The sequence below is a fragment of the Telopea speciosissima genome, chromosome 7, assembly GCF_018873765.1.
Source record: "Telopea speciosissima isolate NSW1024214 ecotype Mountain lineage chromosome 7, Tspe_v1, whole genome shotgun sequence".
In the NCBI taxonomy this organism is placed as follows: domain Eukaryota; kingdom Viridiplantae; phylum Streptophyta; class Magnoliopsida; order Proteales; family Proteaceae; genus Telopea; species Telopea speciosissima.
The window spans coordinates 52,713,509-52,785,597 of NC_057922.1; the positions used below are offsets into that span (position 1 = coordinate 52,713,509).

Sequence of the window (72,089 nt, forward strand, 5' to 3'; positions counted from 1 at the left end):
TTGAGTTGATATAAACGATTAGGATTTGCAATTTATTTTTGGAGTCAAGAGCATAGTTGGAAAATCAGGTTTTTTTATTCGATTCGTCTTTTAGGAAAAGCTGGTGACTCGGTCTTGTCAAAGCCGGTCAAGGTGAGTCACGATTTTTAAAAATATTTTTTTAATGCAATAAATATGTATAAATTAATAGAAAATCAGAAAAATACAAAAAAAATATTAGAAATCCAGGGAAGAAAAAATCAAGGAATCATATCAATGTATTTTGAGTTTGCACCATTGAACAAGAGAAGGGAGTCAAGGAGTTGAGGGCTTTTTACTGTTTTAGAATATGGATTTACTATTTTATTCAACTCAATTTCTTAGTGAATTGACTTTATGGTTTATTTTTCCACGAAAATGGATATCTCCAGAAAAAAAAAAATGACTAAACTTGTCAACTTTGTCATGAATTGGATAAAAATATCAAGTCTTAATTGACTCGAACGATTTATGATCCAACCACGTTATTTTTTATCTTAACCTAATCTACACGACTCTTGATCGAATTTTCTAAAATTTTGACTTGACTCAGACGACTCATCTTATTCAAAACCCAATTTTCCCAACTATGGTCTAGAGACGCTTGAACCTAACTTCCATTACTTCACCTTTTAATTGTTCGATTTCCTCCATTGTTACGGGATGATGATGACATGGAAGGTTTAGATTGTTTTAATACTTTTATTAGACACTTACAGTTGCTTCGTTAACATCAATTAATGGCCCACCATTTTGTTCTACTTTTTAAACATTTGTTCTCAATCTCCTTATCAAATAAGATAAGGGGAGACTTGTATTTATTTGATTAGATTTTAGACAAATAAGGGTCCTCAGGAACTTACTAGGAAATGCTTCTACTTGCCTTGTCCCTTAAGGGTTGTAAAACATTGGCGCACTAATGAGAAGGAATATGACCTTCAGAAATGGGGATTGGTAAAGTAAAGTCACACACACTCCCTCCTTTTGTCGGTGGCACTAAAATTAAAACTGCAAAAACTTGTGGGCAATGGGGCATCCACGAACAAGGAACTCTATTATGATCCTCTATTATTCTATTATATTGTTCTTTAAAGATGGAATTTAGAAGCTTTTGGTCCCACAGGCACCCATGGGATCCAAGGATAGATATGCGTATTTGTATTTGTCACTATCACATTCTTCTTCTTTTCTATCTTATGATATTTTTTTGTGGGACCCAGTTTGCTCTCTTGATCCATATCTTCTCACCATAAAGATCTGACCTTTGATTATTATGGAAAAGTTATTCTCCATTATTTTCAAAGAGGGGTGAAAATTAATGATAAAATGATGATTCAATAATGCGATCATATCACCAGTGATGAAGGGATTCTTCTTTCTTTAATTTTTTGTGTGAAGAATCCATATAGTGAGTTTTTTCTTGAGATGATGTGTAATCTAAGGGTGCAATCGGATTTTTCAAAACCCCAACTCAACCCTATGTCCCCTTAACTCAACCTTATGTCCCCTTAACTCAACCTAGGCGTAGCTCAACCTAAGGTCGAATTTGGATATCGCAGCATAGGCTCAGTCCTATCGGGCTCAACCAAGTTGGGCCGAGTTGTCCCTAATTAATCTTGACAACCCCTATATATGATGTATAATTATATAATATATTTTAATATATATACTATATATAATGAGAAAAAATTTGTTGTAACCAAACTTGGTGAAAAAGAAGTTATAACCTTATTTTTTTTTGTCCTTTTTGGATAACACATTTCTTCTTTCAATTAGGGTAAACTGGTCAGTCCAATAAATTTATACATTCTTTTATAGATACATAATAGGTCAACCCGCAAGCTAAAAAAACCCAACCTAGACCCTATCAAGCTCAGGGTGCGCTTGGGTGGGCTCGAGCTCCTTCTCGCCTGGCCAAACTTGCACCACTAGTATAGTCTATATATGTTACTTGGGATCTTCGATTTGCATAATATATTCTTGAACCATGTACACCTAATGCCTTACATTTTTTCAGTTGGACCCTCAAGTGGTATTTTGTAACCTATCTCACTTATTTAACATGACAATATTGTCAAATTTGTTCATAGGTTATTCCATTATATTTAACAATTTTCACGATCTTTATGATATAAGAAAATCTTGTTGTAACCAAGGTTGGTTACAACAAAATTTTAAGTTATCTTTTTTCCATTTTAATAGAATATAATTTTTTTAACAAAGATAAATCGTGTCATTTCACATAAAAACATAATTAAATTACTTTTAATGTTTTAAAAATCTTCTTTAATCTTTGCATTAAATAAATTTTAGAAATAAAATAAAAAATAATTAAAAGAAAGTTACAACTTACAATAGGCTAGTTCACTACTTTGGGGACAAGAAGTTGTTCCCTATGATAAATATATTACGAACCATAAGAAGTGAAATACTAGTACTATGGACAAAACCCTTACATTCAAACTCTCTCAATCACTATCACATGGTTTTAAAAAAAATTTAAATGTGTTCTTATGATATAATCACATGGTTTAAAAAAAAATTTTTAATGTGTACTTATGATATAATATTTCATAAAATTGGTAAAGCATTTTTGTTTGTATACTACCAATCTTCTCTTAAGAATGAAGAATCATTCACTAAAATCAAACAACTCCTCCAAGATAAATACAAAATCAATGAGATATGCTAACTGCCGCGCGACAATAATTGACCAAAAAATAATAATAATAATAATACTAAACCAAATTAGAAGGCATCCCAAAATAGAGTAGAAAGTAGAAAGAAGTCGAGTAGTGATTACAAAAATAATAAAATTTAAACAAAGAGAAGCAAGGATTACTTGACTTGACTTTCACGTTTTGGTAATCGGGGATTAGTTGATCATTCACTTGGCTTAAGAATTCATCTTAATTTAATCCAAAATGGTAAAACCTTCCAAGGGTTCTTCCTAAAGTCTTAAGTGTAATGCTATTTGTTGAGTTCATTTCTCAAGGGATTGAAGAATAAACAGCCCAACAGTTGTTCTTTCTATCTTTCCTCTTTTCTTTTTTCCACTTTAGAACAGAATTAGATCTCTTAATCCTTAAGAAAGATAGATTGAGTTGATGCAAAAAGTATTTTTGCGAGCATAACCCATTCTCACTTTTCTCTTTCTTTTAATTAGAATCTTATAATTAATAAAGTTTGCAACTTTAATTAAATAATTACATGGGAAGATTATTCATGCATCAACAGAGGGAGGCAGTTGGGATTTCTTCGGACAATAAATGGTGGATACCCACTAGGTAGAGAATATGGATGAGGGTTTAAAAACACGGAATCGGGATATGGATCGGTCTGGATGGATCTCGATTGGCCTCGGAATCGTGTTTTTAATGCATTGCCTCTAGGGTTTTTTTTTTTTTTTTTTTTAATCTTTTCGAGCTCGGCACCCTTTGGATTTAACATCTTCCATGTGTCGAGCTCTCAGCCCCAAACTGACTTTTAAAAAGTTGGAGTGGATTTTCCCCCCTAGGCCAATTCAATCTGGCTGACCGAATCCCAAATCTTGAAACCTTGCATGGGTAAGAGTTCATATCTCGACCCAGGAGTTACCATTGAGTCAGGTTCGAGTTGGATTACATTAGGCCCAAACTGAACCTGATTACGAAATGAGCCGGTCCGATCAGATAATAAAATGGATCATTCACATAGTGATTTGAATTTGAATACAATGACAATCGATCTAGATAACTGATCTGCAGAACTCAATGCGATCTGATTACGTAATCAATGGGAGCGGGATAGTATGCTAGCGGTATATCAAAGGGAAGAAGAGAGAGAGATAGAAACATAAGGTGCTAGCATACGGTATATACCGCTAGCATACCCAGCCTTTTCCGTTTGGTTATATATTAGAATTATTTTCTCCATGGCTTAGACTCTTTCCCCTTGGCAATTTCATATATAATCTTCTAAAGAATCACACCAGGGTGTATCCGAGTTTGATCCATTTTACTTATTGGATGGGTTTGGTTTGGAGTTTAAGACCCAATTGTCACATGGGCTATTCAAGTGCTGAGTTGGAAGGACACTATTTGGACCCTTATTCTCTTGAGGCCCATGTCCACAAGTGCAAAATAGAAAAGTATTGGAAAACAATGTTCACCTGGACTACAAAAAGGCACAAGGAAACACACATTCCACTCTCGTTCGGGGGGAATTATCAAAAAAAAGGGGGGAGGGGGGCCCAACAGCCCAGCCTTTGGATGCCTCACTGGTACTCCCTAAGTGCTGGGCTTGCAGGAGAGGTGCCGAATCCGAAAAAGAATGGTAACTGATCGTGTGGTTCCTGCGTTTAGACATAGGGCCACGTGCAATTCACAAGTCAATGAGAACTTACCATCACTATGATATGATTATTCTCTCTATCATATGGTCCAAAATATTTTTCCCATTGTTCCAAGGGTGAGAAACAATCACCAAAAAGATACTCTTTCCCATTATTCCCACCCTCTTCCCATAGAGGAATTGATGTTGGAATTGGGTCCAATCGATTCCAATTTGATTACGTTTTGGATTGATTGGAATTATACCTAAACCTTAGAAACTCTGTATGGATCGACTAACTGAAAATGCCAGGAATTGAGATCTAGCTCGAGTCACCATCAATTATGATTTAAATCGACCATTTTTGTCCAATCTGATGCAAATCGACGAATTCATTGAATCCAATTCCAAATTTTAAAAATCACTAATAATCCACATTTTTTTTTTTTGTGGTAACACTGATAGCCCACAGGAGAATCTCTCTCTCTCTCTCTATAGGTATGCTTAGTGATCATATCACATATCGCATTTTTTTAGAATTTTTGGTAGAAAGAAAGTTTATTGATTAAAACGAGTAATACTCCTATGTCCTGTTAACGAAGTTACAGGAATTAGGCCACACAGTCCTACCGGCTATGGATTAAGCCCTCCTTGTCAAGGTATTTGTCATTTCATTAGCAACTCTTGGAATACATGCAAATTCGCAAACATCAAAATAGAAAACAAGATACTTAATATCTATCATTGCACGCACTGATAAGGCCGAACCTTAAGTAAAATCATGTAAATAGAAAATGATTTCCTGGTTGTCGCTTTCCACTGAGTCGATAAGTGCCTTTAGAAATAGCCTCTGGTGCGTGTGGAAACCTCCGATGCTTGGTTCGCCCACGGATGAACCTACAAAGACCAAGTGATGAGCACAAGAGAGCCGGTGTGGCTCCGGCCTAGGACTCTCCGATGCTAAAGTTAGATCACCAGTGCAACAACGTAACATCTAGTAAAAGGTGAGATGAGCAATAAAGCTCCATACCTTAGTATTTATAGACGGAGATGAGGTGGTTGGAGGAGTCCTAGTATGGTAAGAGTCCTTGTTTGGTAAGGCTCTTCCCCGCGGAGCGTAGTGGAGTGGAGAGTTTCTTTCGGAGTCGGACTCTTGTTAAGGTAATTAAGAGTCCTAATGGGAGTGTGATTCGGTATCGTGATGAGATTCTTATCCCGTGATCTCCTGTGGGGCGTTATGGTAGCCTTCGTGGAGAGCCCGGCTTAGGAGCCCGGCCTCGGCCTATATGACCTGAGGGTCATCATTAGTTGCGTGAGCTTGGCCGCACTATGGTGTTCCAATCGAGGCCGACCTGCGTAGGCTCAGACCGTGGGGTCGGCGGGCATGCAGCTCAGCCGCGATGGGGGATCTTTGGGTAGGTACTGATCTGCCGTGCCGTGTGGCCAGAGATCGGCCGAAGAGCTCGGCCTCGTCGGACCCGTACGAGTTCGGCTCAGCATTTGATTGACTTAGATGTGTCCGACGAGCTCGGCCAAGTAGTAAGATTTGTTGAAGATCGGGTCGGCCCGGTCTTCCACTGAGCTTGGTTCGGTTCTTGGAATGACCTTAGCTCGGCCATGTGGCAGCTTCTGATTGGTGGGATGTTTTATGCCTTATCAGCCTCCAACCGACCTTCCCTAATAGCAAGGGCCTCACCAACTAGCATCAAGTTGATGTTTCAAGGATTTGAGATCGCTACTTGCATGTTGATTAAAAAATATGAAAAAAGAGGAGAAGAGATGAAGAAACATGGCATGAGGTATTGGTCTCAGATCAGCCCGAGCGGCACTGAGTGATATCAATTCCTTGCCGATCCCATATTGACGAAACGGTATGGACCAAGGGTAAGAAAAAAAATTTTTATCTGAAAAAAAAAAACAGATTTTAAAAGGAAAACAGGGTTAAAATAATCTGATCACAATTGATACTTGCCAATTTGGATCGGTATTGGATCATTCTCGACAAAGATTGATATTGTGCCTGATACAATGAACTTAAACCATTGAAGAAAGAGAATACCAATATTTTTCTGGAGCATACACAAGCTTGACTCCAGAGTATGGTTTCAAATATCGCTACCAGATCGGCCATATCTGGTATTGATTGAATGGAATTGTCTAAAAATCAAAATTTTTATTAAAATCGAAGTTGAAAACCGTCCAACACGGATATCCATTGAAAACAGGGTTTCAAATCTCGAAATTGGTAATTGAATCGGCTTTGGCCGATTAGAATTGGATAGAAGTGCACCCGATAAGATTAATTAGAACAAAAATCGATTAGAATCCGAGTGAATCATCTGGATCAGTCAATGCCAATTCCAATATAAATTCATTGATTCAACCGATCTGATTCTGATTTTTAAAACCATGGCTGAGACATACGGATACTGAAACGGATACCCGATATTCGAACCCAGACCAAAGGTCGAATAGATGACATTTCAATTTATAAAGATATCTATTTTTTTTCCTTTCTCTTTTTTCTCTAGGGAGGGTGTGCGTTTGTGCAAGCATAAGGTTGCTCCATTGTAAGGATGTCAATAGATATTCGAAAATCTGTATTCAATCCGTATTCGTATCCCTTTAAGAGAATCCGAATCCATTCAAAACTAATAGGATACGAATATGATAATCCCCCTACCCGACTCATTTAGCAATCCAATGGTAATACAATGTCTGAAATATATCTTTGTGTTTGTCTATTCGATTAAGTTACCTTATTGGATTTTGTTTTTTTTTTTATTTCGATAATTTTATAAGTTAAGATAATGTGATTATTTTTCTAGATTTTCTATTGATTTATATATAATGTTTTATGCACTGTGATACATGGAATCACATATCTATTAAAATAAATACAAGATAAAATCAAAAGTAAAAAATGTGAGAAAATCAAAGACTTAGAATAATAGAAAAAATGATAGCTGTTGAATTCTCAAATCTCAACCCTAACCATCATCAACAAAACAGAAAAGATGTCAACGGATAATCAAAAATTTATATTCAATCTGCGTTCATATCAATTTAGAAGAATCCGTATTCACAAATTACTATCCAGAAACTATCTGAATCCATACGAAAGCTAATAAGATATTATTCGAATCCATCCAAATATAATCGAAAAAAGGTATGATAATGTCAGTATCCGGAATTCAGTTGACATCCTTACTCCACTGTTACTAAGTGGTCATGAGTTCGGATCTAGAAACAACCTTTATTCGAAAGAAGGGGTTAGGCTAGGTACATTATGACCCTCCCCTAGTGCGCACATTATGCAGCCTCAGGAGATCCAATTACGAGGGGGGCTGTAGCAGGATAATGCTTCAGAGCATCTTATATATTTAAATTTCCTACTTGCTACCCATCGTTTTTTTTTTTTTTAAAGTTCCAAACTTTAGAGAGAGAAAGAGATAGTAAAATGGATCTGGCTCGAGAAAAAAATCAGTCGGTAAAGTACAATTATGGATTCAGATTGTGAAGGAGGAACAAAAAAAGAGCAAATTAAGGTTACATGTTGGAGGAAAGATGAGGAAAGAAGTAAGAAAAACAGAAAATTTATAATAAAAACAGGTGAGGTGTTGGTCTGGTGTTTAGAAGTCTTAATTTAAAGCATCTATTAATTAAGATCATCAACTAACAAGCTATGCCTATGGGTGTTGCCACTGCTGCTGCCGTTGTAGTTACAGAAGCGAGTCTTGCAGCATCACGAGGGAGTAAAATTCCCTCAGCCATCATTGATTTGTAGATCTCAACGATCATCTTCTCATCGTACTCCTTCATTGCTATCGACTTTTCTCCAAACCCGTAACTTCTACCACCACCGTAGCCAGAGATGAACACCCTCGAGTTTGCAAATCTAAGCATCATCTTCACATACCCATCCCTAAGTCTTTGGAAGAACTTCTTTGGTGAGTTTATTCCGGCAAAGAATCTGAGCTTCGGCGTCACCTTGATCCGCCAGAACCGCCTCCGACGACCGTGATTTGGCCCATCCACACGATTCTTCCTACGCCGAGACCTATGAGACCCATCCAAACGCTCGTAGTCGTTTCTTTTCCACTTCCCTGTCAGCCCATTGTACAAACTCCCTGAGATTCCTTCCATCATCATCTTCAATTTCCACTTCTGTCTCTTCACCCAATCTTCTTCATTCCTTCTGCTTGGAAGAATTAGGAAGAGAATTGAAAGAGAAATTAAGAGAGTTTGGTGTTTCTGGTGGGTTTAGTTTGCTAAAACTCACAATTAATAGGAAACCAAATTCTTAAGTTAACCACGTTACCCTATGAGGAAAGTATTTTAATTGTCTAGTACTACTCCATAATTAAATTTTTATTAAAAAAGAAAAGAAAAGAAATGATATGACGGATCATGCTTCACGCCTTCACCAATTAAAGAATCAGACCACGTGGGGTGGGTACCTTTTAAGTGGATCATTCCTATGCCGTTGGATTGATTTGGATTGGATTAGTATATTGTGGAACCACCATAGAATCTACGACCAAAAGTGAACCAATGAAGTGTCTCATTTTGACTTTTGACTTTTGTGGAAATTGGCAAATCGCTCGTGCACTGTTGTGTTTTCCGAGAACCCATGTTGGGAAGTAGGTGTGGTGTGGAGATAGCTGGCAGGAGGAGGAGGAGACGTTGATCGTATCGAACGGATTAATTTGATTTTAATGGAATTTTATAAATTTAAGATTAATTTTATGTTAAAGCAAGGGCTGATCGATGAGATTTACTATTAAAAAAAACAAAGTAATGAATTCGACTTCCATGACATGTCAGTTGATAAATGTATTCGACTATTTACTACACAAGCACTTAATAAGCGCGATTATCTGTTTTAGTTACAGAGGATTAGGAAACACTTTAAAAAGAATCATGAATAGAACAGGTCGAATAAGTGTGGACTATAAAAAAACAAAAGGACTTATCTTCAATTTTCGAAGGATTTGATAATGTGATTGTTGAGTCTAACAATAAGGATGTTGTCAATTTCTCCTTTTGGAGATAGTCTATCTTTGAAGATATTCAACACTTATCTGGTTTTTCGTATCTTGTTCTTTCTAGTTTATTTCAAGAAAGTGATACAACATTGTTGATTCCTTGACAAGAAAGACATTGTCGGGTAATATGCACGATGATGTGGCCCAATTTCGATCCATGGTTTCTGGAGATGTGTTTAACTCTAACCATCAATTATTCACGTTGATTATGAATAAAGATCTTTTCCTTTCCACCCTCCCAAAAATAAAAATAAATAAAAAAAAATTTATTTTCTTAAGGAAGAGTGACTAGGTGGTGGCAAGAGGTAATGCACGTATTGCCAACTCTTTCACACGGTTTATATTGTAACTGTACATCTGGTATTGTATTCATCTAAATTGTCCATTGAATTTTCGCATAGTTATCAATTGTCAACTATTAAGGTAATCAAAAATAGAAATGAGAAGATTCAGAGGATGGTTCCTTTATGGACCTAACAGCGACTCATCTTGTTTGGGCGCTAGAGGGGATGAGAGGTGGGAGAGGGTAATGCAAGGGTTGGGAGAGGGAGGGGGAGAGAGAGGGGACAAGAGGGAAACACATAGAGGGAGAGAGAGAGAGAGAGAGAGAGAGAGAGAGAGAGAGAGAGAGATGCAGAGGTGGAGAGGAGAGATGGGAGAGGGCAGGTAAGGGATGCAAAGGCAGAATGGGCGAGAGTTCAAGATCTAGATCCTCTCAAACGCGGCAACGCGCCAGTGCATTCAGCGTGCATCCAACGTTTGAGTGGATTGTCATGCATCCCGAAGACAACACCAGCCGTCCGACATGCGCTAGATAGGATCCGGTTCCGAGAGATCACAGTATAGGCCATTATAGGTAAAATGTCAACGATTGAGAGTCAATGGGATTAGATCGAGGGGATGAATGTTTACATACATGAGCGTACATGAACAACTCACAACTGTTCAGATAAAACATTCCTATAGAATAAATTCCGTCTGAATGACTGTGAGTTATTCACGTACGCTCATGTACGTGAACATTCCCTGCACTTTAGCCCTCTCTCTTAAATGCTAAATCCATTTAGCCTCTCTCCCACATTTGTGCACATTTTAATTTGGGGGACAGTTATGTAAGTTTTTTGTTGAGTTCAAATGAAAATTAAAAAACAAAAAAACAAAAACACACACGCTCAAAGAAATTGCTTTCATTTTTCCTAGGCAAGCCTTGATTCCTCTCCTACTACCACCATGGATTTAGGTATCGATATCATATCAGCCAACATGATCAAAAAATAAAATTCTTACTTGATTTGACCTGATATGGTCAATCATTATCAATATTATGAGCTAATTAGTTGTTCCTAATTCCTCTTAAATGATTTTATTCATCAAAAATTGCCCGTCCACACCCTCCTCCTCTCTTGGATGGACGTGTGAGAGTAAAATAGTCACAAAAAAGTAATGGTTATTATGGTAAAATTGCCCAATCCAACCTGATAATGCTGATATAGATGAAAATTACTCTCTCGGCTGTGTTGAGAAGGAAAACTGCCCCTCTCATGTAAAGTTTCAAGTATATAAAGAGGGAATTGGATCTCTCCAGCTTGCCAGTGCGTCCTGCACGTATTGGACACCTGGTGTTGTCCTTAAGGTGTGTACCAACATGCTCAGCCGTTCGATGCGCACAAGACACAGTGGCGCGCTGGAGAGGATTTGAATCCTATAAGGGAGCTATAGACTAATTAATAGTCGGTGGTGGGACTAAAATCCCAACACATAAGATAGTCATTCAATATTGTATAGACAAAGCTCTGCATGAAGAATGAACCTAATTCATTAATTAATAGATAATGAATAAATAAAAGGAAAAGGGAGCGTGCGAATAAAAGAACATGTTAGTATTGCTTTGTTAGTATCTAAAATTATATATTTAAAAAAAGGTTTAGGTTATATTCTTTTGTTTTTTGAGTGTTAAGGAGGAGACATGTTTATACTTTAAGACATAGACGACTAATTGTCACCTCCATGTGGTTACCTAGTTTAGACTTTAGACATCAATAGTTATAAAATATATATATATGACGATGTAGCTATATAATATTTATACATTCTATTTTTTTAGTTATTTATATATGCAAATGCAATGCATATATACTAACTACTAAGGGAGTAAGGGGTGATGTGTGAGTGTGGTGTGTGTTGTGTATATTCGTCATTCCATGGTCCTAAAAGTCGGTTAGCTTTTTAGAATTTGTGTGTAGTTTGTGTGATTACACTTTCATAAAAAAAAAATAAAAAAAAATGGAGTAAGGGGTGATGTTCTTTATGTCGTAGGCCCACAGCGTAGCCTGTGCCCAAACATATGGGCTTGCCATTCAGGGGGCAGGGTGGTTATTTCGCCCACCCCACGTGTTTGGGCACAGCCTATGCCACCGTCTCCCATATACTAAATAAGAGTAAATATCCACCTATCACGAGGTTTTGTTTTTTTGGGGTGCAATTTTCTAAAATAAAAATCACATAAGCTTTGTTTTTTAAAGGAGATTTGATGATGCTTCGTAGGATCTTACGTATCCCATAAATGCATAAATCAGTCGTAGATTCATAGGGTTTTTTAACAAATGTCCCCCTGAAATGTAAGCCAAGAAAGATTCTCGATTTGAAATTTTGATTCAAACCGTCATTCCCAATATATTCATCATTAGTAAATGACATTAGTATTTTCCAAAAGGTAAAGAGAACGCTATCTGGATGTGTGCAGTGTACTGCCCCTGTGTCCAAGGGGTGCATGAAATGGCCACCCCACCTTCAATATTTTTTGCCTTTCCATGGAGGTGTAGTGGTCAATTTGTGCATCCATGTATCTGGGTGCAGGGGTAGTGCACCGCTCATGCCCATGTAGCATTCTAAAATTAATACACTGGTGAGAACATCATGAAGTATGTGAATTTATTAGTACATGTCTACATGATTACCTAGTTCGCAGTTGAGAAATCGCTCGACGCCCCAACCTCCTCTTTTTCTTCGGTGTCGTCATCTTCTGTCTTTACCTGTCTGGCGACAGAAGCTCCTGTATCCCCACCAGTGTTGAACTTAGCTTCGTAGGAAACCACCGACGACCGATGGGATCCTCTGACAATCTCCGCTTCCTCCGCCTCCGTTGCGACAATGTTCGAGCTACCGGCGGCTCCTCTGACGATGGTGTCGTAGCTGAATCGGTGCTCAAGTTGTCGAAAACGTATGGGGCTGACCAAATTCAAGTGCCGATGTGGGACGATCTTCTAGGGGGTGCACCAGTACCCCGAGTAGCATGACACAACCAGCTCTAGTGGCCCTGACTTCAGCTGGACTTGGTTTGTCGCAAATGGGTTGTTGCCGTTGCCGGTCAGTGACATCTCAAAGTCTCAGGCTGAGCATCTTGTGAAGAGAGCACAAAAATGGGCTTCCACTTGGAGAAACCACAGCCGATACACCCCCTTCCCATATTGCTCCACCTACCCTTGCCTCCACACCATTTCCGCCCTGCTCCCACCATTACTGCCACTGCCATACCTCTTCCCCTTCCCCTTTCCCTCCCCTAAAGCTCACTACTATGTGGTTGATCGGAGTATTGTCCTTGTCGGCAAACAACCCTCGTTTTTATGATTGTTTTAGTCATTGGGATCTTTGTGGTCAACACCCGGGGACTTCGAGGTAAAGGGGGGTTTTTCTTTTCTCTTTATTTGTGTGTTTGCAGGTGATGCTAAGGGTAACGTCGGCTTGGATTTTCCAACAGTCGTTCAAGCTTCACCAACCCTCTCCTATTGTCGGACAAAGCTACAATCGTCGATCCAATAGATCCTTGCAGATTTGTTCGTAATTAGGCTGTGGCAGTGATTCTGGTGGTCTTCTTGCTGTCAAGCGAAGCTCTATTTGTCGATCCATAAGACCTTTGCTTATCCAGCAAGTCTGTTTGAAAGTAGGCTGTGGCAGTATGTCGGCACACGTGGGAAGTGTGACATTGTTCTACTCGGCATGTATGGGGACCCTTTATTGGCACATATGTGCATGCGCTTAAACCTAGTTATGTTTACAGCTTGTTTACTAGGGAAGTGATTGTGAACCAAACCCTTGCCGATGATCCAGTCAATGGCATGGAAAAAACAAAAAAAAGAGAGTAAAACCAGGAAGAATATGAGGAATCAACTGAATACCTTTTTTGCTTTTTGGCTGAGAATCTTAAGGACAAAAAGATCCAAATCTTAATATCAATCACTCACGACCAAATAACACCTACCTTAGTCGCTCCTTAAATCCCTTTATTTATTTATTTTTTTCTCATTTTGAAATTGGAGTATGCGCTTGGAGGGTGGGACCAGGGTTTTAGGAATCGGTATTGGATAGGGGATCGGTCTTGGTTCGGTCTTATTTGGTTGATATCTATCTGGATCACCCCGTATTTGTCTTTGATTGAACTGATTTACCCTTTACTTTTATTTAAAAATTGTTTTTACCATTTTATCGTTGACCTATACCGATCCATTGGTATGGGATTGCCTTTTATTGATACCAATCCGGTCTGGGCTATTCCTCCGATCCGCTACCGATCCCTAGAACTGTAGTGAGGACGTAGTTATTTTGTGTTTTATCTTTTTTGCTACTCACATGAAATGATCTCGTTGTCCTCCAATGTACTATACAATTTTATTGCACCTCATCGATACATGTCTTAGTGGGATTAGGATCGTCTCTAGGGAGTCCAACGCCCAAGTCGCACCTAGGAGGCCTCCAATGGTTGAATTGTGCTGCACACATCTCAGTGCACACCTAAAGATGTGTGCAACATAGCTCAACGACTGACAGCACCCTGGACGTACTGGGGTTCCTAGAGACAAACTAAATTCTTCTTAGTGCCACTTGCTCAAAGAACCAATTTTTTTTTTTTTTAAGTTATCGGTAGTTATATGGAGGCACCTGTACATGTGATGATGGAGATGGAGAGGTAACTAACGTCCAAATAAATGGGCTTTAACATTCTTGTCCTAATAGAATCCTCAGTTGGGGGCCCAAACCAAAGCGTCTGAAAGTTGGCAGCCAAAGAAAGAGACTCTTGTAGTGTTCCTTATCTTCCTTGTGGTACTTTGACACTTTGGGTGTCAATAAGAAAATCCATAGGTAAGGGCAACAGATACTATCTGCTCATGTAGCCCCCCCCCTCTCCTCATCCGGGCCAATGAGAGCATGGACATGGACGACAATAAGGATGAGATCATATATGGGGTAATTACTATCACTATTCTACACTTAGCCTATATTTATTAAAACTACCCTATGTTAAACTTCTTTTCTGAAACTACCTTGCTTTTAAACTTTTATATTTCCTTCTACCCTCATGTTTTTAAATACCCAGATTACTCTTCCTTTTCACCTAGTAATTTACTAATCTATTTAACCTACCATTCATCTTCTACTTTTTACTATTTTTATCCTTAAAATAGTAAAAAATGAAGCACCCACCCAGGTCTCTCTCATTTTTTATTCTATCAAATTTTTTTTTGTTGTTTTTTCTTCAATTTTTCTATTTAATTAATTTTTTATTCAGTATTTCATTCTCATCGTTCTTCAAACAGATCATGGTTCTAAGTATCAGTATCGTGTCGCCCTTATCGGGTGATGTACCAGTTTTGTTAGTCACCGATACTGATACCATACTAATACCATATCGGTAGCACGGTACTGACAAGGGGTAAAATGGTCAAAGAACTTAGTTTTTAAGGAAATTTAAGGGTAATTTTGCCTGATCCAGGTCGATACCGTATAGGTATCATATCGATTTTGTAGGTTATCGATACCCATTCCGATACCGTGCACTAAAACCATGGAGCAGATTGATTCTCATAAAAAATAGTAAAAAGTAAATTGAATAAAGAGAAGAAGAAGTGGGGTGTTTTGAAGAGAATCCATTTGTTCCATGGTTTTAGTGCACGGTATCGGAATGGGTATCGGTAACTTGCAAAATTGATACAGTATCGGCCTGGATCAGCTGTATCAAGCAAAATTACCCCTGAATCTCCTTCAAAATGAGTTTTTTTTTAATACCATTTTACCCCCTTTAAGTACCGTGCTCTGATATGGTATCGGCACAGTATCGGTGACTAGCAAAATCAGTATGTATCGCCCGATACTTATCGAGCGATACGATAGCAATACTTAGAACCATGATCTGTTCGAAGAAGAACGATGAGGATGAAATGTTAAATAAAAAATTAATTAAATAAAAAAATTGAAGAGAAAAAAACCGAATTGTGTAAAAAACAGGAGGGAGAAGAAGCGGGTGGGTGCTTTCATTTTTTACTATTTTAATGTAAAAAATAGTAAAAAGTAGAAGATAAATAGTAGGTTAAATAGATTAGAAGGTTACTAGGTGAAAAAGAAGAGTCATCTAAGTATTTAAAAATATGAGGATAGATCATGAGAAGGGAAACAGCATAAAATGTACCCTTTACCAAAATTCCCTTTTACCTTTTGGGGTGTCTACTGAAACATCCACCCCTTTTTATGTATTTTGCCTGCATGTGACTAGCGCAATATAGCTTTCCAGCAGGAAATGCAGATCTGCTTTCATTAATACATTATCCTACTAAACAAGTGTCTGGACATCAAGATAATATTCATTGTATCTTGCATGTTACTATTAGCAAATTCTATCAACTTATGCTCTGGTTGGATTATCATTGCAGGCTTCTAACTCCGTAAATTGAGCTATAGTTCCAATTTTAATTTATTAGCTACGTATTTCATGGCTTTAATTTGAGCTATACATCCTATTCTGGACGCGAAAATACCCACATTAATAGTAGGTTTGATTCCAACACAAACCCTTATCTTTTCCTCACTAAAATGGATTTAGATAGAGGGCATAAGGACAAGTATAACTTAACAACATGACCAATCTTGCCGTCATGATGCATGACATAGGTACTTTATCAAATTTATTCCCAGCATTAGTTAAAGACTGTAATAAGGAATAATTTTTTTGTGAGCCTTGTGTCTTGGCTAAACAGACGCGTTCAACTTATCCTATTTCTAATAAAGATCCTCTTTCTTATTTCATATTGTTCATACTGATGTGTGGGGCCTAGAGAGAAAACTTCCCCGATGCCATCATGGTATGTCACTTTCATTGATCGCTATTCTAGGTTCACTTGGGTATATCTTGTGCACAAAAAGTGAAGTTTTTTTATGTTTTCAACACTTTCATCAAATGATTAAGACCCAGTTTAATGCCACTCTTCAAATTTTGAGGAGTGAGATGTAAAGGTTTAAAAGCAGGGTAGTTTAAGGTAGGATAATTTTTAGTAAATATAGGCTAAGTGTAGGGTCGTGATAGTAATTGCCCCATCTTATATTTTATAAGGGATGAGATGGTAATTTTGCATGCAGTTACGTTTAGACGCAAAGATTCACTCAACCAGGCAGGCAGTCTTCTTTTTTTTATATATATTAAAAAGAAATGTTTATGGTGGAGGAACGTGAGTCCTGCACATTCATAAGGGCCAATGTGAGTGTGTGTAGAAGCATCGACAAGATGTCATTTTGCACCATCTGTCTGGTCGTAGGTGCCATGCTCGCCCACAGAAACCATTTTTCCCATATATTAAATCGGGGGTATAACCAATAAAATTAAATTACTGAGTGGGCTGGGCCAACAGCCAACCCAACAATCATTGTTTCCACTCTTCCAAATCAACTTTTGGGTTCTAAAAGAGAAATGGTGTTACACGAGGGGACCTGAAGTCTGTCAGCTACGCTTGGCCCACCACACACAGCCCATCCATCCATCCATCTCAAAACAGTTCAACCTTTGGTGGTGACATTCAATAAATAAATTTTCCTTTTTAGAGTTTTGCTAGTGTCTTCTAACATTGGAAGACTCTGATGTGATTGAAAAAAAAAATAGGAGAATGGAAAATATAAATTATTTTTGAAACAACTGATTGGCCCTCCAATTGTTTTCCTTTAATAGAAGAGATGTTAACAGTTTTCGAATCTTTTTTAACACCAAAAGCAAGCAAGAGTGTGTCTAATCCATCCGTTCGCTTTTGAGACTATGGCCCCACCTATTGGACGGTCCACTATGATTGGTGGACCACGTTCTCCACATTCACATTCGGTGGAAGTGCTATATATAGGCGGCCTTATTGTTTTGTTTGTTTCTAACTATTTTTAACGAAAAGGGGAAAATGTGAGAAAATGTAGTTCTTGGCTTAATGTAGTCTTTATTCTTCCTAACAGTGTTTTTTTAAAAGACAGAATCGGAAACAGAATCAGTCGGAATCGGTTTAAAAGCAACTCAACCCTAGTTTTTGTACCAGATCAGCCGGAATCATTTCATGCCAACTGGTTACAATGCGGCTAAAAGATGAAGGAAACACATGTGGGTTGTCTGGAAACTATTTAAGAATCCATTAAATATATGTATATAAACCTTCTCCTCCTCCTCCTCCTCCTCCTCCTCCTTTCCCTGCGGCAGTGGCTCCGGCAATAATGCATCAACGTGTGTGTATATATAATATTTTGCTTGAGTAGTTAAAACTCCAATAATAACTTTCAACTTTGGGGGCTGAGGGAGCTTACCTTTCCGTGACAAAAAAAAATACTTAAAAAGGGATCCGAAGTGGAAAAAGTAAACAATTTAACAAACAACAAAACGAAGTAAAGTGGAAGATTCCAATTATTCCCTTTTCTTTTTATTTTTTATTATTGTCTATTATATTACCTATGATTTGTTACCGAGAGTCTTATAAGGAACCCCTGGCTCTTCTCTCAACACAAACCCACCTTCCCCCACCATCCATACTCCCAATAAAACCAATATATCTATATGGGCTGGGCTGGGCTGGACTGGGCTGGGCTATGGACTTTGGTCATCTCTGCAACTCGGAAGTAAAAGGTGAAAAATTCAAAAGTTCTGACAGACTTACACGTGTAAAAAATAACCTTTGAGAGATTACCGCTTCTCAGGCTCAGCCGCCTAAAGCTACCTGTACCGCCGCCAGACGATTTCTCTCAGTTCATTCCAGTTTATCTATGTACGTGTCACTGTACCATTGGCCAATGGCCGGAAAAGAATACCTGTTTCTTACAGTACTCATCTCCCTTCACAACTTCCCATACAAATGTGACGTACCCCCGGTAGGAAAAAACCAAAGAAACTGCCTCTACTACTATATTACGTATTGTACCCCTACACCAAAACCGTCCGATTATTCCATAGGGATTTGCATGGAGCTTCCGATCCAACGATCTCGATTAAAGGAAGATAAACCAGTGAGGTAGTCTCCACTCACCAGCACATGCGTAAAGATAAAACCTGTACAAGTTCGGCCCATTACTGCTACATCATCATCGACGTCGTCTCTCTCTCTCTCTCTCTCGCATTCTCTCCTTTCACACACACACACACACACACACACACAAAAGGAGTCTTCTTGATGGTTTCCATATCTACGAAATTAAGAAATGCTGCAACTTTAAATTCCATCTACAGCCTTCGAGGTCTCTCTCCCAAAGTAAAATGGTGATACTCCACCGAATCTTCCTCCTTTTCTTTGTCTTACTCTTGATTTCTCCGACGGAACAGTCGGAGACGGTGACAGCGATGGCGACTACTACGAACAGTAAAGACCAGATCACATCCACGCACTTGTCGAAGAAGACCACGACCTCGACCTTGACTGCGAAAAGGAAAGACCAAATAGCTTGCACAATGTGCTCTGCCTGCGACAACCCTTGCAACCCAGTACTTTCTCCGCCACCACCATCTCCTCCGACGCCGTCGCCACCACCCCCATCCTCGTCCGGTTCTGATTGCCCGCCACCGCCGTTTTCGCCGAGTTCTGGTGGAACATACTACTACTCGCCGCCTCCTCCTCCCTCGGAACCAACTACAGTATACGCGTCACCACCACCACCTTGGCAACCGACGACGGTGTACTGGTCACCCCCACCGCCTTCCGGAGGTGCTATTGGCGGCGGTGTTTATCCTCCGCCAACGAGTTACTACCCGGCACCTCCACCTCCGAACCCAATCGTGCCCTACTTCCCCTTCTACTATTATAACCCTCCGCCTTCTGGCTTCTCAAATTCCGTCCAACTGAAAGCTCCTATTTTGTTCTCAACAATACTCCTCCTTTTCTTGCTACTACCCTTTTAGATGATCTGACTAAAATAAATAACTCTTGGATTTGCTGATCTACAAATTAGAGACAGAGAAAGTGCGCCCTTTGTGTTTATGGGGGAATCCCTGAATTTCTTAAATGCCTTTCTCGATCTGATGTCGCCATTCAAAGACGAGGACAAGGCTTTGGTTCTACGAGGTAGGAATGAAGAAATGGTGGAAATTAACGGCCACCACCTCTGTATCTCACTTGTCTCCTCTACTTCTACTCTTCTCCCATTCCTGAAGGCTAGCTCTGTGTTTATTTTCTGGTAATGTCGTTTTTTTATTTTTCTTATAAATATAAATGTGATTAGAAATAAAGATATTAACAATTCTTGTTTCACTCATTATTGTCTTTTGCTTTCTCCTACCAGTTCTTGTTACAGTTAGGATCTCTTTCAGAAAGATGGAAACATAATTGAAGAAGAAATCTGCTTCACTTTTACGTTTTCCTTTTATCCTTTATTTAATGTGCGTAAAGCTTAATCTGCAATTCACTACTTTACTTTACTTTACTTTGTTCATCACCTTTCTTCTTTTTGATAATATGCCTTTTCTCCTCAACTGGGTAGATGTGGTGCAAGTTGCAGAGGTGGGCTTATGAATTCTTTGTTTTTTTTGGGGGGGGGGAGGGGTGAAAAAAGTCATGTTTGGGAAAGATTGGGAGAGCCTTCACTTGCAATCCAATCCACTGACCACCCAAAGCTGTAATAAATGGATTTTTATAATAGGAACAGAGGAGATATTCTCTTCTTCGTTCTTAGTTGCATGTGAGTCCAGCTCTGTTTTATGATCCAGCCATTAATTTTAGTAATCAAATCCTTTGAGTAATCCATTCTTAAAGAACAGTAAAGTTGAGGAAGAAGATACCAAATCCACAGCTGGTTATTAAATGAAGGATTTCTCCTGCAAATCAGTTGGGGCACCCCAACTAACAATTTATTCTTCAACGACTGTGGTAATTAGATGTCATGGAACGAGCACGGAAATGGTTAATTGGGGTTGAGTTGGATTGGATTGGGTGGTGGAGAATTTCATGGTGATGGGAACATGTGGGTGGTGGGGTGGTGGGGTGTTCAACGAAATAAACGATTTCTGACATGAAGCATTAAATTAAACAATGTCATACTGATTCCTGATTCCTGCCATGCCATTAGAGAATGTGATTCTCATTTTCTTTTAATTTGCTCCATCAAACTGCTGCCAAACCCTTCCTGCCCTTTCTCGAAATAAAATTTGGATATATAATGTAGATACAATTTACTTGATCAAATGGTCTACTGGATAAGAAAAAGCATTACTAGTTTTAAAGAAAAGTAAATGTAAACTAAAGTCAAAAATATTTGTTTTTGTTGAATACACGGTGTAGATGGCAGTGTTTGTGTATTGGTTGTCATTGTTGTCAACACAGTGCATGTGTATTGTTGTGGTCAACACAATGCATCTTCGTGCATATATACAGAAGTTTCATAGTGTTTGGGGGTCATCCAAGGGCATTTCTATCATTTTACAGAGAACTAATGGCCTAGACAAGTGACAGTGAGCATCCAGTAGTATGTTGGTGATTTTGTCAGTCACAGAGGTCTATGGAGTGTTGACATAACTCATAGGGGCATTTTGGTCATTTGACAATACTATGACATGTTGGCAGTGATGTTGGAGCATCCAGGCTTATGTGGCAGCATATTATAAAGTGTTTGGAAGCCTTAAACAGCCTTGGATGAAAGGTAGGTACACTAAGAATGTTGATTTCATAGGTTTTTGTATTGGCAGCGTATTCGACAGTCTTTTCGGAGAGTGTAATGGCGGAACTGGGTAGAGCAATCTACATGAATATTATAGCTCGTCGAGTCTTCTTCGAAACGCAGCTGAAATTATGAGGCGAGAGAGGGTGGAAAAGGGTATCCAAAGGAACCCTAGGATGGTGAGTGATACGTCCTGTATGAGTGGAAGGAAACTTAATCCTAATTTTTTTTTATCTAGGATAGGTTTAGGCAAATTTCCCTATTGATGTGAGAAAAATAGAAAAGAATAAGAGATTATGTAGACCCATAATGTATTCCAAGATTGCATATTAATGACATCACAAGTTTTCTTGCTCCTCCAATATTGGGAAGCTGGTCTAGTCCAGCCCTGATCTCTCATTCACTATATCCTCATGGTACCACTTAGTGGTCTTCGGCTGAGTATTGGTTGGTTTAGTTTTAATCAAAAGCATAGTCTTGATATGAAGATGGGTTCTGATCATTTTACCTGTGTATATTACCACCAATTTGATATCATCAGGCAGGTAATGATATCAAAGTTGGACAATACTAATACCGATTGATTGATTGATTTGATATCTGATTCTTTCCAAAAACTAGAGTTCAGAACAACTTTGGGCTGATTCTGATAGATTTTTCACCATCCTCGGATCAGAATTGGCCAAGATGAATCTGGATCCGGATTCTGGGTTTTTAGATTCTGGATTGTTAAATCCTAATTGATTCAAATTCTTAATGATTTAAGCTTTTACTTTTATATGATAAAGCCATATGGATTGGATTTGACAAATGATCCATCCACTCTATCTGACCACCTGGTACTGTAGATGACATGGGCCACACAGTTTGACACCTATATATATAATTTAATGGTTGGATTGACCACATCAATAAAACAGAATTGTATACCCTAAAACTTATATAATGCATTCCAAAAATATATATCAAACGCTTCCTTAATAATAAGTCTAAGGTACGTATAATCTTATCAATCAAAGAGATCAAATTTCACATCCAAATTCTATCATTTTACTTACCAAGTCAAATGCATCCTCCTCCTTAAGGGAAATTATCTCAGGGGTTCAAGGGGTGGCGTTGATAATTTTCTGATACTTAATGTATTGTAGTAAACTATGTTTAAGTTACAACTTGGACAAATGAACAGAATCAGTGATGAATCTGAGCCTAAGCCCAGGTCTTACCATATGAGTTTTCATTAATGACTAGGATAATTAACTGACTAGGATAATTGATTCTTTATCTAATCTTAGGAGCTAATTTAGTCAAGTAAATCACTAACTCTGGGTGATTGACCCTTGTATCTTTGTGCATAAATATATCTACTCATATCAATGGAAATATACCCATCTATTCAAATTCAAATCAATCTTTCCATTTCACATTATTAGCTTAATAGTGTAAGAAAAGCATATGATTCAGATCCTCTACAGCAGTTGCCTTAGCGGCTTGAGCGATGCAGACACAGCCGCTTGCGCAATGACTGCCTTACCCGTAAGCCAGTTACAGGCTTAAAGTTTGGATCCCGAGAAAACTAACTATACCAATAGCCAATAAGTCCATCAGATTCCATAAGACTGATTGGAATTAATACAAAATCTAAATGTCATTAGTTGTTGGTGAAGAAACATAGATCTTCCCACCCTTTTCTAGAATGGCTTCCCAAGAGCCCAAACCTGGACCATCTAGTAGAGATCATATTCCATCGGGGGAGAGGGGTAAAGCATCAAGTCGTACAAAATTAACCAGGTAAGGAAGATGAGGCTTTCTTTAATAAAGCTACTTCATTTCATACAAGTGAGATTTTAATTACTTAATACTCTTACATTACAAGTTTTTTTTTTTTTTTTTTTTTTTTTGGGTAATGCTTAAAACATGACAGTGGAGCTTTGGAATACAGAGGAGAGGGTGTTGGCTAAACTACGGTCCAGGGATCAAACAATGGTTCCCTAGGGAGATCAAGATATTTATCTTTAGGGTTTTGCACGCCCTGGGCTAGCCTATGGTGTCCCATGGGTGCCCCATTTTAATTTTAGGGTTTCCCATGGTCGCCCATGGGAATCCTGGTGCATCGCTATTAGGGTTTCTCCTTCCCTATTGCATTCCATAAAATTAATTATCACAATAGGGACGGAGAAACTCGTCTCTAGTCAATCACATGGCAAGAGGGATCCATCCCATACTCGAATGCGCAGCGGAAAATAATCGATTCGAGTTTCTTTCGCATCCCATAAATATTAATAATCAATGAACAGAAGGAATTAATAAAGAACTGCTAACCTGGTGAGCCTCAAGTGTTGCTCCTCCAATAGACAGTGGTTCTTCCTCCAATGAGCGCTCCAAGCAAACAGATCTGAACCTCCAATGGTGCTACCAAGGTTCTACACGCCAATCCCAGATGCCCTCAAACTCCTCAGCACAGATCTAGGGTTTCACAAACCCTAACTCTCAAACACAGGTGAGAGAAGCAAGAAGAAGAAGAGAGATCACAAGAGGGAGAGAGAGAAACCAAAAACGTAGGAGAGAGAGTGTCTACTCCAAAAACGTGGAGAGCTCCTCTTCTGCGTATTTTTGGTCCCCTATTTATAATAATAGGATTTAATTAAATCCTAGATAGAATTAATAGAGCCCTAGTGAGAGTCGACTCTCTCTCTCTCGATCAGCGATTCTGTTTAAACTCAAAGTGCTACACAGGTGAAGAAGCAGAATCTAAAAGGGAAAGTATTAATTAGATTCTTTATTTAATTATTAATGGATAATTACAATTAGCACCAAATCCATTAATTAAATAAAGAGCCAATTAAATTAGCAAATTCCAAATAACTCCCTATATGATAACAATTTATCATATACAACCCCCCCCACTAATCAACACCATCATTATGGAATCTAGGGCATGTACACATGTACTGCCAAACCCCAATCCATAGTACATGTCCATATAAGAGCGTCTGTGCATTCGATCGGGTCCCGCAAAACTCGATAAAACACTTTATTTGAAATAACTATAAATAATGTATCATTTTATGTAAAATAAATTTTGCAAAACCATTTCCAAAACGGTACTGGATCCAGATTCTGATCCGACCATGCACAGACAGTCTCTGTCTTGGTGTTCCTCAATCGGGCAGTGGTGATCGTGTTGGATAACTCCTTCACTCACAAAGTGTTCACGCATTCCCAGAACACCGGCTTTGACTCGCTTGAGTCTCAATCAATGATGAACCAAAGAATGCGATCACACTTTGCAGTGATAGGGTTCCCTCAGGTACAGGGTGTCGGTGACACATAACTATCCCTTCCTACATCTGACAGTAATACATGAGGGAATCGACGAAGTAGATTCTTCACCAATGCACACATCAAACATGTGAGCACTCGCATTCGTACCCTGACATCACATGTCTAGGCATACCCAATGCGACGACCATATGATAAGAGTGCTCAGCCCAAACCCTAGTCGTGACTACCATTTTAAGTATAACTTACGGACACATAATGCTCAAAAAGTTTATATCGCATGTGACAATATTAAACTAAAATGTATAAATGTTCAATACAAAGGTGAACCGGATTGAACCGGACCGAACCAGATTTGATGGACACACACTTGTCCAACAGAGGGTATGGATCACACTTTGCCAAATAGCTGCTTTAGCCCATCACCTTCCCCTTAAGGAAAAGGCAAACAGTCCAAACCTGATTACGTCCTGGAGTGGGTTGGGTTGGGTGGGCAGTGGCATAGAGTAGTAGAGCTTTTCTTATGTTTGGTGTAGGGGTCCAACAGTAAATTAACACTAACACTCTCCAGCTGAGTCATAGAGGGCACGTATGGAAATTTGCCCGACGAAAACGGTGCGTTTGCTTCCTTCGCCTTCTTGCTCTTCTCTTCTAACACTCTTACTTTCCTTTCCCTGTCGGCAGCCACCTCCTTCCAAACCTCATTTGCATCTATTATTCCCTGCAATTAATTAATTAATTACACAATTAATCCTTCTCATTCCAATCCGAAATTAACAAAAAAAAAAAACAAAAAAACCCAATTTTCCAATTCAACCATATACACAACTGCAAAGGAGAGAGAGAGAGAGTACTTCAGTGACTCCAGAGTGAGTCGTCGAAGTCGCTGCGCGTATCCATTGTGAAAAGGGTTTGGTGGCTACGGGAGAGAGAGCAGAGTAGTAGTGGAGGACCTCATAGTTGCCTCTGCAACTCTTGATTGCATCTTCGATCAGTTCGGTGTTGTTTCTCACTTGTCTTTGATTTCTTTTGGTTTTCGCTGTTTTTCTTTGGTTGCTGATTACTAACTATTTGCTTGCTCCAAGGAACTACAAGAAGTAGTAGTAGTAATAGTAGTAGTTAAGGGGGATGAATGAATCAATAGTCACAACTCACAACCCTGTTTTGCCAAGTGGCAAATGTTACACGTGGCGGACGCTTCTAGTGCCTTGTCATGCTTTACGATTGGGCATTTTGATCTTAGTAGCTAGTGTCCTTGACATTCTAGAAGAATCTCACTCACCCTCGTATTTGTGAATTTTGTTGATTTGTGATATGACACGCAGCTATTTTTGAGAGATTGAGTAGAAGGCATTGTGAGAGATAAATTAAGGATGATTCAAAAGAAATCAAAATTAATCTGATAATTTATTTGTCACTTTATTGATGGAATTATTCTTTTTATATGTTTTTTTTTTCTTTTCTTTCTGTTTTTGTGATGTAAGTAAGAAATGGATTATTTTTTCTTTAAGATTTTAAGTATCAAGAATATAAACACATGTTGTTCTTTCAATTAATTAAATTTTTTAGAATTTTCATTAATTGAGATATTTATTTACTAATCATAAACAGAAAATATATATATCTCATTCTTTGTCTGTCTTCTCTCCATTGAGGCTAATTGTTTGCAATTTAAAGTTTACATATCTATTAGGGAGAGGGTTTGCTACACTGACATGTACGAATGAATATATATGATGGTTTGGAAAATGATATCATTTACATGGGTCCATATAAAATCCATATGGTCCGAATCAAAGAGAGAATATTAGCATAGACCCCACTAGTCATTATGTGGGAGGGCGTATATTAGAACCTGCATATTGGCTGTGTATGTTTTTTTTCCAATTATTATTAGGATAAATTACACGTCAAGGGTAGTTTAGAGATTTAAATTTATTTAACTAGCTGACATCATCACTTAATAGCATAAAACTAAAAGTAAGGATTAATTTGTCATATTGGGGTCTGATACAAGGGGTGATTTGAGTTTCATTTGAAAACCAGGGGTGAAGTGTAATTTACCCTTATTATTATGATAAAAGTCTTATTATCTACGATAGAAGGGATATAGAAAAGCAAAAGGTTTTCCTACTTTATGTAGACCAAGTTATATTACATAGTATAAACACCTGCCTGTTGAATGCGGAAGAATGATGTAGTAATTTTAACCTTCAGATATTTAAAACAACAAAATTTAAAGTTTAGGACCAAATTTGATCATATCACTATCATATATATTCATGCATCCTTATATTTCTTAATTTTTCATATATTGTATATAATGATGAGGCATAAAACACCCCACCTATCAGAGGCTGCCACGTGGCCGACCCGACCTCAGTCCGAGAACCGAGTTGGGCCGAGCAGGAAATTGGGCCGACCCCATATCCGGTAAGTCACCTGACAAAGCCTGGTTTGAGCGAGCTGGCCGGTGGCTGAGGCCGAGATTATACGGGTCAGCCATAGACTCCTAGCCGACCTCATGGCCGAGACCAACCTCCTCCCGGGCCGACCTCCATTGCCGACCCCACTGGCCGACCTCGTAGGTGAGCCCTCCTCCATTGAGGCTCTCATAGCACCCCACCGGGATCTCCGGCCACGTCGGCACATCCCGAGAATCACGGGATAAGGACCGAGCCACGATCCCAGTAAGAACACGGAATCACACTCTACATGGACTCTTACCTTAATAAGAGTCCGAGGCCAAAAATAACTCTCCACTCCGCTCTACGCGAGAGAACCTTCCGAAAGAAGGACTCCTACCATACTAGGACTCTCCCAGCCGTCTTATCTCCTCCTTACTCTATAAATACCCAGGTATGGAGCTCTATTCCACATCTTGCTTTTGACTACGCAGTTACGCTGTCGCGTTGAAGACCTGACTTGAGCATCGGAGAGTCCTAAGCCGGAGCCACACCGGCCCTCTTGCGCTCATTGCTTGGTTTTTGCAGGTTCATCCAAGGGCGAACCAAGTACCGGAGGTTTTCACACGCAACAGGTTTGGCGCCGTCTGTGGGAACGACATCGGCAAGCATCGTCGTTTCTGCCAATTCCCAGAACAATAATAATGGTGCATACGAGGTCAGGGCCACACGGCTCTACTTCCCGTACGGAGGAGCCGCAACCCGTTGTGCCGACGAGACGATCACCGCCCCCCGAAGCCTCTCGGCAGGGGATAAACAGAAGACCCCCTAGGGCAGGTGGTGCGCAACCCATCACGGGCACCATTCCACCTCCAGAGAGCGGGAATGGGGGAGGTGCACTAACCACGGCCGCGGCTAGCCGGGTACAGGCCGAGCCAAGTTTGGACGGGAATGTCCTACCTGCACCGCCACCCTTGCCGGAGAGTTTGGACCCAGAAGCCCCGGCCAATAATCGACAGGTTATGGATTTGCAGCTGCAGATGCTCCACACCAACGAGATGCTGCGCGCCTTCATGAACCAGATGGCCCGAGGCGGGCTGATGGGCCAGCCGCTGGCCGCGCCCCCTCCAGCTCCGGTTCACGCTGAAAGAAACCGGCAGCAAAATGGCGGCCGGCGTAGGGCCGAGCCGAGTCGGGCTGCGTCCTCGCACCCGTCTCGTCAGAAGACTCCACCTCCGCGCCCCAGTAGAGGCGCTCGGCGGGGTGAACAAGAGCATCGCCCAAGCCCGCGAACAGGGCAGGAAATTGAGCCGGCAGGCTCGGTAGCAAGGAGGTCGGTATTTTCTGGACGGATCGAAGAGGACGAACCGCCGAGGAGATTCCGAGAACAAAGAAAAGACCCGGTTGAAAGGCGTGCGCCGAGACAAGGAGAAGGATCGCGTCATACCCCCCGGGGTCAGAGCTCACCTCCCCGAGAAGAACAACAGGGGAGCCCCCGAGGGTCCAACTTCCAAGAAGAAAAAAGAACAAAGAAGGGCGGGGAGGACCGAGTGACGAATGGCCTACTACAACGGGATGCCGACCCTATCGGCCCCGGCCGAGGAGCAGTTGGCCAAGCACCAAACCGAGTGAGAAGCGACTACGAGACTTGGCCGAACAGGTGGAGGGGTTGAAGAAACAGCGATCCGGACGCCTACTCTTTGGTCAGGCGTCACCCTTATCCTCCCGAGATTATGACCGCGCCGCTACCACACGGTTTCAAACCTCCCCCGTTCGACAGGTATGACGGGACGATCGACCCGACAGATCACATCAACTACTTTAATGCGATGATGACCATGTACGGGGGAACCGAGATCGTTTCTTACCGAGCCTTCACTGCATCCCTCAAGGGCGCGGCGACCTCATGGTTTTCCTGGTTGCCTCCGAATTCCATAAAAAGCTTCGCTCAACTCTGTCGAGCCTTTGTCACGCGCTTCCAGAGTAGTATGAAACATAAGAAGACCACGGTCAACCTCCTCAGCGTGAAGCGAAGGCCCGATGAATCGATCCGAGCATTCGTCTCCCGCTTCAACAAGGAATCCTTAGATATCAAGGATTTGGATGAGGCCACGGCCCATACGGCTATGAGCAACGGATTGGCCGACATGGACCTTATCAAGGACTTGGCCCGGAAGTCGACAAGAAACCTGGCCGAGCTCTTGGAGAGGTGCAACGAGTTCGCAAATATGGCCGAGGTCCTCCAAGCCCGGAAGGGCAACGAGGGTCGTACCGACAAGAAAAGGCCGACAACAGACGACCGAAGAGAAGACAAAAGGCCAAGGACGGATCGCCGAGCTGATAGGTCGGATCGAGCTCGGAGCCCCGACTACACGCCATTGAATGCATCTCGCAAGGAGATCTTGATGCAAATACAAGATGGGGGGTACATTCGCCGACCCCGACCGATGCAAGCGGGGTCATCTCGGAATCCCAACAAGTATTGCCAATTCCACAAGGACATCGGTCACGACACCGAAGATTGTTATCAGCTAAAAAGAGAAATCGAAGAGCTGATAAAAGCAGGCCACTTGAAGCGATATGTCAAAGGAGGCCGAGAAGATCTTGGAGGTCGGCGGCCTGATGACTGAGATCAAAGAAGAGCCGAGCCTAGGGCCGAAAATAGGCTAGTTGAAAGAGATGATGACAAGGTCCGAGCCGAGAAGAAGGAGGACGGATCCGGGCCGAACAATGACAAGGGAGCCCCCATATACACTATCCTTGGAGGGCCCGGGCAAGAGAGTACTCGAAAGGCTAAGGCAAACGCTCGCTTCGTCGGAGTAGCCGAGATGCCCGCCAAGAAACTAAAGTCGGCGGTGACGATCTCCTTCACGGAAACCGACCTTGAAGGTATAACTTTACCTCATGACGACGCTTTAGTGGTGCAGGTAGAAATTGCGAACAGACCCGTACACCGTGTATTGGTCGATACCGGCGCATCCGTGGACCTTATGTCACTGGAAGCGTACCGACAATTTGGCTTCGGCGACGAAGCGCTCAAGCCCGAAGGCACCTCGCTTCACGGGTTCTCGGGAGCGGCCGCGACCATCAAGGGCTCGATCGATCTACTAGTCACAATTGGCCAAGCTCCATGCCAGGCGACGATCCAAGTCAAATTCATGGTGGTACGGTCGGTAGTGGCTTTCAACGCCATACTCGGCCGTCCTTCATTGACCGCCCTCCAAGCCATCATCTCCCCGACTCACTTGAAGATAAAGTTCCCCACCGAGAACGGTGTCGGCGAGGTCCGAGGCGACCAAAAGAAGGCACGAGAGTGCTACGCTACTTTCGTCAAGCAAAACAAGGGTAATGTTCGAGGAATGGCCATGTGCGTCCTACATCTCCCCGAAGATCAGCGGGATGAGCTTATTGAGAGAAGAGGGCGACCCGTGGAAGACCTGACCCCACTTCATCTCAGCGAAGACGACCCAGCCAAGGTGGTCCAGCTCGGATCACTACTAAATGAAGATCAAAGGAGGCGGCTCGGAGTTTTCTTAAAAGTGAACGCCGATGTCTTTGCCTGGTCGGCCGCTGACATGTCGGGCATACCCAGACATATAGCTGAGCACCTACTCCATGTGGATCCGGGTCGGAAACCAATCCGACAGAAGAGAAGGAACTACGCACTTGATCGACAAACTGCAATCAAAGAAGAGGTGGAGAAGCTTCACCGATCAGGATTCATCCGAGAAGAGAAATTCCCGACCTGGTTGGCTAACGTCGTCATGGTCCCTAAACCGAACGGAAAGTGGAGAATGTGTGTCGACTACACCGACCTCAACAAGGCCTACCCAAAAGATGAGTACCCACTACCTCGGATCGACCTCTTGATCGACGCCATGGCAGGTCACGAGATGCTGAGTTTCATGGATGCGTACTCCGGCTACAACCAAATCATGATGCATGAGGAGGACGAGTCGTACACGGCCTTCCGAACTGACCAAGAGAATTTCTGCTACAAGGTCATGCCGTTCGGATTGAAGAACGCCGGAGCGACATACCAGCGCCTTGTGAACTATATATTCCGCGAGCAGATCGGAAAGAACATGGAAGTCTACGTGGACGACATGTTGGTGAAAAGTTTGAAGGCCGAGCACCATTTGGCCAACCTGGAAGAAGCCTTCGGCGTATTGAGGAAGAACCAGATGAAGCTGAATCCCGCCAAGTGTGCATTCGGCGTAACCTCGGGAAAATTCCTCGGCTTCATGGTCTCTATCAGAGGCATCGAAGCCAATCCGGCAAAAATCAGAGCCATCCAAGAGATGAGTCCTCCAAGGACGATCCGAGAAGTACAAAGGCTAAACGGACGTGTGGCGGCGTTGGCGCGATTCATGTCGAGATCGGGCGATAAATGCCTGCCGTTCTTTAAGGCCCTAAAAAATATCCGGAGCCCAAAAGATTTTATCTGGTCATCCGAATGCCAAGAAGCTTTTGAAGAGCTGAAGAAATATTTGGAGAACCCGCCTCTTCTCAGCCGACCTGCACCAAAAGAGGAGCTTCAAGTCTACTTAGCCGCCACTCCCGTAGCGGTCAGTGCGGTGTTGATCAGGGAAGAGAGTCGAACTCAAAGGCCGATATACTATATCAGCCACGTTCTTGTAGATGCCGAGACAAGGTACTCCGGGTTCGAGAAAGTAGCATTCGCTCTAATCACGGCTGCAAGGAAACTAAGGCCGTACTTCCAAGCTCACCCGATCATGGTACTGACCGACCAGCCACTCAAAAAGATATTACACAAACCCGACGTTTCGGGACGGCTGATTTCCTGGGCAGTTGAGCTAAGTGAATACGATATAAGCTATCGACCGAGGACGGCGATAAAAGGACAAGCCCTGGCCGACTTCATCGCCGAATGCACGGGGCCCGAGCATGAGGTTGGAGAAGAAAAGACAGTCGAGGAGGTCGGGGCTACGGCCGACCCGATTTGGACCATGAATGTTGACGGCTCAAGCAATTCCGGAGGGAGCGGGGCCTGCCTAATACTTGTAAGCCCCGAAAGCTTTCTGGTCCAATATGCCCTAAGGTTCAAGTTTCCCGCCTCAAACAACGAGGCTGAGTATGAAGCCCTTCTAGCTGGACTTCGGGTCAGCAAAGCTATGGGCATAAAGCGGTTGAAGGTGCGAGGAGACTCCCAACTCGTGGTCAACCAGGTCAACGGAGACTACGAGGCAAAAGACGAAAGGATGATAGCATACCTGGGTCGAGCCCGAGATCTGATCTCCGAGCTCGAACACTTTGAGATGACTCGAATACCGAGAAAAGAGAATGCCGCGGCGGACTCCTTATCTAGGTTGGCCGAGGCCGACCTCCAATATTTGAGCCGGTCGGTATACATAGAAATATTGGAGAAGCCATCCTTTCAAGAAAAAAGCATAAAGCACATTGAAGAGGATGGGCCGACCTGGTTGGACCCCATTGTCAACTACTTGGAGAATGACCTGCTCCCGGGGAACCGAGACGAAGCAAGGAAGGTCAAGATCCGATCTTCCAAGTACTCGATGATCGACGGAGTACTCTACAAAAGGGCAATCTCGGCCCCTCTTCTCCGATGTCTGGGACCGAAGGGGGCCGAGTATGCATTAGCCGAGGTGCATGAGGGAATATGCGGGAGTCACATGGGCGGCCGAGCTCTTGCATACAAGATACTTCGGCAAGGATTCTATTGGCCAAGAATGCAAGAAGAGGCCATGAAATACGTGAAGACATGTGAGAAGTGCCAACTGTTCGCGCCAATCCCAAGCCGACCAGCAACAAAATTAACCTCAATGCTGAGCCCAATCCCATTCGCTATGTGGGGAATGGACATTCTCGGAGATTTCACCCTAGCATCGGGAAACAGAAAATACGTAGTAGTGGCGATCGATTACTTCACCAAGTGGGTCGAGGCCGAGCCCCTTGCCACCATCAGTGAGAAGAACATGGAAAAATTTTTCCGAGATAAGGTCATCTATCGGTTCGGGCTACCGAAAGTTCTCATCACTGATAATGGCGCGCAATTCAACAACCCGGCCTTCCGAGAATTCTGCGAGCACTTCCACATTGACTTCCCCATCTCGGTAGCTCATCCACAAGCAAATGGACAAGTAGAAGTGTCCAACCGAACATTACTTGCCGGCATTAAGAGGAGGTTGGATGAGGCCAAGGGGAGATGGGTGGAAGAACTCCCAAGCGTCCTATGGGCATATCGGATGACTGTAAGAACTCCAACCGGGGAGAGTCCATTTCGCCTCGCTTATGGGACCGAAGCCCTCGCACCGGTTGAAGTTATGGCTTCATCGTATCGAGTGCTCAACTTCGATGAGAAGACCTATGAAGATGGGCTGAGAGCCAATCTTGACTTCCTCGATGAAGTCCGAGAAAATGCCCTACTCCGAAACGCGGCGTACCAACAGAAGACGGCAAGCTACTATGATTCAAGGGTCAAAGAGCGGCATTTTCGTCAAGGGGACCTTGTTCTCAGAAAACTCAGCGCATCCCAGCCGAGGCAACAAGTAAAATTAGCACCAAATTGGGAAGGCCCGTACATAGTCTCCAAGCAAATTCACCCTGGCACATATCGCTTGTAGACTCCGGGGGGCAAGAAGGTACCGAGACCTTGGAACTCGAAAAATTTGAAAAAGTTTTTTCAATAATTGAGCATACTTGTATTCGGCTTCAGTTCCGACATTTGATTCAATAAAGTCTTTTCTCCAACACTCAACATATTGGCAAGCTCCCAAGTCATAAGACCGGTCCTCATAGACCAGGCCGACATCACAGACCGACCCTCATAGGTCGGCAGCCAAGTCATAAGACCGGTCCTCGTAGACCAGGACAACATCACAGATCGACCCTCATAGGTCGGCAGCCAAGTCATAAGACCGGTCCTCATAGACCAGGCCGACATCAAAGACCGACCCTCATAGGTCGGCAGCCAAGTCATAAGACCGGTCCTCATAGACCAGGCCGACATCACAGACCGACCCTCATAGGTCGGCAGCCAAGTCATAAGACCGGTCCTCATAGACCAGGCCGACATCAAAGACCGACACTCATGGGTCGGCAGCCAAGTCATAAGACCGGTCCTCATAGACCAGGCCGACATCAAAGACCGACCCTCATAGGTCGGCAGCCGAGTCGTAAGACCTGTCCACATAGACATGGCCGACCTCTCAGGGGCCGACATCCCTATTTGGCCGAGCCTAACAAAGTACAAAAACCAAGCTAAGGCATTAGGCTCGGCCAAGAAGGATATTCGGCCATGCGTCCGCTTATATGATAGCCTCTCCAATCGGACTGAAGGGAAAGGCGAATTAACCAACCAAAGCGAAGATCACATTGACCTCGGGCGTTGAATGGCCGAAACCGCCGACAACGTTGGGCATGGATAAAAAAGAGACGAATTCCTAAGCTCGGTTAGTGAAACGACTCGGCAGCTTGGCCACAAACAAAACAGAATACGCAAGGAAAAGAATGCTGAGGGCGCCGAGTTCAAATACTCAGACAAATTCTGACAAAAATAAGTTGTTTTATTCATTGTAAGCCGACTGATCGGCACGGTTACAAAAGGGGCAGCTCGGCCCCACACCCAAAAAAAAAAAAAAAAAAAATTACATCTCCGTCTCCTCGGCGTGGGACTTGGAGGCGCCCTCGGAGGCGTCCACGATATTGGGCTCGGCAGCAGGGTCTTGAGGTCCAGCTCCCAGAGGGAAGACGTCGGCTGGAGCAGGTGCCTCAAGGGGCTGAGCTTGGGTGACCTCGGCTCCCTCCTCATCTCCCATCTCCCCTGCAAAAGTAGTCGCATCATCGTCAAAGCGGGAGAGATTGAGATCAGGATACGCTGCCTTGATCTCGGCCAAAAGCTCAGCTCGGCCTGCTTCAAAACCTTCGGCGAAGGGAGGCTTCCTGATCTCATGGTAGATATCGGCGTACTCCTCCGATTGGAGATAGTCGCTGATCGCCGCGCTCCGAGCCGTGGCCAGATCTTCCTTGGCCTTCTCCTTCACCTCGGCGAGCCGAGCCTGCAGAGCCCGGACCTTCTCTCTCTGCCTGGCCACCTCGGCCTGAGAGCTCTCCACTTCGGCCTCAGCAGCGGTGAGCTTCTCTTGGGTCTCCCGACGCCTCTGAACGGCATCCTGGGCGTCCTGATAAGCCTTCTTGCACTGGACGTCCAAGGAATAGTTCTCGGTCAGGAGCCGCTCGAAGCGGAGCATGGTCTCCACTGCTTTGGCGAACCCCTACAAAAAAGCATGAGAACAAAAAATCAGGATAAACTACACATATCAGATCATAGGCAAGAGCTGTTATACCCGTACCCCGGGATATAATTAAATATCATTTCTTCTCGTGACGTGTAGATACCGCTGCCATGTATGCTGGTGACCTGTTCTCCATGATGGTCAAACCTAGCTACAAAATCGTTGACCACAGCACGGGTTTGCCCGTGGAGGAAAGATTCCTCAACCGCCAGTGGGGAAAGTTCGTGGACGGCGACTTCGTCGACTACCCTCCAAGTACCAGCCCGGGAAGCGAGGAGTTCAGGAGAGAGCATCCTGGACCGTCACCTCAGCTGGATATTTCGTTCGGTGATGAGCTTAGCGTTGCCGTGGCGAAGCTGTTCGGGGTCATGGGTAATAAACCATGACAGGGGGGAAAAGTAAGTTCTAGCCTCAAGTCTTATTAATTATTCTTCCCTTGGTAACCTCGAAATGCGGGTCCGGGCTTGAACCGCTCGAGCTATTTCATGAGAGAAGGGAATAATTTAAGTTCGGGTCCCGCGTACCTTTAGGAAGTACATTGGGGACTTAAACCCATCTAAGAATGGGCTTTTCCCTAATTGAGGTTGTGAGCAGGCCCATATAACCTATTGACCCAATGATGGGTTATTCCATCCACTTACCCATTAGGCCTCATGACCCATTTGACTAAGGGTACCCATAGACCCATTTGTTATAAATGAGTCCATGAGGGAGAGAGAGAACATCACTTCTTCTTCAACATCCTCTTCTACCCTAAATCGTGGAGGAGAGAAAGAGGAGAGAAAGAGGAGAGGAAGGAGAGAGAGGCTTGGAGGAAGGTGGAGACCCCATCTCTTGGGCCAGAAATCGTGGAGCTCTCATCTTGGGGGTAGGTAAGCTTCTTCCTTCTTCTATTTTGGGTTTCAAAAAGGGGTTGGGTAATGGGAGAGATTGACCTAGATCTCTCTTGGAACCTAGGGAGTAGATGGAGCTTTAAAGCCAAGCTATGGTGGAGTTGGTTCACTCCATTATGAGCTCTAATGTGAGGGTTCTCATTGCCTTTTGAGAGATTTAAGGTTGGACCCTAATGAACTTAGGATGGAGTTTTCTAGAAGTCCTTGTGCTTAAAACCACTTGAAATGGGGTCCTTGGAGGGGAATCCTTTGGATTTTTGGACCTGAAGGTGTGAGGGTTACATGTGGGTTCGGACCTGCAAGAAACCACCCTGAAATTACCTTCCCGAGATGGATTCTGTGAAGGTCGGATTTACACTCGGATTCAGCTTTTTCGAAACCACATCCGCATCCGACCTTGGCAAAATTGTCCCGAGCCCCCGTGAAGCTCGGATTTACACTCGGATTCAGTTTTTCTGAAACCACATCTGCATCCGACCTTGACTAAAACTGTCCCGAACCCCCGGTTTCCTAGGATTTACATGTGGTTGCAGAATTTGGGCATGAAACCACTCCTGCAACCACTTCGTCTCTGAAACCTTATACTTAAGTGTTTATGGGAGACCTTTTGGGGATCCGTTCCCTTCGCTCGTTTAACCTTATTCCACTCCTTGTATAGGTTAAAATATTCACTTTTGTGGCTTATTGCTTGATCGAGGCGACAACTGATAATCGTGGTGCTTGGCGTATACGAGTGAGTGGGTTTGGTTGTTTGGGCTTGTTATTACTATTGCACTATATATTATGTACTCATTATAATTAATAAGCATGTTTGCGCATATTGCATAATTTTATATCTATTTGTTATAATGTTGATTGGTAATGTTGTATCTTGATGGGTCTCGGTGCCGGTGGGTACCGGTGCCGGAACCCCGAACACTATATACATTTATGAAGAAATTTGTTGAATGTCATGTTGAATCAGATGCGCCGTGCCGTGCCGGTAACCTGGGCACTAAACCGGATGAAAAGTTGATGCGCCGGATTACCTCTCGGGACGATAGGACTTGCATGTAGTATATTTGTGGCTAGGATTTCACACCCTTATGCTACGACCCTTACCAACAGGGGTTTAGGTGTTGGGTAATCGATGACATCGGATTCTGTGGAGGTGGGAGAGGCCGGTCATGGTAGTATTGGTTATCGGGTCCGCCACCGAGTGGTCTTGGAGGCTTCGATCGGCGTAGGTCCCACGTGACAATTGAGGTTTCATTGTGGCGATAAGTTAAGTGACCCACAGTGTCTCCCGAGTGGTCACAGTAGCATATGCCATTGACTTAGTTGTTTGTTAGGTGGAAAAATGGACTTAACATGTGCATGCATCATTGGACTATGTGAATTGCGTGTTGTGCATTCCCATCCCCTCACCGGCTCGGTGGAGCTAACCCCTCGTGCGCACATTTTTTTAGATTATGGTGCAGGTGACGGATATCTCGCGGGACTTGGAGTTCAGCCCTCGGGATACGATGAGATCGGTGAGGAGGAACCGGAGGCCGTGTTTGAGGAACATGGCGACGGGTGTCCTTGCGATGATTGTGCCTACGGGCCGTGAGGATATTCGGGACTCGATCCCCTTTTGATTACTTTTGAGGCTAAGGCCTATGGTGAAATACTTACTGTAATACCATTTTTGATAGTTATTAGATGATCATTGGAAATGTAACTAATTACTGTATTTATCATCTAGCTTTGAACATCTTGTAACTATTCGATTTATACGCTTCCACAATACTACTGATCATTGGAATGTAATATTCCTCTTTTCTGCATTCTAATATTATATCGTGTTAATATTGGATATGACTGTGCGTTGGGACACTGTGTCAGTGATCCGGGCGGTTTAGTAGGATGACACGCGTCGTCCTAGTCACCCTTTATATGATATTATATCCCTTGTTGGGATGGGGGCGTGACAGCGTGGTATCAGAGCGAGATACTCTGCACCAGCCACAGTCTAGCGGATTTGTGATTTACTCTCCACAATAGGTTGCTAAGTTAAAAGCTTCCAACAATGCATAATTGGAATGTGTGTGAATGCTAGGGAGAAGACTAGCTTAGGGAGAAAGCCGAAGACAATAGCAAATAATAGGCACAACAGTGGAAGGAAAAAACATGTGTTTATATTTATATATATATTCCTTAATTCCAGCTGTGAAACATTTCCATAAACCAAACGAGTGATTACAACAAAATTCAGCTGAACTGGAGACTTCGAGTTCTTACAACCAAGAAAAAGAAAAAAATAAATTTGCTGCATGGTAAGACAAAAGCTAGGGGTCCATTGAGAGCATGGTGGGAATGGACAGGAGGTCTACTGCTCCATCTCATCATCACTACTGGGCTCGTCCTCTGTGCCCTCATCATGGAGGTAGGAGTGCAAGTCCTCCATCTGCTGCTCGAGGCTCTCCATGCGTCTGTCTGATGCATCGAGCCTAGTGTTCACTCCTTCAAACCCCTGAGCCATGCTGGTGCTCATCTGGCCCAGAGTTGCAAGAATCCTGTCGATGTCAGACCCACTAGGAGCAGTGCCGGATGAAGAGGCCGCATGCACAGCCGGCTGAGGAGGAGGCTCCTGTACCTGAGGCTCAGGCCCGTGACCTCTGCTGGGACCAATGGCTCCCCATCACTATATGCATCCATCGCAATTCGCATCCTCGCCTGCTTACGATCTAGAGGTGGATCTTCGGTTAAGTCTTGATCCTCCTCACTCAAGTCAACTCCAAAATGCTGAAAAATAGTGGTGAGCAACCTCCCATAGGGTAAATCTAAGTTCCTCCTGGGATTTCGCCCCGCATGATCCATGGTCCGCATGATAATGTAGGGCAGGCAGATGGGAATGCCTTTGTAGAGGTGATAGGCCACATAGCCTACGAAGATGGAAGGCATGGTGCGGTGACCTGCTATAGGCACGATGTTGTGCTGCACAATCCGGCTCAGTATCCTGGGAGAATTGGCAAAAGAAGTCTCAGGCACTTTCTTCTCGAATGCCCCACGTGTAAGCTCCCTGTATAATTCCCTGTATGCCTCTCTCCTGAGAAAGGAGTAGGGATTCTTCCATGGTGCGCAGTAGGTCTTCTCTCCCCAGATAGCTACATTGAGGATGCCTGCACAATCGTGCCCGTGAAGGATATGGTGACTCCTTGACATAAGAGAGGATCCGGTAATCTCGCGTGCCTAGGTTCTCGGTGTGCAGGTTGGCGTAGAAGTGACGAACGAGCTTGGGATAGAATGGCTCTGGAAGGTTGAGGAGGTTGGACCACCCCAGTGCTTCAAATCTCGGCCCTACTTTGTAGGCCTTGAGGTCTTCCAGTACCACATCTCTCCCCTCCAAGATACTCTTAAAGCGAAAGTGGTCTTGGTACATCTCCTGTTTCTCTAGGTCTTGGAACCATAGTGCATCCAAAGCAACTGGGGCAGCTTGTTCGGCCCGTGCACGCCTTGTTCTAGGAGCCATTTAGATTCCCTAACCTGCAACCAAAGAAGGCCAAGAATACAGAAACACATTAAGTCCATGCTTGGATATTAAGGTTTAAGTAGATATACAATGAAAGGAGACAAGGAATTAGAACCTAGAACTTGATTCCTACAACAGATTAACCACATTACAGTAGGAATGTACTAGGACAATTTTGTTGTGAATGGTCTAAGGAGTTAGGGAAAAGGGGAAAGCATGGCCAACATGTAGATGCAATCATAGAGGATAAACGTACATGGCCACATTATGCTTGGAGAAGCATTATATCATACAAGCATTTAGTTCAAACAAAATTGGACTGAATTGATAAAAATTATACTATGAAACCCAAAGAGGAAATTTTCAGAATTTGGTTGGAAGTTGAATGATATAGTACACAATATACATACATGGCCATAGTATACCTAGAACATGAAGTTTATACTAAATACCTAGTTCAAGCAATATGTGGAGCTAAATTGTAGTAAATAATGCTTGAATCTCTAAAAGAAAATTCAGATGTGATTCTTGAAGTTCCAATTTGCAAGAAATAAATAAGTAATGGCTTGAGACAACCCCAAATTATATACACCAAGCCTACCTAGCAAAACCGAACTTGAATTGGGCAAAAAGACATAGAATTTCGGTTAGGGTTTTGGGATTTCTCCAAAATCCAACCCAAACCCATGGTGAAGGTGCAAAATTGGGGGAAATACCTCAACTAGGTTGCATATGATGGGAAACGAATGGAGAATGGATAATAATCCATCTATTTAGCTAGGAGAAAACAAAAAAACCCAAATCTTGTAAACCCGAAATGGATTTTGGGGTTTCTTCATAATAGAAGTCGAAAGGAGAAAGAGATAGATCGATAGAGAGGGAAGAGGGCATACCTGAACTCGATCGGATCTGTTGTGCGTGGATTGAGTGCCAAAAATCCACCTTGAAGGGAGAGGGAGCAAGGGACGAGTGCGGTTTTGGGTTCTCCAGAGCGTAGGGTGTGTTTAGAAAAAGGGTTTTGGGTTTTGAAGAGGAGTTTCGAGTGAGAAATTCTGTTTTTGGACCATGCGGTTTTACACTCGGATGCAAGATTTTGAATCCGACTGTGAATCCGCGGATTCCCGAGACCAGCCTTTGGTCCTGTGAAGGTCGGATTTACACTCGGATGCAGCCTAGTGAAACCGCATGTAAATCCGACCCGGCCAGAAAGGGTTTTTTGGCCCTGTTTTGCTTAACCAACTTGTTTCTAATGTTTATTACCCTCATAATTGCTTCCCTTACCCCTCGTGTAACCTATGTTTACCTTTGCAAATCGATTTTTGATTGGTTTGCTTAATATTGCTATTGTGCCTATACTGTGGGTGTTGACTGTAACCAGGTGTGAACCATGGTTAATACACGGTCAAATGCCAACCGTTCTCCTGCTAGGGAAGAGGCCGGTGAGGCTTCGAATACGGTTCTACCGGTAGCACCGCCAATTAGTAATAATGCGGATGTCGCCGCGTTGTTGAGCAATAGGTTGCAATCCATGGAACGAGAGCATAGGGAGGCGCAACAAGAGCAGCGCCAATTTATGCAAAACATGACGGCTATGTTCCAAGCCTTTGTTAGGGAAAGGCAGCCAGTGCCTCCTCCCGTGCAAGTCAATCCTCCCCCACCGCCCTGTGGGTTCTCGCTGCACCTAGTGTTCCCTCCTGGCTCAAGCCACCGCGGAATTCCTTTGACACAAGAGGTGCCAAAGACCTATTCTACCTTCCACTTCGTGGCTCCTTCGGTCCAAGCGGTGACTCGGCTTGGGTGGATGTCGCTAGGTTATCGGAGAGATTTGAAACATCGTCCTCCAACCTTCTACAAGATGGCCCATGATTCCTTTTTCCCGCAACATTTATAAGGGATCTTGAGAGAATCTTTGAAGTGATACAGTGCAATGACACGGACAAGATCCGGTGTGCTACCTACCAGCTCCGGGGTGATTCTGATGCGTGGTGGCTCTCCTCTAAAGACCATTTTTGGGCAACTCACCCAGAGGCAACTTGGGCTCAATTCAAGGAAGTCTTCTTCAAAAATTTCTTCCCTCAAAACTTCCGTGATAGGAAGGAGTCCTGAGTTTATGAGCTTCTTTCAAGGATCCAAATCGGTCCTTGAGTACCAAGCAAGCTTTTGAGGAGCTGTTTTACTTCGCCCCGGTACACATGAAGGCCGAGAATGTGAAGGCTAGGAAGTTTGAGAAGGGGCTTAGACCTAGCATTAGTACTTCTGTGGTGCTACACAAGTACCCTACTTATGCTGAGACGGTCCAAGCCGCTAAGGTGATTGAGGACCAGCAGAGAGAGAATTACAGGGCCATTCAGGCTGGTAAAAGGCCCATGACCTCTCATGAACCTAGGGGATCCACAAAATTCCAAAGGAGAGGATCTTACACTACTACTTTTCCGGTCCAGTCCCGGAGGTCAGATGCGGTGCAAGCACCCAGGCCTACATCAACTCCTCACTATGGTTCCCAGACTCTCATATGTTACAATTGCAAGGAGTCCGGGCATATGGTTCGAGACTGTCCTCATCCGCGGATGATAGGTCCTCCAGGTGCAGCTACACAGAAGGCACCCCAAGCCAAGGCAGTTGTGCGTTCTCTTCTTCCTGCTCCAGCCCATAGATCTCAAGGTCGGGTGTATTCTGTGACAAATGAAGAGGCCCAGGCCGATCCCAGTGTTATTACAGGTAATGCACTCTACTCTTAAGATGTGCATATAATAGCTTTTGTTTCTATGATTGGTTGTCTGTTGCTTGTCAGGTGTCGTTCTTGTTTGCTCTCAGCCTGCTTATGCTTTATTTGATTCGGGGGCATCACACTCTTTTGTGTCCCCTAGTTTTGCTAAGAAGATGTCCATTGAACCAAAGCTAATGGCCCGTAAACGATAGTCAGACACCAACGGGTAGCAAGGTTGAACTTAACTCGGTTTGTGATCCTTGCCCGTATGTGTGGGTGGTCACGACTCGAAGCAAGCTTAGTATCGCTGGATATGAAAGACTTTGATGTGATTTTGGGAATGGATTGGCTATCAACTCACAAAGCCGCTAACTGCTTCGGAGAGGAAGGTTCTATTCAAACCAAATGAAGGTGAAGAGTTTGTGTTTATGGGTACTAAGCGGGAGAGACCCAAGAAAGTTATCATCTCTGCGCCTCCAAGTACGTGGTTGTTGGAGAGGGATGTCGTGTTATCTAGCATCCGTGATAGACATCAAGCCAAAGGCAGGCCTTTGGAAGAGTTGTACGTGGTGAAAGACTTTCCGGATGTCTTTCCCGAGGATCTAACGCGGTTGCCACCGATCGCGAGACAGAGTTTATGATAGATCTGATTCCGGTGCAGCCCAAGATTCAAGGCACCTTACAGATGGCCCCAATCGAGTTAAAGGAGCTACAAGAGCAGTTGAATGACCCGTTGAAGAAGGGTTTCATTAGACCCAGTGTATCTCCTTGGGGAGCACCGTGTTGTTTGTGAAAAGAAGGACGGTAGTATGCGCTCAGTGCATTGACTACCGTGAGCTCAACAAATTGACAATCAAGAACCGGTATCCTTTGCCTAGGATCGATGACCTATTCGATCAACTACGAGGTGCGAAGGTGTTCTCGAAAATTGATCTCCGGTCGGGTACCATCGTTGAAGATCGAAATAGTGATATCAAGAAGACAGCATTCGATCTCGCTATGGTCATTATGAGTTCTTGGTCATGTCCTTCGGGCTGACCAATGCCCCGCCGCCTTTATGGAGTTGATGAACCGGGTGTTCCACGATGTTCTAGACAAGTATGTCATTGTCTTCATTGATGACATCTTGGTCTATTCCAAGAGCGAGGAGGAGCACGCAGACCATCTTCGCCTAGTATTACAACGCCTAAGGGAGAAAGCTTGTACGCCAAATTCAGTAAGTGTGAGTTTTGGCTACAACAGTGGCATTCTGGGACACCTTGTTTCTCGGTAAGGGTATAGAGGTTGACCCTGGCAAGGTGAAGTCAGAGTTGATCTGGCGATACCCAAGAATGTGGCGGACATTCGTAGTTTCTGGGACTAGCTGGCTATTACAGGAGATTTATTGAGAACTTCTCAAGGCTCTCCGCTCCTATGACACGACCGACCAAAGGGAGTGAAGTTCGAGTGGTCTCGATAGCGTGAAAAGAGCTTCCAAGAGCTCAAGCAGAGGCTGGTTTCCGCTCCAAGATTTACCATTCCTAATGGTACCTGGAGGGATGGTAGTCTACAATGATGCATCTAAAATGGGCTTGGGTTGTGTTCTAATGCAAGATGGGAAGGTAGTGGCCTATGCTTCTCGGCAATTGAAGGACTATGAGAAGAACTACCCGACCCATGATTTGGAGCTTGTACGTGGTTTTCGCTCCAAGATCCGGAGACATTATTTATATGGTGAGAAGAGCGAAATATACAATGATCACAAGAGCCTCAAATACTTCTTTACACAAAAGGAGCTCAATATGAGGCAGCGACGGTGGTTGGAGTTGTTGAAAGATTATGATTGTACTATCCATTACCACCTGCAAGGCAAATGTAGTAGCGGATGCACCGAGCCGAAATCTCGTCCTTGTCACGGCATCACTAGCGGCCAAGTGAGAAACTCATCGAGGAAGCTAGAAGGATGGACTGAATTATCGGTTGATGGTGTTACCTTATCTCTATCGCTTTATCAAGACAATCCACACCGGTAGGGCGAATTCAATCAGCCCAAGCTTCGATGAGGAGATTCAAAAGGTTATTGAGGCTATCAAGGGGGACACGCAGCGGAACTGGATTTTACTTTAACAGAGAGTGGTGTTCTCATGTTCGGACAACGGCTATGTGTTCCTAGTAACCCTCGTTGAGGAAGGAAGTGTTACGAGGCCCATGACTCTCCCTATTCTATTCATCCAGGTAGTACGAAGATGTATAGAGATCTCAAGGAATATTACTGGTGGAGTGGAATGAAGAGGGATGTGGCTGAGTATGTGGCAAAATGTCTTACTTGTCGGCACAGTGAAGGCGGACGAGACAACGACCTCATGGCCTCTTACGGTCATTGCCTGTCCAGAGTGGAAGTGGGAGCATGTTACCATGGATTTTGTCACGGGTTGCCCGCACGCCTAGAGGTGTCGATACCATATGGGTTGTCGTTGATGATTGACAAAGACGGCTCACTTCATCCCCATGAAGATTACCTATTCGATGGACAAGTGGCTCGCTTGTACATTGATAATGTAGTTCGTCTACACGGAGTTCTCAAAGATCATCTCCGATCGGGATCCCGATTTACATCTAAGTTCGGGGGTTTTCGAAGGCAATGGGTACACTTGTTGAGTTTTAGTACAGCCTTCCACCCTCAAACCGACGGACAATGGAGAGGACTATTCAGACATTAGAAGATATGCTCCGAGCCCGTGCCATTGATATGCAAACTGGACGAGCATCTCTCACTTATTGAGTTTGCTTATAATAACAGTTACCAGTGCTACTATAGGCATGGCACCGTTTGAGGCTCAGTATGGGAAGAAGTGTCGGACACCGTTATATTGGGACGAAGTAGGTGAACGGCGTATTCTTGGACCCGAGTTGATTCAGGCAACATGCGAGAAGGTGGACTTGATTCGTGAGCGGATCAAGGCGGCTCAGTCCAGGCAGAAGGGTTATGCAGACTTGAGACGGAAGGACCTTGAGTTCACTATCGGTGATAAAGTGTTCCTTAAGGTATCACCCTCCAAAGGGGTGATGCGTTTCAAGCAAGAAGGGCAAGCTGAGTCCGAGATTTATAGGACCTTTTGAGATCCTTGCACGGATTGGACCGGTGGCATATCGGTTAGCACTCCCTCCATCTTTAGAAGGTGTGCATGACGTCTTCCACGTATCCATGTTGAGGAAGTATGTCCATGATCCAAGCCATGTATTGACGCATGAACCACCAGAACTTGCGGCCGACATGTCCTATAAAGAGCTGCCTGAAAAGATTTTGGACAGCAAGGTTGTTCATCTTCGCAACCGGCCCATTCATTATGTGAAGATAAAATGGTGCAACCATCCGGAAGAGGAAGCTTCTTGGGAGGCAGAGGTAGAAATGCGGGCGAAATACCCTTTTCTTGCCTATCTACAAGGTACGTCAAATTTCGAGGACGAAATTTCTTATAAGGTGGGGGGGGATGTTGTTATACCCGCATTCCGGGATATAATTAAATATCATTTCTTCTCGTGACGTGTAGATACGCCGCCATGTATGTCGGTGACCTGTTCTCCATGATGGTCAAACCTAGCTACAAAATCGTTGACCACAGCACGGGTTTGCCCGTGGAGGAAAGATTCCTCAACCGCCAGTGGGGAAAGTTCGTGGACGGCGACTTCGTCGACTACCCTCCAAGTACCAGCCCGGGAAGCGAGGAGTTCAGGAGAGAGCATCCTGGACCGTCACCTCAGCTGGATATTTCGTTCGGTGATGAGCTTAGCGTTGCCGTGGCGAAGCTGTTCGGGGTCATGGGTAATAAACCATGACAGGGGGAAAAGTAAGTTCTAGCCTCAAGTCTTATTAATTATTCTTCCCTTGGTAACCTCGAAATGCGGGTCCGGGCTTGAACCGCTCGAGCTATTTCATGAGAGAAGGGAATAATTTAAGTTCGGGTCCCGCGTACCTTTAGGGAAGTACATTGGGGACTTAAACCCATCTAAGAATGGGCTTTTCCCTAATTGAGGTTGTGAGCAGGCCCATATAACCTATTGACCCAATGATGGGTTATTCCATCCACTTACCCATTAGGCCTCATGACCCATTTGACTAAGGGTACCCATAGACCCATTTGTTATAAATGAGTCCATGAGGGAGAGAGAGAACATCACTTTTCTTCAACATCCTCTTCTACCCTAAATCGTGGAGGAGAGAAAGAGGAGAGAAAGAGGAGAGGAAGGAGAGAGAGGCTTGGAGGAAGGTGGAGACCCCATCTCTTGGGCCGTAAATCGTGGAGCTCTCATCTTGGGGGTAGGTAAGCTTCTTCCTTCTTCTATTTTGGGTTTCAAAAGGGGTTGGGTAATGGGAGAGATTGACCTAGATCTCTCTTGGAACCTAGGGAGTAGATGGAGCTTTAAAGCCAAGCTATGGTGGAGTTGGTTCACTCCATTATGAGCTCTAATGTGAGGGTTCTCATTGCCTTTTGAGAGATTTAAGGTTGGACCCTAATGAGCTTAGGATGGAGTTTTCTAGAAGTCCTTGTGCTTAAAACCACTTGAAATGGGGTCCTTGGAGGGGAATCCTTTGGATTTTTGGACCTGAAGGTGTGAGGGTTACATGTGGGTTCGGACCTGCAAGAAACCACCCTGAAATTACCTTCCCGAGATGGATTCTGTGAAGGTCGGATTTACACTCGGATTCAGTTTTTCTGAAACCACATCTGCATCCGACCTTGGCAAAAATTGTCCTGAGCCCCTGTGAAGCTCGGATTTACACTCGGATTCAGTTTTTCTGAAACCACATCTGCATCCGACCTTGACTAAAACTGTCCCGAACCCCCGGTTTCCTAGGATTTACATGTGGTTGCAGAATTTGGGCATGAAACCACTCCCGCAACCACTTCGTCTCGAAACCTTATACTTAAGTGTTTATGGGAGACCTTTTGGGGATCCGTTCCCTTCGCTCATTTAACCTTATTCCACTCCTTGTATAGGTTAAAATATTCACTTTTGTGGCTTATTGCTTGATCGAGGCGACAACTGATAATCGTGGTGCTTGGCGTATACGAGTGAGTGGGTTTGGTTGTTTGGGCTTGTTATTACTATTGCACTATATATTATGTACTCATTATAATTAATAAGCATGTTTGCGCATATTGCATAATTTTATATCTATTTGTTATAATGTTGATTGGTAATGTTGTATCTTGATGGGTCTGCCGGTGGGTAGAGTGCGAACCCGAACACTATATACATTTATGAAGAAATTTGTTGAATGTCATGTTGAATCAGTATGCGCCGTGCCGTCTGGTAACAGGGCACTAAACCGGATGAAAAGTTGATGCGCCCGGATTACCTCTCGGGACGATAGGACTTGCATGTAGTATATTTGTGGCTAGGATTTCACACCCTTATGCTAGGATTTCACACCCTTATGCTACGACCCTTACCAACAGGGGTTTAGGTGTTGGGTAATCAGTACACCGGATTCTGTGGAGGTGGGAGAGGTCAGTCATGGTAGTATTGGTTATCAGGGGTCTGCCACTGAGTGGTCTTGGAGGCTTCGATCGGCGTAGGTCCCACGTGACAATTGAGGTTTCATTGTGGCGATAAGTTAAGTGACCCACAGTGTCTCCCGAGTTGTCACAGTAGCATATGCCATTGACTTAGTTGTTTGTTAGGTGGAAAAATGGACTTAACATGTGCATGCATCATTGGACTATGTGAATTGCGTGTTGTGCATTCCCATCCCCTCACTGGCTCAGTGGAGCTAACCCCCTCGTGCGCACATTTTTTTAGATTATGGTGCAGGTGACGGATATCTCGCGGGACTTGGAGTTCAGCCCTCGGGATACGATGAGATCGGTGAGGAGGAACCGGAGGCCGTGTTTGAGGAACATGGCGACGGGTGTCCTTGCGATGATTGTGCCTACGGGCCGTGAGGATATTCGGGACTCGATCCCCTTTTGATTACTTTTGAGGCTAAGGCCTATGGTGAAATACTTACTGTAATACCATTTTTGATAGTTATTAGATGATCATTGGAAATGTAACTAATTACTGTATTTATCATCTAGCTTTGAACATCTTGTAACTATTCGATTTATACGCTTCCGCAATACTACTGATCATTGGAATGTAATATTCCTCTTTTCTGCATTCTAATATTATATCGTGTTAATATTGGATATGACTGTGCGTTGGGACACTGTGTCAGTGATCCGGGCGGTTTAGTAGGATGACACGCGTCGTCCTAGTCACCCTTTATATGATATTATATCCCTTGTTGGGATGGGGGCGTGACAAGAGCCGACAAGGAAACTTACCATATTGAAGTCTTGAAATAGGGTGGAGAGGAGCTCAGGGTCGGACAGCGCCTCGAGCTTCTCCTTGTCGGCTGGGAGTCGACCTGCATCCAGCCATTCCTTGGCGTGAGCAGCCGACGTCAAGGCCGAGTCCCCAGGGAAGAGGCGCCAGGTCGGCCTCACAGGGACGTTGTTGGCCGAAGCCCTCCCCAGGACGTATCGGGAGATGTTGGTGGGAGAGGCCACGGGCGGAAGGCCGCCACTCGTCAGGTTTACCGAGAGCTTTTGGCGTTTGATGTCTCTCGGCGGGCTCCTCTCGCCTTTTCGGCCTTTCCCCTTCCTCGGAGACCCGGCTTGACCCGTGTTCTTCTCGGCCTCCAGACCGACCACCGCGTCCGATGGTCCCGGCATCACCCCCTTTCCCTTGGAGGCCTTGGAGGACTCGCCCCGGGGTCTCTTCTCGGCATTCTTCTTCTTCCTATCCGCGATAATCTCGGCCCTCAGCCGAGCTGTGTCCATTGGAGGAATGTGGCCGACCATTGCAAGAGAAACTGAAAACATAGGAAACAAGTCAGAAAAGGAAAAGAAAACTAAATAAAGGGGTCGGCTCGGACAACTGATATAAGCTCGGCAAGGGTTCCTACCAGGGGTCATATGCCAACTCTGAAGAAACCCCTCGTCCTGAAGCTGGAGAACATCGAAGGGCGGACGCTGGGGGATCAGGTCGAGCGAGGTCATCTCGTTCTCGGTCAGGGGTAGTACTCTATTTACATAGTTTAGATTCATCTCCTTCCACTCGGTTCGGAGAGGGCTGTTGGGAATGGAAGCGAAGAAAAATGGGGCTTCCAATACTTGTTGAAGGTCGGCGTGCGATCAAACTTGTGACCACCTAGAGCCGCACTCTTCCCCGATCGGGCGGCAGAAATAATACCACCCCTTCTCGGGAGACTTCTTCAGGAAGAAGAGCCGAGAGAAAAGCGCCACGCTCGCACCTCGGCCCATCTCGCGAACAGGGCGTAGAAGCCATACACGCCAGCCAAGAGTTCAGCACCAGTGACCAGGAGGCAGTGGAAGTGGTCCAAGATCTGGTCCACCGGTGAGAACGGGGAGCTGAAATGCATACTTGAAGGGCGTCTCGTGCATGAGCCACCTCACCGGCCCGATGAAGGGCCATCTCCCGGATTAGGAACTCGGAGTGAATGTCCTCGGGGATGGCGTAGGTCATCCTCGGATAGTCGAGGTCGGCCTCCTTGATTGTGCTCGGAAGCGTGCCGACATGCCTTCCTCGGGCTCGGGGCGTCGGTGGACGAGCTTACGAGCCAACCCCCATCTCGGACGAATCTCCTCGCTTGATTCCTCATCGGATGAGGACGACCCGGAGTTCTCGGCCCGATGCTCGGCTATGGATTGAGCCGCGTGGTCAAACTCCATGGGTAACGGGGCTCGCCACCTCGGCCGACGGCTCCACTACATCGGGCTCGTCCGAGGTCGAGCCCAACTGGTCTATGGTGGGAGAGCGGACGGGAGTTCTCGGCTCGGACTCGCGCCCTCCCGCCCTGTCGAGCGATTCGCCCATAGGACTACTACCAACCGACATTGGCGGAGAAGACTTACTGGTTGAAGAAGAGCTGAGCGGGAACGAAACGACTGCCGAGTCGATCACGAACGAAGCTTCGGCCGAGTCGATCACGAGCAGGCAAACGATGAGATCTACCGAGTTGACGGTTCCAAACTTGCCGAGAAGTCAATAACTTAGAGCAGTGAAGAATGAATAGTTAGGAGTCGCCTATTTATAATCCTTGGGTTTCACTGATCCAACGGCCGACCGTAGCTCAAGATGATCCAACGGCCCGATCAAAGGACGTTTCGAATTCCCGAGCCCGCCATAATGACTCCACGACGTGGCACGGACACCCAACCGTTAGATCGTGCAACGTCAAATCCGCAGCAATAAATAATCTCGGCCCAACCGCAGGAATCTTCCAGACAAGCGCCCAGGAAATTTCACTCATCAACACCGAGCCGACACCTAATGAGTGGGGGGGCCTGTGATGAGGCATAAAACACCCCACCTATCAGAGGCTGCCACGTGGCCGACCCGACCTCAGTCCGAGAACCGAGTTGGGCCGAGCAGGAAATTGGGCCGACCCCATATCCGGTAAGTCACCTGACAAAGCCTGGTTTGAGCGAGCTGGCCGGTGGTTGAGGCCGAGATTATACGGGTCAGCTATAGATTCCTAGCCGACCTCATGGCCGAGACCAACCTCCTCCCGGGCCGACCTCCATTGCCGACCCCACGGGCCGACCTAATAGGCCGAGCCCTCCTCCATTGAGGCTCTCATAGCACCCCACCGGGATCTCAAGCCACGTCAGACATCCCGAGAATCACGGGATAAGGACCGAGCCACGATCTCAGCGCAACACGAATCACACTCTACATGGACTCTTACCTTAATAAGAGTCCGACCCCAAAATAACTCTCCACTCCGCTCACGCGAGAGAACCTTCCGAAAGAAGGACTCCTACCATACTAGGACTCTCCCACCGCCTCATCTCCTCCTTACTCTATAAATACCCAGGTATGGAGCTCTATTCCACATCTTGCTTTTGACTACGCAGTTACGCTGTCGCGTTGAAGACCTGACTTGAGCATCGGAGAGTCCTAGGCCGGAGCCACACCGGCCCTCTTGCGCTCATTGCTTGGTTTTTGCAGGTTCATCCACGGGCGAACCAAGTACCGGAGGTTTTCACACGCAACATATAACAACCCCCCCCCCCCCTTAGCCATAGTCCTAGTTTTTCCTTTGTTCTATTTTTAACACTAGAATTTTTTTATATGAGTTGAAACTTCACATGTGAACAGGGACCTTGGGACCTACTTGGGAAAAATGGATCTTGACTTCCCCTCACTATATTTTCTTGCTTTAGTTAAGGGTGTCAATTGGGACGGTTCCCAGTATTTGGGATGGGACTGTACCGGTATCGGTACCAAAAGTGCCAATTCCAGTACCGTTCCATTTAGTTAACGGGACCAAACCTAGATCTCAGTCCCGATTACTAGTGGGACGGGACGGTACCGGTTCTTAAACGGTTCTAGGCATGGTAGAAAAAGGGAAAAGAAGTTTAATTGTTTCTAACAAGGCGGGTTTATTAGTGTTGTTGAATTTTTTCACTATCATGAAATCTAAGTTGTCTACTGTTTTTTATAAAGCAACTTAAATTATGAAATCATAGTTCGTATCAAAAAAAAATTATGAAATCATAGTTTTACTTCTTCAAACTCCCTAAGATCACATGTAATAAACTTCTCATTTTTTTAAATCTAGAGAAGTCCTACAAAAGGGAAGAATCCCATTGTGTTTCCTCTTTGATTTTCCCAAACAAAACTCTATTTATCACACATGTCACATGGTAGTATGGAACGAAGTACCAAGTGCAAAAAGGAAGAACTTAGTAGATGTAGTTGGTCGAGGGAGGAGGGAGGAGGGAGTAGCACTGTAGCAGGTTCTGTGAGGAGAGACTTCAAGCTACGACTGTTGACCTGTTGTTCCTCTTCGTATTCAAAAGGCAATTAGTGAAACCTAATGAGTCGTAATTCTTATACCCTTTATTTTTTTAAATGATATTATATACTCTTTCTTTTTAAACGGTACTAGTAGTGTCGGTACCATCCGGTACCTAATTGGCATTTCGGTACTGGTACCATTGGGAATCTCGTCCTAGAACCGTCCCGTTTCATTTATCATTCGGTACCAAAATCAGATACCAGTACCGTCCCATTTACTAATGGGACGGTCCGGTACCGGATTTTAATGGGACGGTATTGGGACGATTCCCGGTTCCGGTCCCAAATTGACACTCTTAGCTTTAGTGTTGTAAATGGAATAATAAAAATATGAGGGTAAAACTTATCTTTCACCAACTGTTTCATGAACAATCTTGAACACGTCTACTGCAATGGGGTTGAGTTGTGCCACCAATCACTTTTCTTGAGATTTTTTACCTTTCTTATCATGACATTTCATGCACAACTACATTCTTATCTTCTTGATCGTACATACCTTATATATTTGATTGTACATACCAAATAGGTAGGATTCTTGATTATACATACCATGTAGATAGGATTAGACTACTATATATTGTTGTATATATTGCCTTCTACATTCACAATGAATTGAGGTGCAATTCGTTGTATAGTAGTCTAATCCTATCTACATGGTGTACGTGTACAATCAAGAATCCTACCTTTTTGGTATGTACAATCAAATATATAAGGAATGTACGATCAAGAAGATAAGAATGTAGTTGTGCATGAAATATCATGGTAAAAACTCTCTTACGGCACAATCCGGATAATGTGAATCTACCTCTTAGATGAAATAGCCCCAATAGTCCATTCTAATAGTTGTTAAGTTCAATTTCTGAATTGTGACACACTTGGATTGTAGGGATGTAAACGGATCGAATTCGGTCAGATAGTGGCATTATCATATTCGTATCCGATTATATTCGGACGGATTCGGATAATACCCTATCAATTTTCGAACGGATTCGGATAAATTTCGGATAGTGGTTTTTTGAATACAGGTTCTCCTAAATGGATATGAATACGGATCGAATACGATTTTTTGACTATCTGTTGACATATTTACCGCTTTTATGATGAGGGTTAGGGTTGAGACCTGAGAGTTCAGTAACTACCATTTCTTCTACTTTTCTTAGTCTTTTATTCTCTTACGTTTTTTACTTTTGATTTTTTAATAGATATGTAATTCCATGTATCACATTGCATAAAACAATATATATAAACCAGTAGCAAATCTAGAAAAAGAATCACATTATCTTAACTCATAAATTTATAAAAATAAGATAACAAAATCCAATAAGGTAACTTAAAAGGATAGACAAACACAGAGTTATATTTCAGATTTTTTATTACCGTCAGACTGCTAAACAAATCAGATAATAATCGATTGGATTGGGGGATTATCATATTCGTATCCGATTAGTTTCGGACAGATTCGGATTCTCCTAAACGGATACGAACGCGGATCCAATACGGATTTACGAATGATTGACTATATATTGTGACACACTTGGATTGTGCTCACTCAACAAAGACAAAAGACTTAATATTTTTCAAAAGCACTAAAAACATGAGCCAAAACGAGAGAGAGAGAGAGAGAGAGAGAGAGAGTAGAACACTTAGAAGATCATCTCTAAAGTGTCCTAGACATACAAAAAATTAGGGACTGAGTTTCGCTCCACCCACGGTGAATGGGATCCCATTCACCGTGGGGAGGGAGACGGTGGGAAAGGGTATTAGGAAACCTAAAGAGGGTATTGTGAACCCTAGGATGGTGAGTGAACTGTCCTCTATGGGTGGAGGGAAACTTAATCAAAAAAATTAGCTGTTGAAAATTTTGAAAACCACATACATAAACACCTTGCAATGACTCAACCCAGTTAGCTTGGTTTGTGTGTGAAAATAAACCCGCACCCCTAAAGATAAAAAGAGCATAATGAGTTTTTCTCCCATTACCCTTGTGGTTCCTATTATAATATAGGGAGACAAAACAATTGTTGGATATATTACTTATTGCTGTGTGTTCATCAAACCCGATTTAATTTGATTAAATTAATTAATTGATTTACTAAAATTATGTGCTTGCCATAATTGTTCTTTAGTGCAACTGTCCACTTTATACCATTTGTTGTTCATAACTTTGAATAGATTTGGACAATCTGTTCTATGGTTGTCGTATTGTACATTCGTTTAATAGGGATTGAGTAAAAATGTAAATACGGGCACATCTAGTGTTGAACATTGATCCACAAAGGTTCTTGGATTATTCATCGCTGTGTTCTGATCTGCAACGGGAATCTCTGGTAGTTACTGTTTCTATACCTGAGTTATACTTGCTATTTTGTTCGTGTTGTGTGCATTTGTAGTGAGTTAATGGTTGATGTCAACCAAAATGATTGACTATATATCGGCCGCTTGGTGTATGCAATCTGGATAGTAATAGATCTAATGCTCAATAGGATTTCCACTGTCCGTATAGGGAGGACATCCAAAAGAGAGTTATCGGATTTAATTGTGTAAAATCCAAGGCCTTGGTATTTGCGAAGTATTTGCAAAAGAGAATTTTATTTTATTATTATTAAATTAAATTATTTTAAAAATAGTTTTCAAATGTTTTTCGGCCATTCAAAGTCCTAGACACTCTCGTGATTAATTATAGTAGATCGAAATCGTAACGGTGAATTTTATTCCATGGTTGCGGGGGTCTATTATGGATGTTAGTAATGTGGGGAGAAAGTGTAATAAAACATCTACCGATTGGGGGTTTTCAGGTTACGTCTTTTGTAGAAATATCTTTTTATGCAATTAAGAAAAACTTTATTGTAGAGATTTCTTTATGTGCAAATATAAATAACTTAAAGGGCTACCCTTTAGGATTACACCACTTGGGACGATTTGAATCGTTAGATTGTAATCTCAAAAATAAGCAATCTCTTTAAAAGAGAAGGCTTAGGTCAATTTTAAGAACTAATTGTTAGCTCTCAATTGCTAATAATTGTTAGAGAGTTGAGAGTTGAAAAGAGAAGAGTCTCCTTCAACCTCAAGCTTTGGTCATTTGAAAGCAAAACAAGCTTCGGTGTTCGTGATCTTGTGTTACATTCCTTTGGAGGAACACGTCACTTGTGTGTTTTAGGTAACCATTCCATCCCCCAACAAGGTTAGTATGATGTTCATGTATTCAATGAAATCCTTGTGCTTAAAATTTTTTAAGTTGATTTTGAATCGATTTGCTTTCGCCGTCACTAACAACAATACCATTAGAAGGCAACAATGGCATATGATATGAGGAGGAGACAGATTAACACAAAGGTAATAGTGTCACCCTACCCCTAGGGGTGTCAATTCCAAGCCTGGCCCGGGCTTTATCGAGCCTACCCAGTTAAAGCCTGGCCCGAATATTAAACGTGTTGGGCTTATGTCCGACACGTTTAATAATTGGTCGTTCCCAGTGTGGGGTTCTAGCCCGTTAGTGCCCAACCAGAACAACCGGATACGAGCCCAACCTAGCCCGCCGGATTAAGGCCCGATCGATTAGGAACCTGTAAGAATGTTTGGCTTTCCCACTGCTTCATTAGTCTAATTTCAAGAGTTAGATTGATCAATGTCATGTGAAACAACCTAGAGGGTGGGTGAATAGATTGTATCTAGTGGAATGTGTCATTTTCGAAAATTTAATTGCACAATAAAAAATTAAAATGATAAATAAACACAAGATACATAAGATTTATAGTGGTTCAACTCCAATGGTTTACGTCAATTCCTCCCAACACCTGAAAGAATTCCACTAGATGTTTTCTTTCAATACAATAGATGGAAAAACAATACATTTACACAATTTAGTTATAGGACAAGAAAATCCTTTACTCTCTTTTAAGTATAATAGAATCCATAATCTTTTAATGATAAGAGGATCCCTGTAACTCTTTTAAGGATAAGAGGATCTGTGCAATTCTTTGAAGGATAATAGGATCCGTGTAACCACCTAAGTTCAGTCTAAGATGATGTACCCTTAATTTGATAAAAAGTTCACCAAACTCTTAGATCAATACTAAAAATTAAATTCAAATCAATAAAGAAATGGTTTAAGTAACGATGTTACCAGAAAAGCTTCCCTTTACAAAATGATTTGAAGATGAATGCATGCACGCATCAAGGGAATTTCTCAAAGACTTATTCAATGTGAAAGATGAAGCATGTCAATGCATCCTTTCAATTGATTGAGTTGAATCAAATTAAGAAGTTATGATAGAGACTGTCAACCCAAAATAAATAAAATAATGATCAAAAAGTTATTTTAAAGTCTCTCCCATGAGTGGTATCCAACGCTTTGAAACATGTGTGGAGTTTGACTTTTAGTGACCCATTTATATCCAAAAGTAATGAGGAAATTGAGTCTCTAACAGTCATAAAATAGTCATATTTTAATTCTATCGATCGGCTTGCAGATGAACCGGCCAAACCAGTTGAACTAGTCATTGGGAATCCGGCTGGACAACCAGCTTTATACCAGCTACTCATTCTCCAGCCAGTTGGGGCAATCGGTCAGACCAATTAACAACCTCTGTCAGCCTGGTATAAGGCAGAGTATTCTGCCACTAACGGGTTAGACTAGTTGGTGATTTTTTAGCCCAAATTTTGTCTATTTAGATTTAGGTCTTTTAGGGCTTTTGCTCCAATGGTCTTTTAACCTCATTTTGGTCTTTTTCACGGGTCCTTGGGCTATGTCTAGGCAATCCTTAAATGAATATGCAATCATGCGATGCAAGGTTTCAATAATGCACATGATCATGTCTTGATGTTTTTGTCTTCAATCTTTGAGTATGTTTTCTATTATTGACTTGTCTTGTCTTTTGTCTCGGCTTGAATTATTTTGTCTTGACTTGAGAAGTTTGTCTTTGTCTTAGCTTAAGAAGTTTGACTTGACCTGTCTTGGTTCTTCCTCGAGTGTTAGTATTTTCAATATGTAATATATATCACTACGAAAACTTTACATATATGTTAATGAATTCAAGTGTTTGTTATCATCAATTCCCCAACATGTTAGAGATGAACTTAGTCAGAAGATGATTGAGTTGATTAAAAATGAGGGTGCAGTTGGTTCTCTAGGTACGTGTTAAGGGTGTAAGCGGCCAGCTTTGGGTTGGAGAAATGATAAATTATGGATCAAATTGAGCCTACCTAACCTGCTTGGATTGATGTGCATATTTTAGGGTTGTATCATTTAGAGCCCATTTAAATACTGACTAGAGTTAAACAGGTCCACAATCTGGTTAAGGCCCGATTTTAATGCACCGTTTAGAGCCCAAGATTGACCGAGCCCGATAGAACCCATCCAGCCCTGACCCGAATACTTGAATGATCGGACACGATCCAACATGCAAAGTTGGTGAGACCCAACTAGGCCCGACCGAGCCCAACTGATTGGCACTCCTACCTACCCTGTTGCGCAAAACCTTTTCCCAGTGAATCTCACATTAGTCTTTCCCATTACTAAAAGAGATCGTGAAGTCTTGGGTTCAAAATCTGTAGGAGACGAAAACAATTTAAACCTTTGAAAGAAATATTTTGAAACTACTTTAACCCTTTATTATTGAATGATAATTTCTCACATTAGTCTTTCCCATTATTAAAAGAGATCGTGAAGTCTTGGGTTCAAAATCTGTAGGAGACGAAAACAATTTAAACCTTTGAAAGAAATATTTTGAAACTACTTTAACCCTTTATTATTGAATGATAATTTGATATAGACAGAACAATGACATCAATAATAGTCATCTTGAGGTTTCCATATGGATTGTACCATGTACGTCTATTTTCTTCACACACAACTTGTTGTTCTACAGACTACGTTTGCAACTCGGAATTGTTTTAGGGTGTGTTTAGTTACGTATGGCAAGGTTGCCTACGTCCACGGTGAGATGAGATATGTTTCACTATCAATGGAGAATAGGGTTACAGTCACTCGTTCCTCACACCTCTCTCAGATTTTTTAATACAGAGAAAGAATTCTAACTATAGATTTATAGCGAAAAACCCTATACAAAAAATTTACCGAAATACCCATATAGTCCTTAAAAATTTTTACACGCGGTCCCCGAAGGCTCCACACAGCAGTCCATCATCAGAAATCAAGACACTAAAACCTCAACAATCCACATATGGTAATTTCGTGGAATCGTAATTCTCAATTATTAAAATTGTTTGGTTGTGTAATTCCACATAATCAAGAGAACCACCTTATTCCACTTTCTGTACTAAAGTTGCTTCATTCCTGAGTTCACCTTAAGAGATGAACTCACATATGAACCACCTAATTCTATAGTACATTTAAATATCATGACTCAACCTAGAAGCAACATGTTTAATTAATATTTTATTAAAAAATAAAACACTAATATTTAATTAAATAAAACATTAATAATTAAAATCTTAAATTTTATTAAATGAAATACCATTTTTTAGTTAAAACACTAATAATCAATTAAATAAAAAATATTTAATTAAAAAAATATATAATTAAAAACTAATATTTAATATAAAAAATAATATTTAATTAAAAACTAATATTTTATCAATTGACAGACTCAGGGTAACCAAACAGTTTTTTAGGAAGATTCACGTCACAGAATCATGATAACCAAACAGTTTATTTTCCAAATTAACGAATCCACAGATGGTAACTCTTTGGATAAGCATTCAGAATCAATGCAGGCTCCAATAGATTTACACAACCAAACACACCCTTAGAAATTGGTATTGAATATGGGATTGGCTCAGTGGGCCGCTCATGGATCAGAATTGGGGACTCTCGATACTTATACAAATTTGATGATCGCACCTATCCAATACCGATTCCTAAAACCATTAGTGGAGCGAGCTATCGTGCCTTTTAAGGTTTTAATGCACAGTGACGACTCAAATTATCAATTATCAATTAGGTGGTGATACGCGGCAATAGAGGATTGGTATGTGACCGGACCACCCTGTGGCCAAACCGAACCTTTAGTACAATATTGCCGAGTTCAACAGATGGACATAGAAAACCCGACCTATAGGATCGGTAAACGGTTGTAATCGTCCAAATCCATAGAACGGGTATGGGTGAGGAGGCATGGCTGATCAGTAAGCAATTGTTATGGGTGAACCGACCCTTCTAGTCGGCCTTCAAACTCATCCCCATGTTCCCGTCGAAACTAAGCCTTGAAGTCGGTCAACTGAATCTCTCTCAAGATGCTAAACATAATTTGGACCAATGCATCAAGCCGACTCCTCAGGTCGACTTCGGAACCCCTCTGTTCAAGGCAACATTAGACCGACCTAATCATCGACTTAACTAGCAACAATCCCAAGTCGAGATCTTCGAATTGCCAGCTTAGCAGATCTAATTACTTGCACGATAAGTAAATAATCCAACAAGGCAACGTATCCGAAAAATGATTCTTCCCAGAAAAGGAAAGACTTTCCTAAAAGAACTTTGCTATCAGATCTTCTACCGAAACTAAAAGACATACCAAAGTGGGAGTCTCCATGATCACCCTCAAACCTAGGCCTATAAATACCCAGGCATGGACCAGGTAAGGGGGATCAAACAATTCATAATTCTATTCTCAGAAATCGAAGAGTCCCCGTCGGACGAGGCCGACCCTCCCTTGTTTGTTTGTTCTTATGTGCAGGTCATCCTTTGAAGGACGACTCGATGGTTTCTTGCTACAACACACAGTATTCACGCGGGTATTAGCACCGGTAATATCAATCCTCTGACCCCCAAAAAAAGATCCTCCCATGTTTGTTAGTTCTTATGTGCAAGTCATCCATTGAAGGACAACTCGACGGTTTCTTGCCACAACACACTATTCGCACGGGTATTAGCACCGGTATTATCGATCCTCGACCCCCCAAAAAAGACCTTCCTTGTTAGTGTGTTCTTATGTGTAGGTCATCCTCTGAAGGACGATTCGACGGTTTCTTGCCACAACACATAGTATTCGCATGAGTATCAGCATCGGTAATATCGATCCTCTAACCCTCCCCCGCCCCTCCCCCTTCCCTCCTGCCCTTCTCCCCACCCCCCCCCCCCCCCCAAAAAAAAAAATTAATAAAAAAAAAACCTGGATCAGCTTTCGACCGTACTGGACCAGATCTAATCGTTTTTGCCACTTAAAATTCTGATACAGGATTTCTTTTAGATCATTTTACCCTTCCCTGTTCCGGTACCATCGATGTATGTCACACCGTGGAAGAAGTAGATTTTACCCGATTGACCGCTTCTTTGGGAGGATCCCCGCTGGGCGTTTCGACGGCCTTAAGAGTCCCTATATTTGTGCCGAGATGACACATAAGAGGAGATAAACAAAAGTAACAAAGAGGGCTGTGAAATGTGATGTGTGCGTCACACTCCCAAGCGCCGTATTTTTTCAATAATAGGTCATTTTAAGCCTCTCTGCCTTGCGGTTGTGGGCCTTGTGGCCCTTTCACGTTTCACCTTTGTCCTTATAACCAAGGAAAATTAAGTTTAGTCCCTACTAAATCAAGGATTCTCGCTTTAATCCTTTCTACCTAACTGTATCATATCATTTTAGAGACTCTAAAGTTGGATTTCACCTCTTGTCGCCTTGTCGGGTCCTAATAAAAAGTCTATTATATATGCTTAAAAAAAAAAACCCCAACAACGAAGAGAGATGTTAAACATAGGAGAAGCTCAAGCCATTACTCAAATTAATTAAATTTATGGATATATTTACGGAAAAAAAACAGAAGTATTACAAGGAGGATTGATCTTTGTTTCCCAAAATACTGATCTTCCTTCTTCTTCCTCCAATTTCTTTTTTCTATAACCTCGAAACCCCCCTAAAAGAGAACAAGAAAAAAAGGGGAAAAATCTAAAGGACTGTTTAGGCATAGACAGTGCCGCAAGATAGAGCCATCAGAAGCACGGCCGCCTGTTCTTCCTCTCCCAACTTTCTCTCCTTTTCCATGGATCTTTCTAGGAGGACTTCCCTCCCTAATTCTACCAATCTCAGCTTTAGAGATACGCCTAGCTTCTTCTTCTTCTTCTTCTCGTTTGGGATATTATTTCCTTTCTCTTTTTTCTCCTTCCCTTGTCCTCCTCCTCCTTTGTTCAAGCCGAGGAGAGCCCTCCTTTTCTTTCTGTTTCTGATCCCGCAAGCATTACAGAGTGACTGAAAAACCAATAATCGAAATCAGATTCAGAAACATAACCCAATATTTGAAAGAACCAAAGAATTGAAAAAATAATGGGGATTTTGTAATCACCTTAGGCCCAGCTGGACCGCCTCTCCACAAGGGGGTTTTCGTAGTCCCGCAGTCAGTACAGCTCTTCTTAGGAACGTTCACCTGGCCCTCTTCCGATGAAACCCCATCTCTACATTTCACATTCATCTCCTCACACTCTGTTCCATTTATCTGAACCCAGAGAAATAGAGAGAGAGAAATCAAAAAAAAATAAAATCAAGATCAGTTCTATAAAAATCACAAAGCAATGATAACGTAGGTCAGGTAAAATCCAGATAAAAAAAGAAGAAAAACTAATGATTACTAACCTTCTCACACGGATCCATCTCACCCAAAAACCTAAAATGAACCACAGAGTAAACGAAGTGGGGCGGGATCGCGGGATCGCGGGAGCCGCGGGGCTGAGTGGGCTTTCTAAACTACAGAAATAATCTCCTCTAAATCCGAAACCCTAATCATTTGGAGAGGGGAATCAGGGGAGAGTAGAAGAACTATGGAAGAGATAGAGACACTGAGTTGAATAGAATAAACCTTTATCCCAACAACAAGAGAGAGTGCATGAATCAAGAATCTATCAGAATTCTAGTTAATGGAAATACTGAATTTATGGAAGGGATCTGAGACAAAGGTAGCAATGTTTACTGAAATCACATCAACAACAGTAGCCCAGAGAGAGAGAGAGAAATAACTAGAAGTCTAGAAGTAGATCAGATCTTTGGAGAGAGAAATAGAGAGGCGTTTGGTTTGATTCCAAATTTTTGGTTGTTGGCTTGTTTAGCTTAGTAGACGAGGGAGGCAGTGAGGTAAATAAGGAATTTGGGTAACTAATACCGACATGCCGAGACCAGAGAAAGAGAGAGAGTGAGGGAATGATAAAACGGAACGGACACAGACCTTCCTTACCACATCTGACTGACCGTATACACAACTCACGAAACCCTAGCCCTAGGTTTTTTTTAAATGGCCATATTACCCTTACGATTCCAAATATTAACCGCAGAGATCAATCCCTTCTCCTCCGGCTCTTCTCCAAAACTCCAAAAGGAGGAAGAGCGCGCCACAACGTTACTTCCCGCCTTTGCTACATACATTCCTAATAAAAGTCAAATCTATTTATTGTTGTAAACAAATCAAATTTACTTATTTTGCCTTTGTAATAGAAAGTCAAATCTACTTATTTTGTAATTATTTTCTAATATAATAGATTTAAAAAATTATCCCTTAATAATAATAAGTGTGGGAAAATAAAACAAGGTATCAGACATGGATCAAAAACTCAATCGAAACTTATTGAAACTATCGAGTTATCTCGATTTTAATAAATTCAAAGATGAAATCATATTGGAATTTTAAAAATCCTCTAATTCAATCGGGTTTCACTGGTTTTGATCAGGTTTTGGACGAATCTTGGTCAAACCATAACTTCTTTAGTTATGAAAATCACCAAACTCGACCAAAAACTTCATTTGCTTCAAAAACTCGATAGAAGCATATAACAATATGGATGGATCGGGCACGATAAAGAAATCGACCCAGCTGATTGGAAGTATCTATTATTGGTTGGTTTCTTTCCCGCTCAAAAGAAGAATTGGAAAACAAAAAGTTGCAGAGGATTGACTGATTCACTTGCTACCCCACTCCTGTTTGTTTTTATAGTTGGTTAAGATATTTTCATAAAATTTTACCCAAAAAACAGATATTTTCATAATCTGAGGGCTGTGATTTAAATAGATTATAAACAAAGGAGGCACTTTAATCCCTATGTCGTGCGGGTATTTCAGTATTTGTCATTAGGCTTAATATTTTATGAGGTGGGCTTTGGTGTGTTGAGCCCACAACATTATTTTCACATATTTGATTATCTTCTGGTGTTATAAAAAAATAAATAAATAAATAAATTTTTACAGTGTTATATTAGCGCGTACATTAGTAAACTTGAGTCAATAACCACAAGTACCATTTTCAGTGATATTTTGGTGAAATTAATCCATGAATTGTGTTTAAAATGTCATAAGCAACCTGCAAAAAATCAAACCAAAAAAACCTTTTTTGGGGGTCAAAACCATGGTTTCGCCCTTAGTTAGTAAGTTCGCGTATAATATACGTATTATACTCGTATCCAAACGTTTAATTCAAGAAAACTTATTTTATCATATATTTTCATATTTTTGGTAAAATACTCATTTTTTAAGTACACTCGTATTATACACGTATTAAACACGAATTAAACGCATTTAATTCTTTTTAATTTAAGTTTTGTTTTGTTTTAAAAAAAAAACTCCAAACTTAAAAAAGAAAAAACGCAAAACAAAACTCTCGCATGATACAATTTTGGTCTTCTTCTCTTCGAACCCTAGCCGTCGACTGCCCCCATTCCATTCATCTTCTTCATCTCCGTTCTCATTTCAGTTCAGGTGGCCGGTTAATTGCAGCTGGGTGAATTGGCGATTGCAGAGGCAAATGAACTTCCATGGATGATGTTAGTTCATCTTAGAGATGAGTTCATTGAAGGATGAGATACTTTTAGTGATATTTTGATTTGTTAAATGATAATCTTATGAGATGTGTTTATTTTAGTTGTGAGGTTTCTTTTTGATAAAATCATTATCTATATGCTATTATTTTGTTTATTAGGTGGTGCAGGTCTAATACAAAGTGAATATATGTCCGTATTTTTGCTTATAGAGTAGTCGTATTAAACACGTATCGAATTATTGCCCTATGCATTTTATTACACCGGATTTTTGAAAAGTATTATTGTTGTCTAATCCGTTTAATTGCCGAACGTATCCGTTCCCGAACTTACTAACTAAGGTTTCGCCATCAATGGGGAAAAAATCCCTGGTTTCGACTGAAACCCACCAAAACTTGATTTTGGCCAGGCCGAAACTTGGTCGAAACCCGAGTTTTTTTTCGTTGGTATCAGGTACCATTGGTCATGGCCAATACAACAATATCAATATGTATCAATTGATTGTATCAGCCAATCCGTATTGCTGTTGTATCTATATTGTGCATCGGCAAAACTAATACATAATTTATTTATGGGCAAGAGATCTCCACTTGGTTGCATGGTCTCTACACAAGTGTTTGTGCCAATGGGTGAGCACGCCTGGATGACTACCTAGGGGGCAAAGGCATCATCTCACGGTGCCCAGTGAGAGAGCATAGAAAACACCTCCAAGGAGAGATCTTTTTCCCTTTATTCATATAATATAAACATTTAGAACACTGCTTAAGACACTAAGTACTGTAAAGGAACCAATTCCGAGATAAGAATTTCTTTCAGTCTCAATACCAAAACGAAACCTATTTGATTTTAGTTTGGTCGGTTTCCATTATTTCATCTGTTTCGTGCAGAACCGATTAGAGAAGCAATTCCCAAGAACACGTCATGTGCAAACTATATGCCCAACACAAGGCATGCATCAAGCTCTATTTGGTTGTAGGGAAATTAAAGGGAAGGAAAGTGAAGATTTTCAAATCTTAAAATGGAAATTTTGTATTTATTCTACATGAATATATAAAATACTTAAATTTCTTACCATAATTTCTAATAATAGTTTTTGGGGGAAATGTTTTCTGTTCTGGAGCGTGGCCTATGCTTGGTGTCATCGCTCCCATGTGTGTATCTCTGTCCACCTCAATGAAATGACATCCCTACCCCTTACTAGGGTAGAAGAGAGATGGATGCAAAGAGTGCTGACTTCAACCACGCTCTCGGATAAAGAACTAAGTACTTTAAAGGAATTGGGCTGAGACCAAATCCAAGATAAGAAATTCTTGCGATCTCAATACCAAAACAAAATCGAGTTGATTTCAATTGGATGGTTTCGATTTCTTCATTTGTTTTTGTGTTAAACTCCTTAGAAAAGCAATTCCAAAGAACACGCCGTTGCAAACTATATGCCCAACACAAGGTATGCATCAAGCTCTATTTGGATACAAGGGAAATTTTTGGATAAAATGAAAGGAAAGGAAAGTGAAAATTTTCAAAAATCTACAAAAAAGAAATTTTTGTATTCATTACTCAACATGATTGTATAAACTATATATATTTCTTATCATATTTACAAATAATAGTTTTTAAGGAAACGTTTTTTTGTTCAAGAGCGTGACCTACGCTTGGTGCAATTGCTCCCATGTTTCTATCTCTGTCCTCCCCTATGAAATTACAGGCAGAAGAGAGATAGACATAGGGAGCGCTAGCTTTGACTATGCTCTCGGATAGAGAATATTTTTTTTAATTTTTAAATATATTTTTTATTATAATTTTCTTTTCTTTTTTTGGTAAACTTTTTATTATAATTTTCAAACCCATGGGATTTGAATGCAAAATAAAGTGAAATTTAGAATATATATCGAATGATTTGGAATTAGATAATGGATTAAAAAAATTTCTGTTTTAGATTTGAAAATTCTACTTTCCTCCTTTTTTATCCTTTATTTATTTCCTTTATAATCAAATGGAGCCTCAATGTTTAAAGATCGAAAACATGATTCAGATCAGTTTGAGACGATTCCGATCTGTTAGGAATTAGCTAGAATTGAATGGAATCTGCCCTAACTCTAGATTTTGGAAGGAAATCGACTGAGCCGGATCAGGATTATCCTCCATTGATTCCGATTTGAATCAGAGTTGCGTGTAAATGCGGACCCATATTCCCATGATCTCTCTTCCACACAGGCCATCAAGTTTCGTCCTTAAAGCCACACTCTCCCTATTTTCTCTCTCCTCTATCTCTGTCCCTATTGTCCCTCTCTTTTTACTCACCTTTAAGCATCGGTGCCACTTGATAAATCCGATAGATGACAAGTGGAAGCATCTTCTTTGCATTAACAAACTCGAACGGGTATTAAAACCCCCAAAAAAACCTATCAATCCGGACAGTTGAGCTGCATGTGCAGCGCCAGAGGTGAGGCGCATTGACCGCCTTATCCCTGTTCAGGCAAGGTGCTCGGGTAGGGGTAAAGTGGTAAATGCGTGTCGCCTCACCTCTGGCACTGCACATGCAGTCCAGCTGCCCGAATTGACAGGAGCCGAGTCCAAAGTGTACTCATGTCTAAGAGATGATTTAAGATTTGAAAGATCCTTTTTCTCTTCCAAATTCATGAATAAATAGAGTACAATAATAACCACTTCATTATCCCCTTAATCACTTTTTATAATAACTCCATCTCTACTAACCACTCCTACCTCCACTACAAATAACTTCTCTCTCCAAGTAGTTACACGATTTACATAATTAATCTGTACAATTGCTTTGTATATTACACACATAATCCTACCTAGGTATGTAAAGCCACTGACGTAACAATCCATTCCCCTAACATTTGAATTTGTCCTTAAGACCAATTGTAGAATATTGAATCTTCATGGCTTCTAAATCCTCCCACACATGTGACCAATTTTTTTTATTTTTTTGGTTGAGACACATGTGACCAATTTAGGAGTATGCAAATAAAAGCTTAAATAATCCTACCTAGATCCTTGATCTTGGTGGAGTAATTTTTGAGTTGCTTCGACTAGTGACATTCTTTAACAGTTCAACACAACTTGTGATTTAGGATGAAGAGTCCCTTCTCCATCTTGCACAGTTGGAAGGTCACATTGTTCTTACTAGCCATCTCCACTTTATACATACAATTGGTACTATATTCATCATTGTTGTAGCAGGGAAAGTCAAGCTTAACAAGATTAGAAGTATATGTTTGTTATGAAGTTGAGGCTCTTAACGATTAATGACGTGGACTCAGTCTCTCAAATAGTTTGTTGATCTTTAAAAGAAGACGACGTTGTCCTTCCAATTTGGATAATATTTGTTGTTGTCCATCCTTGAGCATACTCATGTCTCGTTCCAACCTTTCCACTTGTTGATCCATCTGTTAGTTCTGATACCAGATGATACGTACATGGAGCATTCCATCTTACCTACTATGGTAAGATGAGCAAAAGGAGATAAAATAGGAAAAGAGATAGAGGAGAGAAAATTAGGACAAAGATAAAAGAGATTTAAAAAAAAAAGGGGAGAGTTTGGCTATACGGACGAAGCCTACCTCATCTCAAAGAGATAATTTAGGATTTCAAAGATTCAGTTTTTTCTTACAAATTCATGAATAAATAGCGTACAATAATAACCACTTGACAACCCCTTAATCACTTACTATACTAACTCCACCTCTACTAACCACTCCTACCTCTACAACTAACAACCTCTCCCTCCAAGCAACTACACAACTTAATTACATAATTAATGTGTACGACTACTTTGTATGTCAAATATATAATCCTACCTATGTATATAAAGCCATACACGTAACAGTGATGGATCCATTGTAAAAGAAAATCAAGAACATTTCTTAAAGCTACTTTCTCTCTCTCCATCTCGTATCTTTCTCTCTCTTTGTGTTCTCACTCCTCCTACTCCAATCTTTCTCTCTCCATCTTACATAGCTTTCAACCAAACGATAGTGTTTGTTTGGATCTAATTTTAAGGCACATATTTGAAAGCCAAAATGAAAGTCCAAGAAGAACTAAATACGGAATGATGGCACTTACCTCCCATCAAGATTGGCATCTTGTCTACATATTCAACACGGGCTTGTTTGTTTGTCTTCTCCAACAATGACGACTGCAAGATTGGTAACTTAAGAGAGATAAGAGAGTTTGAAGAGAGGTGATTCGAGTTATTGAACTTAGGTTGTCACTGAGAGGGGTGGATCGATGATTAAGGTATTTCTCAACTTTTCTCATTGATAAGGGAAATCTCATACGTTGAGCCAAAAGTAACACAACCATCACATCCACTTAATTAAATACAAAAGTACAAACCACAAGGAAACATACACAAGACAAATGACCGCTTGGGTTACAACCCAAATCCGGTCACAATACAACGTTTGGCGGCACCCACCGCACAAAGATCCGACCACAATTTATGTGGCACCTATCACACATGAGGTACAACCTTTGATTTATATAGCAACAACTACAAGTGAGCACCCATCCCAAACTTTATGGGGCACCCACAACAAAATAATTCTTCTATCAAGCACCCAATTGATAGCTATAAAGATACAAACCAAATTACACAATTGAATGCCCAATACAAGCCTATTGTACTGGCTATAGTCAAATACCCTTACCATAGAGAAAACATAAATTGAAATGTTACCTAATCTCTTCCTCAACATTTGTATGACTTTAGGAAATCTTCTTGGATAGGTTGAAACCCCCAACTTTATGTGCCACCCACAACAAAGGAGCTAATTCTCCTCTATCAAGCACTCAATTGATAGCTATAAAGATACAAACCAACTAGCACAAGCCAATGCCCCATACAAGCCTATTGTATTGATTGTGGTGTTTTGTCAAACACATTACCTATAGTCAAATACACTTACAGTAGAGAAAGCATAAATTGAATAGTGCCCACAATAAGTGCTTCTTATTGCTTTCTTCCACTCACAATCTCTTCCCCAACACTTGTGTAAGACTTAAGACAATCTTCTTGGATAAGTAAAATCCTCCTTGTGTTCTTCCCCAAAAACCCAAGTTTGTTGGGTAGCTCTACTTCTCCTCTCTTCTCTCAGACCCTTGATGATGTCTTTCAAATCTTGAAGAATTATTCTCTTGTTACACAAATAATGAGGGATCAAGTAACTCTTCTAGAGCTTCAGTGCTTTCTCTCTCTCTCTCTCTTGAGTGGGGTTTCTTCAACAAAAACCTGTATGGCTTAAAGGCCACTTAAATAGCCAAGGATGACTTAACCAAGTTTGGTCACATGTTGTCGCGTTCGACACTCAATGCAAATTTCTCGACATCGAGCATCGTCTACCAAGTTATGGGGATAGGATGTTGTATTTTAGATCTACAAAGTTGCCATAAATTAATTGCTACTAATCATATGGTTGTCATGCCTATTATTGTTGGGGAGGCCCTTGTTGTTAGATTGGCCTTCATTTTTGCTTGTCTTGCTAGTTTAATAGAGGTGACTGTGTTCTCTAATTGTCAGGATCTTGTAATGTGTCTCTCTTCTTATCCCTTTTAACCTCCTATAGAGATATATATCTACCATTGTAAAAGATATATTAAGGTTGAAGGCTGATTCTGGTCTTTGTTGTTTTAGGCATGTAAATAGATCTTCCAATGTTCTAGCTCGCTCTATCTCTAGACCATGGTTTATGGTATTGAAAAGTGGATTGAAAGTGGTGTACCGATTTGGATAGCCATAATTCAATCCAAATCGGATGGAACTACCCCTGTTTTTTTTTGTAATAAAATTTGATTTTTATTACTTTTTACCTTTAGGTTGTACCAATGGATTAGTATCAAATTGGTTGATATTTATTCGAGATTGACCTCGATTGATACCAATCTAATCCGGATTAATCGACTTATCTAATCTTGAGATTACGAACCATGCCCTAGAGTGGGGTTTTGGGAAACTTATCTCCCTCAAGATCTATTACATATTATACAACAATTCGTGCCAAATATGAAATAAATAAATGTACATCTTGTTGTCATCAAATAAGTGAATTAAGAAGTAATCTTAATTACTTTTTGGCTCTCTTTATCTTATTCCCCAAAATTATTTAATAACAGGTAATCGTATCATAGAAAACTTTTTTTAATCCATAATTAAAATGATTTTGAAATATATAAGAAAGGACAAAATAAATAAATAAAACAAAGTAAAATTACAGTCTTGGTGTAAGCAATTTTGGTGATAATAAGATTTTCTCACTAAAAAAATTCCCCACCAAGTCACCAACAACAGAAAAAACTTTTGCCACGATTTGTGTGCTTTTGGGTTGAAATTTGGGAACTTGTTGCGAGACCATATGCTGTATTTGTAAAACAAACTAGGAAGATGGGAAAAAGGTTGAAGCTTGAAGAGGACAAAACGGGGGCCAGATATTATGGTGAGAGACCAGTAGAGCAAAAATGAAAGATGAATTGAGATAACACCCAACCATTGGTTTGTCTTTTGTCTTTTATCTTTTAGAGCACAGACCCGGAGTCCAAAAAAAGCTGATCAATGCTGCAACAAAACCTCCTTTTACCTACCTACCCCTATAGTTTCTCTTGCTCTCTACAGTTTTGTCCCGTTTCACTTAATACTCCTATCGGAATTAGGTTTTATTAGGCATTGGGAAGAGGAAGAGGAGTGTGGCCTGGAGAGGGGGAGTAGAGGAGAGGAAAGGAGAACTCTACAAAAATTTGTTACCGTAGTTTCTTGTTACATGTTATGTCACCCTAATGTTTTAAATTGGTTTTTTACAGGTTTTTTATTTTTTTATTTTTTATAAATGGGAATTTATTGAGATGGACATGCAACAGTCAAAGAATCTGTGAGATAGACCTCTTGGAGCCAAGGAGTGGAAATAAATCAATCTATCATACACGATAGAAATAGGGTCTTTCAAACTAGAGACTCAGTGACGATCTATTAATCTCTTTAGGGATATAAGAAAAATGATATATGTTGAAAGTAAGAACAGAGATGACGTCGTATGTCATTGATAATAGGGATAAGGTCTGCTTGTGGTCCTTGTTGATCGATTCCACCTCAAGCAAATCCATGCATTCACCAATAGATAACAGCAGGCCCAATCGATCGGATGGCAAGGCCTTGGACCTGGCTTCTATCCAGCCGTGGTAGGAGGGACCCACCTATGAAATGATCACCCCACCCCACCCCACCCCACCCCACCCCACCCCACCCCTGTTTTTACTGTCGTTTAGGGTTTGTCTCCTCTCTAGGTTCCCCCATCTGTGAGTTCTTGTAAGTACCCCTCCTTAGAATTGTGACATGTGGCGTTAGCTGATCTAACAGTCACAATTTAAAACCAATATTTTAAGTTCTTATTTAACCCTAGTTACCTCAACCCATACCCCTATCCTAACCCTGGTTAACTATACCATTTGAAGGACGATTCAGATCTGAAAGACTGAAACCCCATCGAGGTTCTTCTTCCCAGTGAACCGAGCATTCGATGATTGAAAAATCAGACTCATCATCTACATGCCTTGGTGCTTCTTTGCTTACCAGTAAGCAACAACCGCTGATAATCACTTTTCTGCCCACAAGTTCATGAACTTCTGGGGCTGCAAGAAGTTATACATGATGGAATTGGGCATCGGCAGCGTCTTTCAAAGGTCTGGCTCAATCTTGTCGGGTATTATAAGAAAATAGCAAAGAAATACCATAGTGCATAACCTAATTATTACATCTGATATTTTTCTTCGGATTGGGTTTTCCTTTAGCCATGGTGGTGAAGGAGGAATTCTTTCAAGGGGCAAATAGTATCCTACTTTTTCTGAAACTATCCTGCTTTTAAACTTTTACATCTCCTTCTACCCTCATGTTTTTAAATACCCAGATTACCCTCCCTTTTCACCTATTAATTTGCTAATCTAATTAACCTACCATTCTTCTTCTATTTTTACTATTTTTGTCATTAAAATGGTAAAAAATGAAAGCACCCACCCGCTTCTTTTCTCTCCCATTTTTTTCTTCTTCAATTTTTCTATTTAATTAGTTTTTTATTCAACATTTCATCCTCACCGTTCTTCTTCGAATAGATCAACCTG

General features: G+C 42.0%; 3 protein-coding genes across 3 annotated transcripts; 1 reads left to right on the plus strand and 2 right to left on the minus strand.

Moving 5' to 3' along the window:
- Nucleotides 1-8,004: 8,004 nt before the first annotated feature.
- Nucleotides 8,005-49,822, minus strand: LOC122668676. The gene is made up of 4 exons (XM_043865213.1): nt 49,772-49,822; nt 28,492-28,551; nt 18,634-18,642; nt 8,005-8,346 (listed from the first exon to the last, which is right to left on the minus strand). Exons 1-4 carry the CDS (start codon nt 49,820-49,822, stop codon nt 8,005-8,007), a joined length of 462 nt encoding a protein of 153 aa, XP_043721148.1.
- On the plus strand, nt 19,069-19,704 carry LOC122669081 (leucine-rich repeat extensin-like protein 3). The gene has a single exon (XM_043865732.1). The coding sequence runs from the start codon at nt 19,108-19,110 to the stop codon at nt 19,552-19,554; it is 447 nt and encodes a 148-aa protein (XP_043721667.1). The 5' UTR covers nt 19,069-19,107; the 3' UTR covers nt 19,555-19,704.
- An 11,256-nt stretch (nt 49,823-61,078) lies between the features above and the next one.
- Nucleotides 61,079-61,672, minus strand: LOC122669227 (GATA transcription factor 15-like). Its single transcript, XM_043865934.1, has 2 exons — nt 61,511-61,672; nt 61,079-61,416 (listed from the first exon to the last, which is right to left on the minus strand). Exons 1-2 carry the CDS (start codon nt 61,634-61,636, stop codon nt 61,129-61,131), a joined length of 414 nt encoding a protein of 137 aa, XP_043721869.1. The 5' UTR covers nt 61,637-61,672; the 3' UTR covers nt 61,079-61,128.
- Between the last annotated feature and the right edge of the window lie 10,417 nt (nt 61,673-72,089).

Excerpts from the sequence above, each read along its gene's own strand:
- LOC122669227 (XM_043865934.1), bottom strand. The coding sequence starts at position 61,636 with ATGAATGTGAAATGTAGAGATGGGGTTTCATCGGAAGAGGGCCAGGTG. Across the intron at positions 61,417-61,510 it reads GCGGTCCAGCTGGGCCTAAG|TCACTCTGTAATGCTTGCGG; the intron begins GTGATTACAAAA and ends TTGGTTTTTCAG.
- LOC122669081 (XM_043865732.1), top strand. The coding sequence starts at position 19,108 with ATGTGCTCTGCCTGCGACAACCCTTGCAACCCAGTACTTTCTCCGCCA.
- LOC122668676 (XM_043865213.1), bottom strand. The coding sequence starts at position 49,822 with ATGGCCCTTCATCGGGCCGGTGAGGTGGCTCATGCACGAGACGCCCTT. Across the intron at positions 28,552-49,771 it reads ATGCACGAGACGCCCTTCAA|GCCATTCGTCACTCGGTCCT; the intron begins GTATGCATTTCA and ends CCGTTGTAGTAG.